The sequence below is a fragment of the Rhododendron vialii genome, chromosome 13a, assembly GCF_030253575.1.
Source record: "Rhododendron vialii isolate Sample 1 chromosome 13a, ASM3025357v1".
NCBI lineage: Eukaryota > Viridiplantae > Streptophyta > Magnoliopsida > Ericales > Ericaceae > Rhododendron > Rhododendron vialii.
Genome location: NC_080569.1, coordinates 16608819 through 16680907, shown reverse-complemented (window position 1 = coordinate 16680907; position 72089 = coordinate 16608819). Strand labels below are relative to the sequence as shown.

The 72089-nt window shown below is 37.5% G+C and overlaps 4 protein-coding genes across 14 annotated transcripts in view; all 4 read right to left on the bottom strand.

The window, feature by feature from the left end:
• The window catches only part of LOC131313026 (ras-related protein RABF2b-like), a 16247-nt gene extending 9048 nt beyond the window's left edge, over positions 1–7199 (bottom strand). The window contains exons 1-3 of one of the 2 annotated variants that reach the window (XR_009196053.1): positions 6837–7046; positions 5109–5186; positions 4852–5019 (exon numbers count right to left, since the gene is read on the bottom strand). Coding sequence is in view for 1 of the 2 variants with exons in the window: in XM_058341085.1 (XP_058197068.1) it covers positions 4852–5019; positions 5109–5186; positions 6837–6875 (285 nt within the window). In the remaining variant the exon portion in view is untranslated. Of the gene's footprint in view, positions 1–4851; positions 5020–5108; positions 5187–6836 lie in introns of both variants that reach the window. The other variant, XM_058341085.1, reaches the window with a different exon arrangement.
• Positions 7200–15387: 8188 nt separating this feature from the next.
• On the bottom strand, positions 15388–18725 carry LOC131313025 (uncharacterized). 4 transcript variants are annotated; one of them, XM_058341081.1, is made up of 2 exons: positions 17764–18725; positions 15388–15970 (listed from the first exon to the last, which is right to left on the bottom strand). In XM_058341081.1, exons 1-2 carry the CDS (start codon positions 18545–18547, stop codon positions 15585–15587), a joined length of 1170 nt encoding a protein of 389 aa, XP_058197064.1. In that variant the 5' UTR covers positions 18548–18725; the 3' UTR covers positions 15388–15584. The 4 variants fall into 4 exon arrangements, with proteins under 4 accessions (XP_058197064.1, XP_058197066.1, XP_058197063.1 ...); XM_058341083.1 differs by having other exon boundaries at positions 15388–15957; positions 17764–18713; XM_058341080.1 differs by having other exon boundaries at positions 15388–15952; positions 17764–18713.
• A 25323-nt stretch (positions 18726–44048) lies between these two features.
• LOC131313023 (protein ROOT HAIR DEFECTIVE 3 homolog 2) lies at positions 44049–55666 on the bottom strand. Of its 5 annotated transcripts, none has more exons than XM_058341075.1 (22): positions 55289–55666; positions 54806–54872; positions 54592–54694; positions 53175–53245; positions 52386–52449; positions 52238–52303; positions 52043–52090; positions 51872–51934; positions 51739–51795; positions 51004–51162; positions 50834–50902; positions 50651–50742; positions 50274–50352; positions 48782–48947; positions 47730–47854; positions 47325–47587; positions 47143–47239; positions 46699–46869; positions 46494–46598; positions 45883–45977; positions 45220–45316; positions 44049–44707 (listed from the first exon to the last, which is right to left on the bottom strand). In XM_058341075.1, the coding sequence occupies exons 1-22, from the start codon at positions 55437–55439 to the stop codon at positions 44411–44413; spliced, it is 2505 nt and encodes an 834-aa protein (XP_058197058.1). In that variant the 5' UTR covers positions 55440–55666; the 3' UTR covers positions 44049–44410. The 5 variants fall into 5 exon arrangements, with proteins under 5 accessions (XP_058197058.1, XP_058197060.1, XP_058197061.1 ...); XM_058341077.1 differs by lacking the exon at positions 55289–55666 and adding an exon at positions 53396–53623 and having other exon boundaries at positions 54806–54827; XM_058341078.1 differs by lacking the exon at positions 55289–55666 and adding an exon at positions 53396–53584 and having other exon boundaries at positions 54806–54821.
• Positions 55667–60809: 5143 nt separating this feature from the next.
• LOC131313022 (CBBY-like protein) lies at positions 60810–70998 on the bottom strand. 3 transcript variants are annotated; one of them, XM_058341072.1, is made up of 11 exons: positions 70645–70997; positions 66890–66939; positions 66701–66764; positions 66293–66341; positions 66111–66179; positions 65531–65592; positions 65035–65115; positions 64624–64778; positions 64440–64524; positions 63264–63407; positions 60810–61199 (listed from the first exon to the last, which is right to left on the bottom strand). In XM_058341072.1, exons 1-11 carry the CDS (start codon positions 70881–70883, stop codon positions 61103–61105), a joined length of 1095 nt encoding a protein of 364 aa, XP_058197055.1. In that variant the 5' UTR covers positions 70884–70997; the 3' UTR covers positions 60810–61102. The 3 variants fall into 3 exon arrangements, with proteins under 3 accessions (XP_058197055.1, XP_058197056.1, XP_058197057.1); XM_058341073.1 differs by having other exon boundaries at positions 64476–64524; XM_058341074.1 differs by lacking the exons at positions 66701–66764; positions 66890–66939 and having other exon boundaries at positions 70645–70998.
• Between the last annotated feature and the right edge of the window lie 1091 nt (positions 70999–72089).

Here is a 72089-nt window from a genome sequence, read left to right as displayed (position 1 = left end):
ATCCACAAGGTTTTCAATAGCATCGATGACTTGGTATCGATATCGCCAAATGGAAATTGAAATTGCCTTCCCCTCTTCATTGGTGGTAACAAAGAAAGTAATGAGCTTCCAACTCCTAGGGTGATTTTTCCTGGAATAATAAAATCAATTGCAGTAAAAGAAAAATCTCCGAATTCAACCAAATCTTGGGCAAAAGACTTAGGCCCATTTATTCTAATGTCATCTGGCTCTATGTCGGAAAGCTTCAGAGGCAGTTTGTTGCCCTCTAATGGTGTTTTACTTTCTGAATCAGCAGCTGGTTGCTTTGTTGGCCTCAAGAACGCAAGGAACACGAGATTCTCGTGTTGCAACTTTAGCCACTTCAACAACTGTATTGGCAACCTCTAGCAAGTCTTTTTCTTCAAAAATTGGAGCATTTTCAGCCTTGGAAATCTGATTTTGTTCCACCCCGGCCGGATTTGGGACACAACCGGTTTCTTGTGACATCAACTTTGTAGAGATTGTGTCTTTAACAACTTTTGATTTTGAAGTCACTTGATGCACGTGCTCCACACTAGCTTGCTTTGGTTGTGGCAGTTTTGTAATGGGCTTAACACCGGTGTGCAGTAGTCTAGCAATGTTTAGGCGTGAGCAATGATTTAAATACGCAAGGCGACAAAGCCCTCATTGAAGCGAGCAAGGTGAGGCGAGCGCCTCATTGAAGCGAGGCGACCATTTAAAAAAAAAAGAAATATAAACTACATAAATGACCAATATTCACTCCTACCATCAAAACAAGAATAAACATCACCATATTGCATAATACCCAACAATCCAACATACGAAATACTAGTAAAATATGTAAAATACGCTCATAAAATGTAACAATCTAGATATTCCAAGCAGGATCGGTTCTATTCAACATCTACAATATATACACAAACAAAGGAGATAAAATATGATCAACAACAATAGTATTAATATATACAAACTTATATATATATATATATATAATATGTGTGAAAGAAAAAAAAAAAGACCTAGCAGTCCACTCAAGCACTAACTGACCCAGAAGGGGGCGAGAGAGGGAGAGAGAGGTGCAGACAACCTTCAGCAGTGGTTTAGCCCGGCAGTGTAGGGGCAAAGTGCCGCAGTTCGGGGTGCGACTTTAGGAGCATCCCGAACTGCAAGGAAAATGATATTTTCAAGGACTTGGGGTGTAATTTTGGCCATAGGACATGACCTAATTATATTGTAGTCTGTATGTAATTAGGGTAATTTGTTTTTAGAGAAAAACAGAGAGAGGCAAGAGAAAACGCAAATCTCAGGGAGATTGCAAGAAGACTTGTACTCTTGATTCGATTCCTAACACGCACTTCACAAACGAGAGAGAGAGAGAGAGAGAGAAAGGCCTTCGATGTGTTGTAACACTTATTTTGACCTTAAATTCTGCCCTAGATCTGGTCGACGCCTAGTCGACCGTTTCAGTCGCCTCACGCCTCAACGACTAGGCGCCAAATTCTCGCCTAGTCGACCGCCTCTGCCAAGCTCGCCTCGCCTCACACCTGTGAGGCACCGCAAGGTCGCCTCACACCTCGCCTCGCCTAGGCACGCTTTTTAAATCACTAGGCGTGAGCTTTCCACGACTCTATTACGAGTGTTAATGATGTCGAGTCTTTGCATACACTCATCAAACAAGTTGCTAACATGTCTGGAATTAACACGTTGCTCACAATCCTTTACATGATAATATGAGGGCATATACTTCTCTTGGAGCTTAGCTTTCATCGCTTGCCATGTGTTTTTCGGTGGCAATTCCAATCTTCTAATATGACCTTCAACACCATACCACCACATCTGTGCCAAGCCAACGAGTTTAATCTTCGCGAATCTTATTCTTCGATCATCCGTCATCTCATGGTATTAAAAAAATTCCTCAATTGACGCAAGCCAATTGGAGAACACTCTACGATCATTTCTTCCATCAAAATCTGGGACTTCTATCTGATGGCCCAAGATATATTGTGGCGCATAGGATCTCCCACTTTGTGAGAACATAGTGGAGAAACCATAAGCTCTGATACCAAATTGATGTAGGACATATTGAAATAGGGCTAAGTATAATCAAAAACAAAGATAAGGGGCTGTTTTTGGGACTGTGAAGAGTGGACGTGAATAGTAATTTGTAAGAAGAATGAGATGAAGGGTTAGAGAATGATAGGTCTAGGCATCACACCTAGGGGCTCTTTAGCATCACACCAAATAAAAGATTGCATCACACAATCTAATAGCTTGAAAGCTACTCAATTTTTTATTCATTCAATCATAATTTGCCATAAGGCTTACAATCTTATTTATACCCATTTCAACTTGACTCTAAAACTTCCCAAAAATAAAGAACCTTTAGACTCCCAAAGACACATTGAACAGACTCTTTGACTGCATTAAAGACACGGAAAAACTTAATGACTCTTTGATCAATTAATTGACTCTTCGACTTTGACTAGAAATTAAATAGACATTTTGACTTGACTAGAACCCAAAAGACACTTCTAAAGAATCCAACCCATGTCTAGCCATATCCCAAGTGGACCCATGGGCAATCTTTTCCCTCCATGACCAAATAATGGTTAAATTACTGGAATGCCCCTGGCCACCTTTTTTGGACTGCATCACCTCCCCGTGCTACTTCTTCTCCTTCTCTAACTCCGTACAAAGGTAATACTAAGTCTACTTGTTTTAATTGTCATGGTTTCGGACATCATGCTAAAGATTGCCCTTCTCTTAAACTTAATTTGCCTGTTAAGTCTGTTGCTGTGATTGAGAATGAGGACAATGCGGAGGACCAAAAATTGGAGAAACCAAAGTTTAATTACCAAATCGTTGAGCCTCTTTATCCTGAATCCGATGAGGAATCTGATACTAAAGTGATTGGAATTATTCGTCCTCTACTTGCTACTAAGGGAGATAAACCAAATCTTGAGAAGTTGCAACATGGGCAGATTTTTCATAGAAGGGTAAAGTGTAACGACCAAGTGTGCTCATTAGTGATTGATACCGGAAGTTGTACGAATGCCGTATCTGAGGAAGAAATTTGGTTTAACAGTTGATCCGCTTCTCAAGCCTTATCATGTAGCATGGATCACTAACACGAAGCTTAAGGTTGACAAACAGTGTCCCATGACATTCACTATTGGAAAACTCAAGGAAATAGTGATGTGCGATGTTCTTCCTCTTAAGCTTTGTCAAATTCTTTTGGGTCGCACATCAAGGCAGACTGACATATAGGCAAGGGGGGCCTACTGACCCCACTCAATGCAAAATCACTTCAGGGTATAATATAGTTTTAGGGGTATTCCACTATTCCTGTAAATTTGCCCCATACAATATTTCCCCCAAACATTTTGCCCCAATACCTCATCCAAATTACAAATGTTGCCCTTACTCCTTACGCTAGTTTACAGGTGAGTAGTTTAGATCCCATATTTCTTTTTGTACAAAGTGGATTTCCAGCCACTAAATACTTTTTTTTTCTCTACATAGATATGGGGATGGAATAATCGATAAAGGGATTATATGGAACTCTGGACAAGGCAAGCGAGAAAGGAAAGAAACATTTTATATAGGGACTGTTTTTGGGGTCTCTGTAATCTAGATTAATTTTGGGCTAATTGATTATTTTTTTAAGTAGTGAATGTTTTTGTGGGTGATCAATGGATGCACGATAGTTTGATTGTGAATATTGACAGAGAGATTTCTGATAGCTTTTCAAATGAAGCCATAATGAATCGATTCCAGAATATGAAAACATGAAAAGTTGTAGGTGAAATGATATGTAATGGATGGCTATTCTTTTTGCTTATATATTAGAAATAGATATCTCATTTTGGTTATTGTTCTATTGTTTTTGTCATCTTTCGGGCCATTGTGTACAAGTGCAAATGTATATGTGTTGTAAATGCTTGACGGCTTGACCCAGTGCCACAAAATCCAAAATCCGAGATCGCCACTGTCGCACATGGATATGGGATCCCGATGTTGAGCATGCGGGGCATGCCAATACTTATTCTGTCGTTGACAGTATCACGAAGTACACTCTTACTTGTGCCACCGATTCACACACTATCAAGTTGAAGAAAACCTCTACATTGATTAAGCATGTCCTTCCTTCAGAAGGTATCCTTGGTCCCGCGCCTAACTCGCCGGAGTCGAGTTTTTTTCAGCGGAGGAGAATTCACGAGGTAGCCATTGACTGAGTGGACCATAGTTGTCCGCTTTGGAAGCCCCAAGTAAAGACCATGGGCACGATGCATAGAATTAAGACTTTTTGGTCCAATAAGTGTCTTTGGTAATTCTGTCATTTAATTATTACTAATAGGAGGCATTTTAATATTTAATTAGGTTATTTTTAATGTTTCTTTTTATTTCCATTAGCGTTATGAGTCTATAAATAAGATGTTCAACGATGTAATCGTCAGACTTGATTAATGAGAATTTCAGAATTAGGGTTTTGACCCTTGTGTGTACCTCTCTCCCCTTCTCCCTCTTCTTGTCCGGCGTCACCGTGTATCTCAAAAGCTAAATCTTGAATATGCATCAACTTATGCTAATCAATACTTCCTCTGGCAATAATCAAAATGTTTGTGAAGCATGGTTTTTAACATATGTTCCATGTTTCCCCTGTGATATATCTATAGCATCATAAGAAATGTTAACAGTCTTCATAACAGCACAACAAATATATATACTTCATCATCTTTAAGTTTAAGGACCATGGAAAACAATTTAAGACTGTAATTAGAGCCTACACCTAAAGCTTCACAAGATTTTAATGCCTTTTCTAGCTCTCAGGGTTGGTGAGAAAGCACATACTTGATTCGTTATATCATAAACTATTATTGCAGCTGCAGCTCCTCTGTAGTACATGGGAGCTAAGCTATGGTATCTCTCTTGACCAGCGGTATCCCATATTTCAAATTTTACAGTTGCATCATTTACAGCCAAGGTTTGTGAGAAAAAGGCAGCCCCAATAGTTGATTCCTGCCAGACCATTCAGTAAGAGTTCAAATGGAATATCCAATATTGAATATTATTACCTAAGCAAATATCCATAGCTCCACGAGACAAACCTGAAATTCAACAAATTGGCCTTTGACAAAACGCAGCACCAAGCTAGATTTTCCAGCCCCTACATCCCCAAGAAGAACCTAAAGCAAAATTTGGAAAGAAAAAGTCAAACAATAGAACACATCTACTTTCAGAAACTAAAGCTTTTCATGAAGACAAACTTAAGAAAACAGGAAGAGGGTAAAACGTAGAAGAATACAATATGACTCATGAAACAACAACTCCCTTGAAGCATGAAAGGAAGACCCTAACAGTATCACACAAAGAATTTTGGGATTTTAAAATCAGTCAGATTCTGAAATAAAAGGGGTTCTACAAAATTGAAGACCAAGTAAAGTTAGATATAGAAGGGAAAAAGGGCACCACACTGCTACCATACTTACAACCAAATGCTTAACAAAAATATACTGCGCTTCTAGTAGAAAACAACACAAACAAGTAATGTAAACAATTGGTCAGAAATTCCTGAATTCCTGCACCATTGTTTAAGGATTATGGTTGGGTTTGGAATATTTGGGTATTAGTAGAGCTCCAATGGTTGATTCCGGAGCAGACTATGATTCAACTGATTGAAAATTATAGTTGTAAGCCGGTTGGGTTGTTTCCATCTCCTTACAAAACTTGTGCTTTTCCTTTCAATAACGCATTTCCGTTTTGTGATAGAATCAGGGTTCAACCATGGACATTTACCAACAAACCACAATTACAAGTCAAGTTTAAACTTAGTCCAAGAGTACGATCTTACTGGCACATGGCGTTGTAATAGGGTTAGCAAAGTTGAAAAAGCATAATTAGAGTTTATTGCTTAAAGTGCCTCAGAAAACTCTAGTTGCACAAGTTATCTACATAGTAATGTGGACTCCTAACTTCCTTATTTCAACTTCATCTAAACTACAGATGGATATTCGGGCATAAATTTCAAAGCCACAAAAAATCATTGAAACCTGAGTTTAATCTGTTGAGTAAAATTTTTAAGTATAACCAAAGTACAACTTTTTAGCCAGTGTAAGAAAATCGAATAAAGGAAATCCTTATCTAATTCAGCGTTGAATGATAAAATAAAATTCAGGCAAAGCCTGAAACCAATCTGTTATTTACAGCAAACAGAAACCAGTATGAATGCATCAAATGAGGAAATAGTCAATTTTTAATCTAAACTACAATCGTCTAATCTATAAAAAAAATTGGTCTTAGGTCCATTATGTGAATTTCATAAGCCCACAAGTCCACTTATTAGTTTTGTAAGGTATCAAGTCCAATGTACAAAGTTCATAATAAGCCCAATCTAGGGTGTCCTAGGGTTTAGCCACTTTCATAGGGTTTTAGGGTGCAATTTCCTATTATAGGGTAGGGTATCCTAAGATTTAGGCACTTTCATAGGATTTTAGAATGCATTTTCCTATCATAGGATTTTAGCATTTTAGGCACATTCAAAGAGTTTAGGCTTTTAGGCACATTCGTAAGGTCCCCTATGGTTTAGGTCAGTGGGCTTACAAAACTAATAGGTGGACTTGGGCTTATGAAATCTCTCCAGTGCAACTATCAACAAATCTCATGAAAGTAGTAAAATATATCAACCGATCGAACACGAAACTAAGAGAATTTAGCAAAACATAAAAGCTTTCGCGATTTAAAACAAACCCATGTCAAAATTAGCAAACCAATCGAGTTGAGAATTTACTCGGAAAGGATAGAAGCCGAAAAAAGATTGTAAAACAAAAAGCACCCACCAATTTGGCGTTCATGTTTCTATTTCCACTGGTGGCCATAGCTGTAATCTGATAATACACAGACAGATTAAAAGATCAAGAAGAGAAATAGTTGCCGGTGAGAAGTCACGGAAGAGGGGGTGTATCGAGCGTTTGCGTACAGAAAAGTCACTCTCTCTCCCTCTCTCTCTCTCTCCGAAAAACGCTCCAAAAAAAACCTGTTTTTACCTTTGACTGGTAGAAACTTTTGGAAAATAGATATAGATATACAAAATAAAAGAGAAAATTGGAGCAAATTAGGTGAAAATATTCACAAATCACAATTGATGGTACTATTAATTTGACAAATGAATTCAGGAGCTGACAATGCAAAACTTCTTTTTTTCCTTGAGCAAAATTTAAGGTGTACCTTTTATTGTATTACTTAATTGTCATGTATTACACAACTTACTTTATGAAAATACCCCTTGAAATCCAGAAGAGAAGGGTCGAAGATGTAGTAGAGGAGACAATCGGAAGTTTGAGTTGAGCTTTGTTCACCCTCCACTTTAGAAAGTGAACATTACCCTCCTTCCTATTTGTTGAAATTGTGGGGATTCTCACCACAAAGTGATGTTATGCTTACCAAAAAGTATATTGTAAGGATGGGACCTATATCATTTTAACTAATAAGAATGAGGGTAATGTTCACCCTCTGTTAAGGATGGTGAACAAAATTGCACTCCGGAGGTTTTTGGATATTTGTATTGGAGATTAAACGTGCTCTCTCTCGCTCTCTCTCTCTTACTCTTATTTTGTTCGTATTGGGGGTGAGTATGGACAAAATTGGTCTGGTTTCATAGTAAACCAAGAACCAAATTACTCCATTATCTACGGATTTTGAATTTAGTGAATCAAATCAACCCACAAAATTCATATGATCAAACCAATCCAAATCATTAAAACACGATTTAGTTTCGGTTTTGAATCACGGTTTGCTTGAAAAATTAAGTATCATCTCGAAAAACTATTTAAAGTACTTAAAATTACATAGATAAGTTAAACCAATATTTTACCAAACTAAAAGGAGTACAATACCTGTAATTAGTGAAAGAAAAAGGGCGTGGAATAGAGTATTAGATTATGAAATTAGTTACCGAACAAAAAGATTAGGAAATCAATTGACTAAGCCCAAGTTATTCAGGTTTAGTGTATTGAAATTATAGGAATATGTTAACATATATAGAAAGTTTATAGAATTAATCTTGCAAATGAGACCAAAAAACCCTATCTCTCTCAACCCTATCTTTCTCTTCCTCTTTCTCAATCCTAGCCACCACAACTCCTCGATCTTCTCCCTTCCCCTCCCCCCGTGGGTTTCATGCCCATGTGTGGCAGCGGGAGGGAGAGGCCATGGTACTACCGACTCTCTTTCTTTGTTTTTGTTTTTTTTCTATCTGTCCCTTCAGATCTACGACTTGTCGTTTGATCTGTGAGAGTTTTGTCTCTCGTTCAATGAGAGTTATTAGTTTCATCTTTGGACGAATTTTGTCTACAGATCGGGTTCTTCAATCGAGGTTGCTTCAAAACGATATATATGCTTCAGCATTCTATCCCTACACGATATCTTTAGTGAGGCAACCCGTGGCGGCTTGACAAATCTGTAGTTCTTCGGAGTTTGTTGGTGCTTTCATACTTGGGTGGAGTGCATTTGATCGTCTGGATATTTGGTGTTTTTTTGTCTTTAACTTGCACTTTTTTTTCGTTTGAGACTCCTAATTAAATGTTAGGCAGTTTAAAAGTGTCGCTATTGCGTCAGGCCATGTCTGAGTTAGGATGAAAGACATCGATTGCCTTGCAATTTACTTGTTTTGTATTTGTTAGACGATTAGTTTGACTTTGTCCAAGTTCTTTATAATGATCTCCTTTTTGTAAGTGCCGCTGGGTGTTTATCAATACAATCTTCTCATTTTTTACCAAAAAAAAAAAATCTTGCTAATGAAAGGATAGGGTGGTGGAAATTCTGACCAAATCCGCCTACATTAGGATTACTAATGGAGTATTAGATTAGGAAATTAATTGACTATGGGAAACAAGTTTATTTAGTGTATTTAAACAAATTCTCTACCAATACATATACATAATTTTATATATATATATATATCATATACGGTTCGATATGGATCGGAGCAGTTTGGAATGGAAAACCACTAACATAAATTCATAGACCAAACCATAGAACACAGTTTCAAATTTTTTAAAACCAGGACCAAACCATATTACTCGAAAATAGAGGCAAACCATTCAGTTTGGATTGGATTCGCAAATTGACAGTTATTTTGCTCACCCCTAATTCGTATGTAGAGGGCAAAAAACAGTGGCTCAAGCGGGGAAGAAATTTGGAAAGAACTAGTGTTAATTTTCGGCTAGAAACGAAATTTGATCTGTGATTGATCTTTGTATCACACGATGGTAACTTTTTTTTTCTGTTGACTATTCAGAGATTTTGTTTTGGTCTTTCATTAGACTCTGGGATTTGGGTGAAGGGAAGAGATGTTGTAGGTGAAAGATTTTTTTTGTTCAATTGTTAAAAGATACTATTACTGTAATTGATAAGTGTCTATGGAATCAATTGTTAAAAGATTTTTTGTTGTTCAATTGTTAAAAGATATTTTTAAGAGATATTTGGGTAATTGTGTTTTTACGGGTAGATAGATATCACAGTTCATAGTTTTTTTTGTTGTCAAAATGATATAATTTATTGATAATAGGAGAAATACATCGAAAGGGCAACCATCCCACATGAGGGAATAAAGCAACCGCAAAGGAGGCCTAATCTCCAGAAGCCACAAAAAATCAGAATCTCACACAACCAAGTGTGCAAGCAGACAAAGAAAATCTCAATCAATGTAGCACCAAATAGGAACAACAAAAGCCTATGGAAATCCCAAACTTTGAAAATGTTGTCCATGAATGTGAATCGCCTGCACACCCCTATCTAAAGCACCCAAATCACTAGCAAGAAATCGCTGACGGAAGAATCCTCACAGACAGGAGTATCTGGACACAAGTCCAATGCGAGCCTCCATTGTCACGGCGAGCACTGGCCATGGCCCAACAAATTGTCGGCAGCCCATGACTGCAGTGAGACAAGAAAGCAAAGCCACAAAAATAGAAAAAACCAACAGCAAACACCACACAACCCCCAAAAGGGATTAGCGAGACTCCTGAAGGGGAGAGGGAAATAAGAAGCTAAAAAAACAATAGAATACTAGCAGAAAACATAACAAAAAATCAGAAAAATACCCCTGAAACCCTAACCTTGACAAACCCAGAACACCGCCACTGTTGCACCACAACAGTCACCATCCACTGCCCCCCCACCACCAGTTGCCGCGAAGCGCACCACCTCCAACAAATATCGTAGATCCAACCACCGCCACCACCAGCCACATATCTGACCACCACCATAAATACTAGCCGACGATTTGACCTCGGATCAGATGAGATCACCACCACCGCAACTAGCCACTGCGACCACATCACCACTAGAACCCCACGAGCAGCAACACACTACTACCAGCACCAACGGCTAGCCATTAATGAAAGCAAGAAGTAAAGGGAGAATAGATCTAACGGCCAAACGGGAAAGGGTCGGCTAAGAGAGAGATGAGAGAAGGAAAGAACAACGCGAGGGAGGGGGGTAGGCGATCTGTGTAATGACCCGTCTCAGCTGACCGGCTAACTATTCGCCTAACCACGTAGCTCAAAAGGTTAATCTTAAGTTATACAGTGGTTGCTTGGGTTTCCTTATATTACATTTCTATCTTCACTTGTTCCCCGATGTGGGACAACAACTTGGGGGATTGGGTTGCCACAATCTCCCCCACCTTGTGATGCAACGTCCCCGTTGCATTAGCCCAGCAATCTTCCCTTGGTGGTCATAGTATGACACTTAATTCAGTACAACAGAGTCAGTGTGCTCATACCAGATTCTAGAGGTGGCCCCCACTATGTAGATTAGGGTTGTGCGCTGATACCAATTGTAATGACTCGCCTCAGTTAACCTGCTAACCATTCGTCTAACCACGTGGCTCAAAAGGTTAACATCAAGTTATACAGTAGCTACTTGGGTTTCCTTATATACGATTTCTATCTTCACTTGTTTCCCGATGTGGGACAACAACTTGAGGGATTGAGAATTGCCACACGTTCCTTTTCCTACTAAAGATTCCGATCATCCAAACTGAACCTAATAGTAATGAGGAGAAAAGGTGAAGCAAAAGAATAAATCTTATCGGGTGATAATTATAGAACAAAGTAAAAAGGAAAAATCTAGAACTGAGTAGTATCAACATTTTAGGGTTTGATTGGCAAAGTTTCTAAAGTTACAAACTAAAAAGGAGTTTTTAATTAATCATCCTTTTTTGGGGGCACTATGTAAGTTTCCATCCCTAGTAATTTTGGGGGTTATGTTTTCATCCCCTTTGTGTGTGCTTTACCATATTTACCCTTATTATTATATATATACGTCAAGTTTTTTGAATTTGGGGATGATGATTTTATTTCCATATATAACTGATTTGATGGGGATTCCAAAATGAGAGTCCATGATTTTAGGCCCATTTGTAACTGATTGAGCATTTTTGATAATTAAGGAAGTTCTTGAAATTTGTAGTGGGGGCAAGATTAGGGGGATGATTGCATTCCATATATAACGCAATTAGTGAGACTAATCTGATCATTTTTTTAGGGATCATTTTTGGTTTAGAACATGGCATATTGAGAATGTCTGATCATGTTTTTTAGGTTGCCCTGTTTGTAGAACACGGCATATTTGGTTTAGAACATGGCAAGTTTAGAACATTTTCATGATTTCATGAAAACATGACTTCCAAATCTTATACCAAAAAATTGATCATCTTTTTCATGAATACACCCTGATTTAAGTCCAACAAATTTCACAGTTATTCAAATAAACCATGAATAAAACAATAATCATCATTTATTTTTGAATCATTCAAATAGGCCATGTTTGTTCAGATAGGCCATGTTTATTTTTGAATCATTTATGTTTACTTTCATGACCTATGAATCATGATTTCATGTTCACGAATGGAATATCGTCTAGAAACTCCAATCCGAAAAATAGGACTCTAATCTGAAACGGAAACCTTATTGGCCGAACATGACCTATAAATTATGATTTCTAAAATAATGTTCTAAACATGACAACTTACTGGGTTTCCACAAAATAGGTGATGTTCATGTTTTCATGACCTATAAATCATGATTTCATGTTCATGAATAAAATATCGTCCAACAACTCCAATTTGAAAAATAGGACTAATCATGTTTAGCCAGAAAAGAAGAAGAAGAAGAAGCTAGCGGTAGCCATATTTGAATGTTTCAAATCATGACGAAATAAGAAGGATCGGGGATTATACAACTACTACTTAATTAACAAACTAGGACAGTACTACAATATCATGTATGTAAGATTCGAAAGGAGCTCCGATCTGAAAAACCCACCGATAGCTTCTTTTTCCCTTTCCGGCAAACAAAGTGGAAAAAAAAGGCGACGAATTCGTCTACGCTAAACGCTTCGGGCAGCGGCGGTGGAGGAAGATGGCAAGCATCTGTTGAGCGCCGCTGATTCCGTCGCCTCGACGATTGCAACCATCCCGTTGTGACCTGGTCAATCGGCGACGATTTGCTTATCGGTGACGGTGCTCCGGATGAGTTGTTCATGCGGCTATGATCTTGATTGGTGGGCATGCGACCATCCCATTTTGACAAAATGGTTGAGGATGAAATGGTTTTGTATTGGGGAGGTGGTGGTCGAGATTTTTGGGAGTGATTTATGGGATTGGATGATCGAATACATAGGCTGAATTACAGGGACTTCTGAAGTTATCTTTTCGTCCCATTTTTCTGTGAATATATATATAAGGGTACTGTTGGTATTAAAAAAGAGGAAGGATGAAATCATAAGTGGAAAAAAGTCAAAGGATGAAAACTTACGAGGAGTGACGCAGGAGGATGATTCTTTAAGTTCCCCAACTAAAAATTTCTAATCAATTGCCACATTCAAGGTGGGTTTCCCATATACTGTATGTTTCACAAGTAAATTATAGTAACTGACTTTCAATTGGAAGAGTAATGAAAATAAGGAAAACAAGTAAAGTACCGTACAATCAGTTTTAACCGCAAAGGATGATGAATTGTAAATGCACACATCCTAGTTTGAAACTTGACGATCTCTTGGAGTCGGACCTTAAGAGAGAAATTTTTTGTGAATCTCCTAATCCCGTCGTGGATGGCTTGTCTTTGGCCAAAATATGCATAATCGAAGTGCACGTAAACTAACACAAATACCCATTCCCTACCATCGGAAAAAATACCCGTTAATTCAAACTCTTCTGTCATAAACAAAAGAAAAAATAGAAAGAAAGAAGGGGCCACCAAGATGGGGCAATAATAACCGGACTGGTGAGGGTTATCAGAGTTCTCAGTATTTTCAGTGGAAGGGAAAATAAAGGAAAGGCCAACATTTTTTCATCACAAACTGCCAACAAATAATGTCATTGGAAAAGTGGCAGTTTGGTAATTGCATAGGATAGCATCTCCTCCCCGAAACCCAACCCAAACCGTATCACTGACTGGTCGCCTTTGACCAGCCTTTTTGGATGCCAATTTGCCATACCCTTTTATTCAGAAGTTCAGGCTGCTGCTATTGTCAGTACTGCCCCCACATTGCAGTAATGTACTCTCACCATTTCTCCTGCCAAATAAATTAATGCTTACATACCGGTAAGTCTATTGGTACAGCAAAAAGGAACAAATTTTGTGTACAAATTTTTTATGGAGCACATTACGGGTCTTGTACAAATGATCCAAATTGTTCATTAAATGTAAAACAGTTTTTCAAAGGCTCCCGCAAAAAATTAGCTCAATCCGATACTTATAAGTGCTCAATCCAACATATAATGTTTTATTATCCTGGAATCTAAATCAAAAGTTAGATGATTGGATCGAACACCTATACGTATCGGATTGAGCTGATTTTTTTCGAGAGCCCTTGAAAAACTGTTTTACATTTAATGAACGGTTTGAATAATTTGTGTGAGATCCGCAGTGGACCGCACAAAAAATCTGTACACAAAATCTATCCCCTTTAGCTGTACCAGTAGACTTACTGCTTACAAATATACTACACCTATTACATGTGTATGGAGTAACTGCTCAATCGATCTATTAGGGGTATCCTACACTATACTAGTATACTACTACTATATATACTACGTATATCATTTCATTTACATGAAAAAATGAATTCATGCAGAGAAAAATGATTATTTGTTGTTTTCTATTAATATCATATGCTAAAGATGAGATGTTTCAGCTAGGAAGCAGGTTAATTAGTTCTTTATGAGTATTCAACTCACTCTTAGACAACTTTTATGAATTTATAAACTGCTCGTTGAGATCATCCGAGTAAATCATTGATACAAGAAAAAAAGAATATTTTGTAACTATATCTGATCGCCTATTCTTTTAAAAGCACATGCAAATTTGCAAACAAAATCCCTATCAAAACTTCAATTCTCCAATTCTTATTAAAAAGAGGAGGCCTATTGTGGGTAAGGCCCAACAAGCCTCCTCGTGAACTTGTTGCACTCAAGAAAGTCATTTAAGCTATGTGTATTGTTCTTCTCGTTTCGTTAGCGATATGATTGAGACATATTTTTTACTAAATTTTCTCACATATATTCCAACAAGTCCTTAATTTTTTTCAATACAAACATGTTTCATCCAAGTTATTCACGATGTCTGAATATCATTCTACTGGCCAAAACGAAAGGATCGAATCACTTTTAGATACTAAGAAAATCCTATTTAGAGTCAAGCAGAGTCTGTTGTGCTTGGGGCACACTAGGGTCCCTAAGTCTCTCGAAGAGGGTCATCAAACAAAAAAATTACTCCCTCCGTCCTGGTTTGTTTGTCTATTTTTTGACTTTTTGAGAGCGTTTGATTTCTCAAAAAATTGTCTATAATTTTCAATTCGTAATGTTTTTAATATGCAATATGGATCTTATTTGATAGATCTCAATTAGTTTAATTATACAAAATCTTCAAAATCATAAAAAATATTATAAAATGTAAGATATAAGTATATTTTTGAAAGACACGAATTTCGACAATTGGAGAAACAAATTGGGACGGAGGGAGAAAAACATGTAAACAAAGAACAAATTTGGGAAACGAATCCTTCGCGGGATCTAGGGGTTACCAATCCCTTCAGTACTCTAATCCTAATTACTCCAAGAGAGTTATAAACAGGGCCCATATAAATCATATACTTATCCTAACTGGAAAAAAAAAAAAAACCTTGCTAGAAATAAACAATTTTTTTTTATTTTTTTGCTCGGCTAGAAATAAACAATTTTGACCTCCAGTGTCTGAAATTGGGAGTATATAATGGTGTTACCACTAGTGTTTAGGTTAAAAAATTACTACAGCATGGCAATATGGCATGCACCAGAAATTAATAAGAGTGAGATCATCACTTCATCATTTATGTACAGGAAAATGACATCAACAAGGACATGTAATTTCATATATCTCCATCAAATGCATCAACAAGGACATTTAATTTCATATATCTCTCCATCAAACGGCATCAACAAGATCATTTAAATTCATATATCTCTCCATCAAATGGGAGTATATAATATGTAAATAAATCCCACCTTAATTGTATATGTACTAATTAATTAATGTTGGTTTTCAATTAGGACTAGGAGGGGTTTGGTTATTTTGTGAATTATTTGCCAAAGCAAGGATGGAATTGGCAAGCTTGTTAATGGCATCAACAAGGCCATTAATGCCTTGCCTAGTGATCTCAGCTTTAGACTCCTCAATCTGCAGCCTTCTCTCTTGCAAACTCATTAGATCTCTGTGCCTTTTCTCTTCTCTCTCCTCACAAGCTTGTATAGCTTCTGCTATTATTGATGCACTTTTGGAAATTGCTGAGCCAATTAGTGCCTCATTTGAAATGTTACTACTACCACCGCCACCGCCTCCACCACTTGTTCCCTCTCCTCCTTTTCTCCTCCTTTTTGCTGCTGAATCTGAATGCTCACTTGTATCAGAATCTGAGCTATCACACACATCTCAAAAACATGAAAAATATGGAAATGAAAATTAATCATTATATACATTTTGAAATTTAACTGCTGTATCAAATAATTGAAATGGGAATTAATGACAATTCAAAATTAATTAACAGTCACTTGTGGTCATTTCCAAGAGGGTGAAACGGGAGGCGGGTAAAAAAACCAATGCAAATTTAGGTCTTACGCAATTTATGCAAGATATTTCAATATATAAGGTTGCAGCAAATTGTAGAAAACTCAAAATCAACACCCCACATTTTAAAGTCATTCTTTTATAGTTTAGGGTGTTCGGGTTATCCTACACATAAAACTCAATTATCAAACCCCCTAAAAATTTTTTAAGCTGGAATAAAGATACTATTTATTACAGGTAACTCATTCACAATCATTATCCCACCAACCATTTTTTCGATGGCTGTTAAAAAATAAAAAAAAAACCCACCACTTTTTCAATGTGTGCATGCAACATGTATGCATGTGCCATAATTAAACTATAATTAAACACAAGATCAATGGTGGATTTTTCTCTAAAATGTTTGTCTATAGTTTAAAGACTCTTGTTTCTGTAAGGGAATTTTAATTGTACGTGAGGAGAGTAACCCCGTCTCAAAATCTATGTTCTTGTAGGTTTAATTTAGCCCATTTTTAGACACCAAATTAAAAGACAAACAATCCACGTCCGTGGAAGAGGCTTGTGGTTGCAGTCTTGCAATTAATTTATGCGTTGGAAGTAGAGTGTACCAACCAATATTAATAATTGTTGAAGACCATATTCCAACTGGTTCATTTTTACCAGATCGCTGAGGGTTTTTTTCCCCTCCCCATAGGTAACCACGTTAGTAGGTTAGTGTGAAACAAAAATATACACAAAGAGCATCAATCCAAATCTCTGTTCGATCAAATCCAACCTCTAAGAAACTTAATTGTGCATTCGGCTAAAAACGTTTAGCCCATATATATTTTTAGAAATTAGAGATACTCTGGCCAGTTCGTGTTAAACGCTTATAAATATAGTATCTAATAACAAATACTACTACATATTAGTGGAGTAATCTTTTAGCTTATATATATCCCAGAAGGAAAGAAAATCAGAGTGACGCTAGCTGTTAATTTAGCAATAATTACACTAAAATACTACGTCCGTATGTAGTCTTTTATTTGGACAATGGAATTCCTATTAATTTTACTCTAATTAACCTAGGGAAAAAAGGGAAGGGGTTATTGGGGTTTGACATTCCTCAACTTCAATGGGCCTAGTCCAAAACATCATCAACTGCTTTGTTGCCGCACCATTATTTTCAGTATTTCTTTTTTTTAAATATACAGATGATCAAAATCCATTAGGAAAAAGTTTCATAATAGATTTGAGTCACATGCAACAATGGCAACCAAACCAATAAATCAAAGGTTCCGTAAGATAGGAAATCGGAGAGAAGACATATTGGGGACTGCACGTAGAAAGAGGCATTGGTTCTAGAAATCCAAAGCCAGCATACGGACTGAAACGTACATTTATCACATTGTATGCATATCCACCATTGATAGTGATTAATGATCATCAACGTGCATAGAGTGGTCTAGACAAATTTACCACAGAAAATAAAATAAATATTTCAAAAATCACTTAGGTTGTCACTCCAAAAGTATTAAATCTCATACAATTTGTCTCCTTCATATATAATACAGTAAAATCATTCATCCGTCCGATGGTTAATGGGCTAAATATCCAAGGCAACTAGGAATCGATCGAGAGAGAGAGAGAGAGAGAGAGAGAGAGAGAGAGAGAGTACCTACTGTTGGCAATGGCTGTTGAGATTGTGGAATACCATGTGGTGGTTGTGCAGCTGAAGCCGGTGGAGGTGGTGGCAGTAGTGGTAGTGGAGGAGGGATAGGTAATACAGCTAATGGAGCCGAAATAGGATATTGCAATAAAGGAGGCAATAATATTGAAGGAGGCTGCTGCTGCTGTTGGACCACCACATCATTACTACTGCTAGATCTAATTTCCACCACACTAGAACCACCAGCACCACCACTCGCCACCACTCTTAACCCCTCTCTCCTCTCCACCACCTCCACCAACGCCTGAAAAATCTCCGGCAACATATTCGAAGGCAAATTCCTCTCTTTCCTCTCATGCTTATCAATCTTCCAATAACTATGGTCATTAGCACTAGTAGTAGAACTAGACCCCCCTTGATCTCCTACTTCTCTTAATTTCCTTTCATAATCCCTAACTTTCTTGAAATCTCTCATGAGGTTATCCCACTTGTCATTACACTGGTTTTGGCTCCTCAAACACCCATTTCTCCAACAATAATCTTCTACCCATTTCCACCTTAGCTCTGCTGGTTTGTTAATGATGATATTCTTCCCCCCTTCAATGTTAGTGGTACTAGTAGTAGCAGTAGTGATTTCCCCTATTCTCCTCATTCTTCTCTCATCATCCATTTTTTTGGCCTTTATAAGCACCATTGTCTCTTGGACTGTCCAGTTCCCTTTCCTATAGTCCCTTAACACAATACTATTTCCTCCTTGATTAGCCATTTCTTCAAAAAGAAATGGTTTGGTCATGAAAGAGACTACCTAGCAAGGCATGCTACAAGAGAAATTTTGAGAGAGAGAGAGAAGAAGAAGAAGAAGAAGAAGAAGCTGAAGTAAGGAAGAGTAAGGAAGCTCTATGGCTAAGAAAATTTGGTTCAATAGGCAAAAGAATAGGGATGGAGGGAGTAAAAACTGCAGCTTTTCCTATATCTCTCTAATTTTTTTAACTTCCTTAAAACTTATGTGGATATTCAAATTTCATACGAGTCAAATATCAAAAAAGGGATTAAATTATTTCCACATTTGGTGGAAAATTCACTGTTTCCATCACCGTCATTTATGGACCGCATCGTTCATCTTATAACCCATAGAGTAATATATCCACAGAAAAAATCAGCTTGATCGGACATCGATAGATTTTACCAAATAATTGAATTTCGATTTTGTAAAATAAATGATCTGATTCTTTAAAGATAAATTATCCATGACCGTCTATTTTATAAACTAAATTCAATTTGTAATATATTTATCGATATCCGATCAAATCGATTTTTTTGAGTTAATATATCATTCTGGAGGCGGGTGGGTGTTGGTGGCTATGGCAGATGAGTTTGTTCTAGGGTTTTGGTTTCAGGTTTTGGGCTAGTCTGTTGAGGTTTTGGGCCGGGTCTGTTTGGGCTCGGTCGGTTGGCTCCTTACCAACCTTTGTTTAGGTTTTTTTTTTCTTCTGGTTTATGCTCAGTCTGTTGGGCCTAAATTAGTTCCTCCGTGTGTTTGGAGAAAAGGGTCTTGGGTGGTCAGGCCAGTGTATCTAATTTCCTATTATCTTTGTACTTTTGGTATTAAGTTAATGAAATTTACTTTTGCTAATAAAAAAAAAATATCATTCTAGAGTTTTCCAAGATGAATAATTCAAATTACTTGCTGTAATAAAGGCACGATGTGATGGGTGTCGAAAATTGTTGATTTTCCACCAATAAAGTGAAAAGAATTTAATCTCAATAAATAAAAAAAGGTTGCAAGTTCAGGAAAATGCTACTGAAGGTCCACAGTGGGTCTATCTAAGCACGGTGAGTTGTTTTTTTGGAATGCCTAAATGGGTTTTGCACTCCATTTTTTACAACTGTACTTCAAATTTTGTCCAATAATATTTTGGTGAGTATAATTTGAATATCAATACACTTTTTCAATTTGGTCCACATTCTTGTACTTTCAATTTTGGTCTCGTTCCGCTAAAGTTCTTATTTTTTACTCCCTCCATCCCTATTCTTTTGTCTTTTTTGAAAGTTCATGTCATTTTTCAATTGATTATATCTAGCAATCTATGATGTTTTAGGTAATTTTGAAAACTTTGTTTAAAAGAGCTTATTGAAATCTATCAAACAAAATTCATTTTGCATACAAATAGTATTACCAATTAAAAATTATAATCAATTTTCTATCCAGTTATGATAGAACGAGAGGCAATAGAATGGGGATGGAGGAGTAAGTACTTAGTATTTTTTGTTTTACGAAATAAGTCAGTCTTTCACAATATATCACTTTTAATTCAAAAAATAAATATTTATTTCAAAAATAAATACATATTTGAGTTAGTAGAACACACATTCAACATACATCCAATGTTGGAGATATAAAATAGAAAAGGGAGAAGATGCAGCACTCCAGGGCTATCAGCTTATCACGTGTTTGTCTAAAGTTGTTTATTAGGATGTAGGAGTAGTATAATTTTTTTAAATGCAGATACGGGATACAAGAAGAATGAAAAGGTAAACTGCATGTGGATCCATGTTTTCACTCTCTTTCTCTTCTCTTTTTCACTTTCCTCCCTTAAAATTTGCTACCTTTTTTGAGCTTTACTTTGATCTCCACTTCCCCTTAAAATCTTCAGAAATCTTCAAAGTACGTATAAAGCTCATATCCAAATCTACCAGTAATTCAAGCCACTACTAAGGCCCCGTTCTAGGAGTCCGGCCTCAATTCATAAAGAATTGGAGGATCCTCCAATTTCAATTCAACGGTCAAGATTATCCTAGTGGCTCAAGCTCCAAAGTTCATATGGTATTCTACGGACACACAATTACTCCCCAAATATTTTTCAATTACATAAGCGTCTTCCCTCCCTGTTTTTTTTGAACGGCGAAAAAATTTCATTAATCTTCGAAGTTATTACAAAAAAATTATTAATTTTTTTTAACGGCGTCTTCTCTCCCCGTTAAACCTACCTCTGAAAAACTTTTTTTATATAGCTCATGAGAATTTTTTCGACCGATATCATACAGCTCATGAGAATTTTTTACTAATATTATATCAGTAATTTTTTTTCTTTTAACATGGTTTTTTTCACTGATATTATCTTATTATGTAGCTCATGAGATTTTTTTTACTGATACTAGTGTATTTCCACGTGTGCTTCGCACTGTATCGTGTGCTCATTGATGTAGTTTTGTATGTAACAAAGTTGAAATTAAGATTCAGTTATGGAAATTAGAAAGAAATCGTAAGAGTAAGTAATTGAAAGTAAGAGAATTTTTACAGAAAAAATATTTTAGAAGAAATGCAAAAGGAGTTCTTTGATTAACCATGTGAATCTGATAGTTCTTTGAACCTGCACATGTTATTAAAGTTACGATATGAAATTTTACTAATGTTTGAAATTGGTAAATTGGTGCATGGAATGTGATAATTGGAGAATATTTAGGAAGTAATAGGTGCTTGTAGAATACTATATGAGCCTTTGGGGCTTGAGATACCAGGGTAATCCTAACCATTGAATTGGAATTGGAGAATTCTCCAATTTCCTATGGATTGGAGAGGAGCCAGACTCTCATTCTAGAACCTTAAATAAGTACTTTTTTAAGAAGGTAATTTCAAGCTCAAAAATAATGTGTTTACGCAAATAATTTTTCTACCAATATGAATCTTGTTTAATAGATCTCATCAAGATCTTTTATACGGTGAAAAAAAATCAAAAAATTATTTTTCATTTACATTATTTTTTAAGTTTAAAAATATAAAATAAACTGCTTATTTTTTTAAAAAGTTTCTGAAACCGGGCCTAAGCACAATTAAAGAAAGCTAAAATTTATGTGTACGTGCGTGTGAGAGAGAGATGGGATCTTTTGCGGTGAAAAGCTTACCATTGTCGGAAAAGGCCAAGCAAAGCCATTCAAACTAGCAGAGCAACAACTCCCAAAAATTACACACACAGACACATAGAGAGAATGTGACAATTCAGGGGCGGAACCAGGAATTTCGGTTAGTTCATGGGGTCAAAAATTAGATTTATATATAATATATTTTTTCTACACACAAGTCCAAAAATAACTAAATTAAGAGGTTAATTATAAGATCGAAATGCATTGATAATTCATTTTTGCGTCATAATTGGCCCCAAAAGACTTATTATATTTGAAAAATAATGCATGATAGTCTTATTTCTAGCACTATCAACTCTTGAAAAGAAGAAAACGCTTGGGATTTCTATGTATTTAAAATAAGTTGAGGCAATTTAGAGATTTTTGTGAGGTCAAAATAACAAAATTTGGTTACAAACTATCAAATGTTCTTGTGAAAAATAAAAGTGAGTGAGATCACTAGACCAGACCTCACTTGTCCTTTGGGCCTGTTTGGATGGGGGGCTACCGAAGGAGTATTAATAATACCCCCTCTTAAGACCGTGGGCCCATGGTTAAGCTATGGTTTGAGAACACATTTTGCCGAGGTATTAGCTAAGCCTCGAATTCTCTTGTACCCTCTAATACCTCCAGAGGGGGAATTATTTATGGGGAGGTTCTAGAGTGTTATTACATAATACCCCCTCTATCTTTCATTTCAATTAAAAAACATCTTTATCCCCCCATTTTATCATTCATCCAAACCAAGTACTATTTAATGAACGGTGGGCCCACCCTTCTTACATAATACCATGTACTATCTTATCCCCTTCATAACTATACCCCCAATCCTTATCCTGCATACAAACGGGCCATTGACCGGAAATGATTTGATCTGAGTAGTTTTTAGCTCAGATTTAATGAATGGTACAATTAAAAACTGCTCAAAATAAGCACTTTTCGATCATATTTTTTGCTAATTTCTCGCGAGCATCCTTAAAATCACATTTTGCACACATTGAACTGTTCGGATCATAAAAATTTGATCAAAAACTATGAGATTGAGATTTGGGGTATTTTTTTAGTTATTTTTTTGGGTATCTCTAGAACTGCATCTCTATATATATACAGGCGGACCTCGTGTCTTAGCCGTTAGATTGTGTTTTCAATGGCCCGGATTTGCTGATTGCTTATGACCAATCATAAATAGTTTATGACCATCAGCAGATCCGGACCATTGAAAACACAATCCAAAGACTGAGATCATGGTCCGCACGAAACGCAAAATTCGGGATTCCTTACCTGATATGGAGTGTGTGTGTGTATATACACACAAAATCTCAAATAAGGGCGCCCTTATCGTATTAAGTTAAGGACGTCCATTTTTCGACCAATTTGCGATGATCCGAGCTGCTCAATATGTTCAGAATGTGATTTTAAGGGTACTCGCGAGAAATCAGCAAAAAATAAAAACCGACAAGGGCTTGATCCGAGCAGCTTGTGGTTGTATTTTATCGAACGATTCAAATAAAAATTGCTCAAATCAAACCTTTTCCGGTCAATTTTTTTTTTTGTTGATTTCTCGCAGATACCCTTAAAATCACGTTCTAAACACATTGAGCGGCTCAGATCATCGAAATTTGATCGGGAAAGGGGAGAAAAGGGAATGTCTGCAATTTATTTAAAATGAGGACGCTCTTACCTGAAGGAGAAAATGAGGACGCTCAACCTTAAGGACCTCATAGTTTGGAGCCTTATGAATCATATTTTGATGATCAAAATCGTTCAACTTGTTTAAAACATGTTTTAAGAGAACTCGCGATAAATCGGCTCAAAATATAACCAAGAAGTGCTTGATCCAAATATTTTTTTACATAGAACAATTCTTGTCAAGCTTTATGAAAAATTGTTTGGATCAAACAGTGCCCGGTCTATTTTGAGCTGATATCTCGCGAGTACCTTTAAAATCACGTTCTGAACACATTGAACAGTTCGGATTATCAAAAATTGATGGAGAAATGGAAGGTCCTTAACTTAGCAAGTTGAAGGATTCCTTAGTAGAATGAGACTTACATATATACACACACACACACATATACACATACATACATACAATTGTTTTCCGGTCCACACCTCTTACGGTCCACACCGTTCGAACCTCTCATTTCCCGATCGATTTGCGATGATCCGAGCCGCTCAATGTGATCAGAACGTGATTTTAAGGGTAACTGAGAGAAATCAGCAAAAAAATTGATCGGAAAGGGCTTGATCCGAGCAGTTTTTATTTGTTTTTTATCGAACGATTCAAACAAAAACTGCTCGAATGAAGCCCTTTCCGGTCATTATTTTTTCTGATTTCTCGCGAGTACCCTTAAAATCACGTTCTGAACACATTGAGCGGCTCGGATCATCGAAATTCGATCGAAAAATAGGAGAAATGAGGAAGTTCGCATTTTAACTAAAATAAAGACTCCCTCATTTGAGACTGACTGTGTGTGTGTATATATATATATATATCAAATGCACGGATTTCCCGCACGAATTGAACAAAATGTATCCAAATTCGTTTGATGGAGTATATGTTAATGCATGATATTTGTTGAACTCATTTGTGTGCACAATTCCACACACATCTTTATCCAAATCTATGAGTTGAAATATCTGCACGCGCATAGATTCGAAGAAATTAAATTACCATATACAGTCTAAAAAGGAAAAATGAAGAAAAGGGAAGAGGATCGAGGAGGATGGTGGTATGTTGATCAGCACAAGCTAGCTCCCTCCTGAAACAAGATAAAGGAGAGCAATTAATCCACATTATTAAAAGACTGAAGAAGTACTGTACTACAGTAAAAAAGAAATGAAAGTGACTAATTAAGCGTCCCTCTCTAATTAATCATTTGGCTAAGCAAAGTTATCCCATGCATGCATGCAATGATGATTAGATTACCGTAACAAGCGCCCTCCAAGAACTTACAGTAAACAATGCTAGCTACTCCTACAAGATTCAGATCAGACCAGAGACCAAGACTTGATCACTTTTGAAGAAGAGGACGATTTTGTCCTTTGGTTGAAACAAAAATTTTACAACATACAAATACACAAACACTTATACATATATTCTCAAAGGATGTCAGCTCCTCACATACTAAGGCAATCCACAGTGGCATAATTAAAAATAGATAACCAAAAGTTGACACATCAGCTTTTGATTATCCATTTAAGAGATTGTTAAGCTTAACAATGTTGAGGTCCACAATAGTCACTTCTAGTCCATAACTAAAATAAGGGATACACTACAATTTCACTCTCTCTCCCATTGTGTTTTCCACCATTGATCACTTCCCTCCATTACACTTTTTTTTTGGCAAAAATATATCGATTTTCTCCTTTAATTTTGGGAAAAAAATTGGGGACTTCCTTCCTTAATATTATGAATTTGGAAAAAAAATCATGTACTAAAAAAAAAAAAATAGATGTGTTCTTGAATTTATGAAAAAATATAAGGTTCTTTATATACTCAACCACAGGGAGAGGAACGAAAAAAGAATAAAATAAAAATGAAAAAAAAGTGAAATACCTTATTGCGGCGACAAATGTTTTCCACCATTGATCACTTCCCTCCATTACGGTTTTTTTTTGACAAAAATATATCGATTTTCTCCCTTAATTTTGGAGAAAAAATTGGTGACTTCCTTCCATCATATTATGAATTTTGAAAAAAATTCATGTACTAAAAAAAAAAACAGATGTGTTCTTGTATTTGTAAAAAAATGCAAGATTCTTCATGTACTCAACCACAAGGAGATGAACGAAAAAGAATAAAATAAAAACGGAAAAAAAAGTGAAATACTTTAATCCAGTGACAATGAGTTGAATTGTAAATGATTGAAAAATATGAGCTTCACTTTTGGATGGAAAGAAAAAGAAAGAGTTTGTGGCTGAAGAAAATGAGATATAGAGCAGGCGAAGAAAATAAGAAGAAGAAAGTACCATTTGAAACACGTGTGTACATAAATTTTAGAACCAGTTAACTTTTGTGGTGTGAGATCCACAAATTTTGATTATTGAAAATGGTTGCTAGTTTTGGTTATCCAAAACTCAAAATTTGATTATTTCTAAGAATGTTGTTAAGTTTGATTATACCATTGTGAGCCATTTTTTACCCCAATAATATTAACTTTAAAAATAATTTGCTTTTGATTATGCCACTGTGGATGGCCTAAGAGCATCTCCTACCGATACTCTATATCTTTATTTGAGAGTATCAAAGTATTTCAATCCATCCTCTCAACCCTCTTCCATTTGAGAGTATTGAATTTTGATCCTTTATATTTAGAGGGTAAAAGAAAATATAGAGGATCATCTCTATAATACTATTCACCTTTTTAAAAGACATTTTTGTCCTTGTAAGTTTTTCTTACTAAATTTTTATACCAATCATATACTTATGAGAGTATTAAAAAATGTTTTTTTTTCGTAAAGTGATTTTAGAGGAAAATATAGAAGATTTGTGATTGGAGTAAATAAAAATAATAATTTTCTTTAAAATCACTTTATAAATAAAATAAAGTATTTTGATATTTTCAAATAGAGCATTAGATTGAAGATGCTCTGAATGAGTGTATGAGAGCCCACCTCTTTTACGAGGGTATATAAATATTTGTGTGTGGCACTGTGGCTGTAGCATTATTGGTTGAAATCCTGATGTCATTTTACGTCCTTTTAAAATCAGTGGGCATTCAAAGCCGGAGGTGCCACGTCATACACCTTTTCTTCCTTTTTCCTCTGCCTGCCTATGAGTCAGGGGTGGGGCACAAAAAAGTTTCTTTGACTGAGGGGTTTGACCGAAGAGGACAGTTGGTCCATTGGAGAAGGGCCATCAAACTGACTCGTCTCTGTCGTTCTTAGTTCTTGGACTCTAGCCTGCACTTTTTGTCAAAGCCAGGAGGGCAGTTTTGTCCTCCTCTCAAAACAAGAGCTCAGCTATTCCAATCTGATCTCGTGTGTATTACTACTAATTATAGTAGTAGTATTCCAGTAATTGGGAGTAATTTTTTTTTTGGTACACAGCAATTGGGAGTAAAATTGATGATTAGTTCAAGTAGTAGGTCGCGCTTCGCTTGTAAATGTTGTTCGGGTTCTAGTTTGTAGAGTCTTTTGGTCAGATACATTAATTAGCGTATAACTGCGAGTCCGTTGTACCGGTAAGACCGTAGTTCCGGTCATGTGATAGAATATAGATGCGAGATTTTGATCCTGACTAGTAGGTGATACTATATTCAATATTAATTTTCAGTTGGAGTTTGAGTTGTGAAGGTAGTAGTAATCTACTATATATCTACTTATCTAGCTAATACGTATTTATTTCTTTACAGAAATACATGACGAATAACAGCTTACGGTACGTATAGGAGAATGATCGATCCTTAGGCTCCGTTTGTTACGATGTAAAATGTTTTATAATGTAAAATGTTTGTTCAGAAACTAAACTTTAAATTTTTATTTTTCGGTATTTGATTGGCACTTGAAAATATTTTCAGAAATTAACAAAATAGTGTAGAGAGAGGAGGGGCTTAAACGGCGGAGAGATATGAGAATATTAGATTTGAACGTAGGTCAGGACTGACTATCGAGAAAACTGAGCAGTGAGTATTGCAGTAGAAGACAACGGGTTCATTTCGAAAAATAACTTGCGGAAGATTTAAAGGTAAATCATTTTCATCCAATTGATGGAAAATGTTTTACATGTAAAATATTTTCCTAATTGTTTACACAACCAAACACCGAAAAATAGGTAAAATATTTTACCGAAGAATATTTTACGCCAAACAAACGGAGCCTTAATTTATTCTGTTGGTTAATTCTAGGAGTGTCAAATAGGAGGGTTTGAGCCAAATTAAGTAAGTTGTAAGAGGGTTGAGTCTTTAATGGGTCATCGACCCATTTAGAACCCATTAGTTATGAGTTCAATCACCCATACCCAACCTGACCCATTTATTTAAAATCAAAGACCCGCCTATTAAACCAATTACATATATATTAAAATCTTAAAATGACTAAAATACCCATGTACACTAAAATGATCATATTACCCCTATAAATCTAAATGACTAAAATACCCTCATGTATAAAAAAATTACTATATTATCCATATATACTAAAATGACCAAATTAAATGTTTTTTTCCCCAGTTGTCACATCTCTTAACAAGTTCTAGATCCAAACACAATCCGTCAAAACGAGTGCTTATTGAGGATTGCTGTGCTCCAAGAGCAAGTAAGACAACACTTTAGACAAAAAAATACAGTTGTTTGATACTTTTTTTGTCTTTAGGGTCTTTTTTTTTTTTTTTTGCTTTTGTCATAATTTTTTTTTAACTTTTTAGACTCTTCTCGTCGAGACGAATGATTAATCTAAAAAATATAACGTCAATCTAACTAAGATTCAAAAAAGACGAACAAAGCAGACAAAATGAAAAAAAAAAAGTTTACACAGAAACCACCCTTAGTGCCAACTCAGGTTGCATTATTGTGAATTTTTTTGTCCAAAACTTTTTTCGGTAATTTTTATTTTCCATAATAGTTTGTTTAGCTTTTTTTTTTTAGGATTAATTATTTGTCTAGACAAGAGGAATCGGAAAAGTATAAAATTATGGACCAATGTTGAAAATATTCTTGTAAGACGTCACTTTAAACAAAAAAGATTATTGTTTGATATATATTTTCGTCTTTATTGAATTTTATTTGGTTTTGGTTATAATTTTGTACTTGTTAAACTCCTTTTATCGTGATGGATGATTAATCCAAAAATTATAAGGCAAATCAAACAAAAATTTAGAAAAGACGAACAAAACACACACTGAAATTTTTTTTTAAGAATGTTGAGCCCTATGCTACAATTAGGAGAACACAATTACAGTTGATAAAGCGCATTACAAATTGAATTCTAGTAACGAAATTTTATTGCATTTAACATTACAAACGATTCTTTTGTATGATGAATCTGATATATGAAATACAAATAGATTAAAAAAAAGTTTTGATGGATCCAATAATTGAGGGGAGAGAGAGGGGGAGAGAGAGAGAGAGAGAGAGAGAGAGAGAGAGGACAATCTCTGTCGAGACTATTGTGATTATTTTCATTTCCCGTGGTGAGTAATGTCTAGACCTATTGGGTCATTTAGCTTCGTCCAGTTAAGACTCAATTAAGACCCATTAGTAAATATAAATTAGATGGGTTTGGACCCATTCCAATCCAGCTAACAAATTAGTTAGGTTGGGTTTATATATTAGTAGGTAGGTTTGGATGGATTAATGGATTTTGGTTCAATTTGCCACCTCTAATTAATGCACATGCTGGCTCTTTTGTTTTGCTAAACTTATATACCTACAGTAAAAGCATCGGTATTATTGGAGTCAAGTTAATTTTAAAGCTAAAAGTCATTTCTTAACTTGCTGCATTTGTTTCATACTAGTAATTAAACTGCTCCTGTGGTATTTAAGCCAAATTCTAGCGAATTATCTTTTCTGCCGTCAGGTCACTCACCAATAATCTCACCAGTTGGATCATACCATATCTATTTTAGATCACTGATCACAAATAATCTTGGACATCGGATCATTGTATCCTATAAACCTCAGCCGTTGATGGATTTCCTTCCGATGCTAAAATTTGGTTTGATACTGTTGGTTTTGTTTGAGTATTTGAGTTCGGATGGGCCAAATTCCTGAGTTGGCCAGAAAAATTATCCTCTCAGTCAATTTTGGATGTTGAAACAACAAAGTTGTTTTTTTTTTTTATTCGAGGCAGTACAAACTAGTACAACCATTAGAGCTCAATTCTCGGAATTGCCCTTGCCAAATTTTAACTTTAGTTGGATGAAGACACAGTAGTTTGAGATTGCTCTAACAATGACAAAAAAATTAAATTCAAATATGGTCCATCACGACTCATAAATTAATGGTTTTAGTACTACATTTCGTGTACTTCAATTTGAAACGTACTCCCTCCATCCCAGTTTGTTTGTCCAATTTCGACATACGTGTCTTTTAAAAAATTGTCTATATCTCACAATCTATAATATTTTACATAATTTCGAAAACATCATATTTTAGATCTACACTTTATATCCAATGAGGGATCCCGCACGGGCTTACCGTGTGGGACTCCCCTTTCCTGATCGAATTGCAACGATCCGAGCCGCTCAATGTGTTCAGAAACGTGATTTTAAGGGTATTTGCGAGAAATAATCAAAAAAAATGATCGGGAAGGGCTTGATCCGAGCAGTTTTTTACTAAACCGTTCAATAAAAAACTGTTCGGATCAAGCCCTTCCCGATCATTTTTTTTGCTGATTTCTCGCGGGTACCCTTAAAATCACGTTCTGGTCACTTTGAGCGGCTCGAATTGTTGCAATTTGATCGGGAAAGGGGAATCCCGCACGGTAAGCCCGTGCGGGATCCCCCGTGCGGGATTCCTTAGGGGAACCAGACTCATATAATTGAAATCTATCAAGCAAGATCCATATTGCATATAAAAAACATTATAAATTGAAACATATAGATAATTTTGTAAGAGGTCCCAAATAGTGAAAAGGGACAAACAAATCGGAACGGATGGAATAAGTCTTTAATAAACAGAATTGATTCTATCGTAAAATACTTTTCGAATTGATTAATTTTCAAAATGAATGTTATAAAATTGTAATAGTATGATGTAGAACACGTGGATGCCTAATTTCATGATTAATTGGACCGGTCGAAGCCTCATAAGCCCAAATGATGCTTAATTGCAAAGTACTCGATTAGGCAAATTTCGGACGAGCTCAGATCGGGTCCAAACTTGGTGGGCTAACTTATTTTTGCGCTGCGGTCAAGGCTCACGACCTTAAGTTCATGAGCCCCGGTGTTTTTGGGCCTAATTTTTTCATTTAGGCCTTCAATTTACGTTTTTTGCTATTTTAAAAAAGTTTTGATTCGTTAATAACTCTTAGACCATAATTTCTTATTAGTTGTTTCTTTCCGGGAAAATCTTATTTTTCTTTTCCGTTTTCAATTTTAGGAAAAATCCAAAATTTTGGGACTTTTTATTCTCCGGCTTTATTTTTAGGGTTTCTAAAGTTTTGGGCGTCCTATATAAGGGTTGTAACCTAATGTTTATGCAGTTTTTTATCAATAATATTCAGACTTTGTCTTTTTCTCTCGTGGACTCGAGTTTATCATTCGCTCGATTAGTATGCAACTAATCTCTCTTGTTAATTCTGATGCGTCATAGTGTATATCTTTGAAAACAGTTTTTAATTATATTTTTAGAATACTAGCTTGATCAAATTGCCCTTTCTGTTCAATTAGCAAAAATTGGTGCAGAAAATTATTGAAGAGAAATGTTTGGCAAAGTTAAGGGAAAAAAGTTAATTTGTATTTGTAGACCATGTTCATTATGGGAAAGTTTGCAACAAATTAACGATATAATAGTAAAATTGCGTAGATAACTACTTTGAAAATTAGATGCTTGTGGATTTTGCAGAAAAAAGTTTTGAGGAGAAAAAAAACAACTCTTGATGAAAAACTAGAAAATGGAAGTCTTAATATAATGGGACAAACAAAAAAGAAATTAAAAAAAAATAAAATCTTAAGATTCCTATATATACTTTTCTTTCATTTCCCAATAACTTTAGGGAATCTTCATGAACCAATGAACAACATACATGCATGCGCCCACACTTTCGTTAGGCTAAAATAGGCAAGGGAACTATTGTCATGCCATTTAGCTAGAGCTTATGCGCGTATTGGTTATCTAACTTAAATAATCATTATCATAATTATAATTTGCGTATGTGAGTGTGGGTGGGGTGCGAGTGCATGCGTAAGTGAGCGTGAGAGCAAAAACGTGTATGCATAATATCTCAAACCACTGAGAATAAGAATTAAGAGTGCGTAAAACAAATTAAAAAACGAAGACTATTGTGTGAGATCGATGGGACCTAGTTTGCGGGTGGTGATCTATGAGCCTGTAGGAACGGTCCACATTTGCACAGTAATTAAATTAAATTGATAGTAATAGTAACTTTTCTGTGGTGTGATGATGGGATGAGAAGACATTAGACAACCTGTGAAACGTCCGCACCAGAAACCACACCCCAAATATTTCAAACGGTTCCCACTGATTAATGGAGTTTCAAAGTTGCTAGACACACTTAGGGGGCTAATAAACGAGCCGGCCAACTGAGCCGAGCATGTAGTTAATTTGCACGCTTGGTTTGAAAATTTAACGAGCTTCAAAAATATATTCGAATTTAGCTTGTTTATGAGACGAGTCAATTTCAAACGAGTTTTAATCAAGTCAAATATGAGCCGATCTCAAGTAACTCGAATTTTTATACATAAAATAAACCGAACGAGCCAAGTAGTAGTTTGTTCAAACTTGGTTTAAAATCTTAACGAGCTTCAAAAAAATATTTAAGCTTGATTTATTTATATAACAAATCAATCTTGAACAAGCTTTTAATAAAGAAATACAAGCTCAATCTCGAATAGTTTGGTTTGTTTGGCAGCCTCACACACGTACAAGCCTTATCAAATGCTCCGTTTCTTTTTTCTTTTTCTCTTTTTACTCTATGGGTGAAAAGGACATTGCATTAACAATAATAATGTTAGCTCAATGATTTTTTTACTCCACTTTCTTATATCGTATAAAGCGTATTTATCAGTTTTTTTTTTTTTTTTGCAAAAATTTATACTAAATTACTCTTCTCAATGAGATCTTTAAATTAAAAAAATTGAAAAAGAAATTCATGCTAATACTTTATTTTTTGCGCACAAAATAAACTGTTCTCAAAAAGTACGCGCAATTTGGGATGAAGGGGGTAATTTAGAAGATTGTTTTTTATCTTTTACGGTTTAAGTTCTTTTCTTTATAGTTAGCACCGTTTTGTGTTTTTTGAAAGAACAATTGAAGGGACATATTTGAAAGGCATATTAATGGAGCCAGCAAGGAGTTCCCGTAGTGCCTAACACACTTCCAGAATATAGTGATGTGCTCTTCATTAGCTTCACCGAGATTTCATCAACGTGATTTGAACAACAATTTAGTTTGTATTTCGGTAAGTAAATCATCAAGAAAAAAATTTACATTGATTGGATATGATTAGCCTCTTGGTCAAACAATATCTATTGGAGTATCTATTATACAAAAAATGTGGTCAGTATAATAACTTTAAAATAAACTATGCCAAAAGTGTGATTGGGGTTAAATCTTGGCAAATTTACCGTGGAATTTGATTACAATTGTCAAATACCATGATTTATTTGGACTAATGACGAAATCTCCCAAACCCAACGTAGGCTTTATTGGTCTTAATCCTGAGTCTCTGGTAGCGGCGGCTCCAGGATTTTGGTTCCGCGGGGATAAAATTGTGCAAAAAAAAATTGCAATGCAAAACTCTATCTTAATTGTTGATTTTTATTTGATTAAAAATAAATTGATCGAGCTTGATTAATTTTGTTTTGTTGTCATGTTCTATTTATTTACTCACAAATTTAAGTATATTTTTGCTCATATATTGTGTAACGACCTGCCTTTTTTCCATAATAAACTTCAAAATATACTATATTTTATACACTTTCAGGCCGCATTCTCTCCATGTACAAATTTTACATCACCAAAATAAAATAAAAGCCTCAAATAAATAATCCTCTAATGCTCCAAAAATTTATCCAAGACTCTCCAAATAATCCTTAAATGTTCCGATTCAACCTTCACTAATCCGGCTCCACACCTGAAAAATAAATTATCCGGAAAGTAAACGATACAACAGAATAATAATGCTCATATTCAAGTGGAATCAATAAACGATAATCGACTATCCAGTCGAAATAAACAATCACAAGGGACCTCATGCCACGCCCTCCTCAGTACATGATCAGTGACCCTCCCCAATACCTTCCTCATCGAGCCCCAACGGACCCATTCAGGACTATTGGACAGGCTATTGGTAAGGTCACTCAATCCCTGTACTGAACAGTTCTATAGCACTCAGCCATCAATTTCATGTTCAATATTAATTATTCCACTTTTCAACAATATTCTATAGGATTGAACAAATATCACGAGATAATCAAGAGGAGTACAAAATGAGAATTTGAAAAGGATTCCGGAAGTGAGAAGCATATCGTATACTCCCTGGATTACCTCAAAATATGATCGCCGCCATTGAATATATGCATCTCAACACCATGCACAACCTCCTAAAATTCCATTGTAATCGGATATGATCTCACTATTGATCTCAAGCCTCCAACTCATAGCCCTTTACTGTATTTGGTTTCTCTTCTCTCTTTTTTTTTCTCCAAAACTCTATAGGCTTCCCTCTCACACACACAATTATAATTCCTACTACTCCTCCCTGACGTCTCTCCCTCATGCAAAGGCTTCACCTCTTGTTATATAGACAGAGGAACATATACTGATAAATCTGATCAAAAAAACATATACTGATAAATAAGCCTACCAGCCCATTAATTCCATCACATGCTTCTGTCTCCTTTTCTCTTATCCGAAACTCTTTCTCTAATCAGTAATGGCTACCAATGCATAATGAGCTGCAGACAAAGTTGTATAATGAGTATATTGCTAGACATATTTTAAGAGCATGAACCCAATAGCATTAATGAAATCGAAAATATGGTTGCCGACAGTTCCAAAATGTTATCTTTAATCTCTCTCTCTCTCTCTCTCTCTCTCTCTCTCTCTCTCTCTCTTTTATGGTATATATTGTGGAAAATAAAACACGGGTTGTTACAATCTATCTCCCTTAAAACAATTTCGTCTTCGAAATTTATGGTTCAAAATAATTAAAGCTTTTATTCTTTTTAGCAAAGAAAAATACGGGGTATTACATATTGGTTATGCGCGAATGATCCAGTGCAATAATAACAAAGAAAAATTATATTATATTAAAAAATTAAAAAAATTAGTATTTTTTTTAACCCAATGGGTTCGCTTGGACCCCCACAAATACTAGTTAAGCCGCCCATGCTTACGTTATATGATTGGAGTGAAGATTCAGTTGTGTTCGTCATAAAAATAAGGGGAAAAAAAGATAATAGTTGTTACTCACGTGAAAAAAAGAATAGTACTTCACCTTTACTTTTGTTTTTTTACATTGCTTTAGGTTTTAGATTCTTAAACAATCAAACTTATTTGGGTTGGGCTTATTTTGTTGTGTTGTGCTACTATAATATTTTGGTCCAAATTTTATTAGTTCGACTTTCATATTTTAACCTTGCACGGGTAACTTAGCGCCGACAATACTAAGAAAAATTTATTTATATACAAAAAAATTTAAAAAAAATCAGTACATTTTTTGAACCCTCTTGCATAAGAGTGTAGCCGCCCCTGGTCTCGGGCTGAGATTGAATTGGCTTCTTGTACAGTTGGCCCATTTTGGGGCACATAACGAGTCTAATTGGCTCGGAATCGTTCATGTTGTAGAACTCGTTGAAAACATTGATTATACCAAAAATTATTTTCTTAGGATACAAAATCAGTTCCCGATCGAAATGCAATTATTTTCTATACATTGAGTTGGCACATTGGATTGGACCTAATTTCTGAAAAGTAAATGTGTGGATCAATATTTTTTTTTCAATTGGTAGGAGAGATCATTTTATCATGTATGAGGTACAAAGTACAAACTACTGGACACTAAATCCACTGTGTGAGAGTCAACGAGATAATCAAGCTCAACAACTGAACCAATAGGATAAATAAGCCATCAAAGGGACAATAATCACGATAAGTCCAACTCAACTACAACCTCCATTAAGGGGAGAAATAAAAAAGGGAAGAATACTCACACGCAGGTGGGAAGACTCAAACTCCTGACCTTTGTTGGGCCCTGAAATCACCTTAGATCCTTCTTCCCCTTGTTGAACGATGAGGGTGCTCACCGAGTCAGGAGAGGTTTCTGCCTAACCCGGAGAGGTTTCTACTGAGCCTGGGGAGGTTCCCATCGAGCCCAGGGAGGTTGCTGCCTAGCCCGGAGAGGTTCCCACAGAACCCAGGGAGGTTGCCATCGAGCCTGGGGAGGTTGCTGCCGAGCTTGGTACCTGCAAATCGAATGGGGGTGTTCCTCCGCGAAGAAGCTTCGATGAACAAGTCAGTAAGGGGAGGAAGGAAAAGAAGAAGTTAAGTGAGAGAAATGAGAGAGAGAAAAAGTCCTCTGTTCATCTTTTTCAGCCCCTTGCACCTGAAGGGGTGGTCTCATATTTATAGGCAACGATTAGAGTACTGAGCAAGTTGGTTTGTGCCTTACACGCACGTTGTACTATTCCGATGACGTCATTTATCAGAAGATTTTCTCTATCACACCTGTCCTCCACCTATTCACAGAAGCTTCTAAATTGACTTTTGGATATTTGTTAGATCCTTAGGGAGCAGAATTCCGCCAAACGTTACAATAACTGCTGAACGCTAGGGACATGAACGTTTGGGAGATGACCACTCAACGTTAGAGAAATGTCCGCCGAGCGTTAGGGACATGACCGCCGAACGTTAGAGAGATAACCGCTCAACGTTAGGGAAATGTCTATCGAGCGTTAGGGACATAATCGCCAAACGTTAGGGAGATAACCACTCAACATTAGGGAAATGTCCGCCGAGCGCTCGGGACATGACCGCCACACGTTAGTCCCCCAATATCATAGGATGGCGCATCAGGTAGGGGAAGAAACATATGCTTCTCAGTTCCCACAACAAAGAGAGGTAGGGAAAGAAAGTTCCCCAGCCCCGGGGAGGTCTCTATTGAGCCTGGTGCTTCCTGTAGCTTCAGATGCGAATGGGTCCATGAAGTGACGTGTCCATAGCAAATACTGAATTGGTCCGCGATCGCTTTGGACGTTCCGAACCCCTAGATATTTCGGCCCTTGTTGGAGAAGGGGAAATTTTTTCCATATTTTGTGTGATTCTATGATTCTAATCACAGATTGGCAGCCAATATTGCGGTGATTTGTTGCTTAATTGGTGACTGAAATTATGGGATTGTCTCCCTTATTGATCACACGTCATGTGTATTTATATTTAAGGTGTTGTATTACAGCAACCTATGAATAAGAATTCTCCTACCTTCTCCCGTAGATGTAAGTTACAATCTGTGGCTGAACCACGTAAATTACTTCTTGGTTTTTCATTTCTTCATGGCATCAGAGTAGGAAGAAGGTAAGGTATTGTACCCCTTTCCTCACATTCCTGCAAATCTCGTTTTGAGGGTCAAAATCGACTTTGAAGTAAATCGGTTTATTTTTTTCCTCATCGAAACTCGACAGTTTTTTTCGTACTAGTTCTTTTGGGTGTTCTTATTGTTGTTCTTTCCACACATAATCGATGGGTGGACAATCAGAAAATAATTCAGCCCCAAGGCTTTCATCAATTCTTCTTAATGGACTGAATTATGTTTCATGGTCTCGTGTCGTGGCACTAGCACTAGGTGGAAAATCATTGTATGGGCATATTGATGGATCTAAAACCCCTGATAAGCCCACAATTGTGGTTATATTCGGGCTTATCTCGCTCATTTTTGCCACGCTCGCTCGCATAACTCTATGTTTTTGAATGATATTGCGCGAAAGGTGCGTTTTTGGTGGTTACAGGTTTCCTTCTTTAATAAGGCGGATTTTACGCCATGAACTTACCCCATCGTGGATCGGGGACCCGTGGGGTCTAAATGGAGCAATAGCGGAGTCCGGAGGAGCATCGTTGAAGCCCCGGAGAGTTTAATCAAGCCCAGGATGAAGCTGATAAAAAGTTGCCAGAAAAGGAAGACCTACCGGTAGGAGATCAATGCCTACCGGTATAAACCCATTCCTACCGGTAGGAGAGCCTGGTCTACCGGTTCAACTTCAGTCCAGAGAGGTCACAAATTTGCATCGTCCAAGACCTACCGGTGGGTGATCAATGCCTACCGGTAGGAACCCAGTCATAGCAGCTTTCCCCTTTTTGCCCGATGCTGTTCTACCGGTAGCTAATCTTCTCCTACCGATAGAAGATCCCCAGTTCTGCAGATTTTTATTTTCTTTTTCCTTTTTCTTTTGAAACTAAAAAGGGGTAGTATAAATATCCTCTTTGCACGTTTTTAGGGTTATCTTTTACATTTTAAAGCTAGCTCTTTCTCTCTCTACCTCCCTCTCCTCTTCAACTCTCATTCTCTCTTCAAAAGACCATTGATTGTTGGGTTTTGAGGTGGTTGGCTCTCATTAATGTTGTAAATGCTCATGAGATCTTTATTAATCTAGCATTTATTTTCATTTTCAGTATGATTTCGTATCTCACCTTCCCTACCCTAGCTTATTTCATACTTCTTTTCCTCATGGGTGAGTAGTGCAGCAAGGTTAGGTTATGGGATGATTAACATCCCGTAACCAAGGATATTTCTTGTTCTTCTCCTGTCAATCTTTCACTTTCTAAGGATAAACTTATGGTTAGGGCAATTTTACGTACCAAAGCTTGGAGGTGTTAACCTCTTTGATCTTATGTAGGCAAGGGTTTTGATTCCGTACCACATATGATGCTTTGAGCTATGTCCTTCCACGTGTTTGTCAAAATGCCCTTACGCCTTAACCATGTTTACCTTTCTAGTCAAAAGGGAGGAACAAGTTTATCTTTGAGTTATGGGTGCTAGATATCCCTAAACCTAATCTTTAATTTAATCTCCAGTTAAAAAGCCGTAGCTAGGATTAAGTAGCCAGTTAACTAAATCCTTCAGTTGGCCGTCTCAATGCCGAAGTTTGGTTGGCAACCCTAACGCTAAAATCTCTACGCAAGCTATGGATGCGCTCCCTGTGGATTCGATCCCGGACTTCCGGGTATTATTATGCTTTCAACCGACCTAGCCCTACGCTTGGGGCGCTCTTATTCTAACACACCTTATGGTCGCAAGCAACCCTTCCTACGGTGTCCAAACCTCCTAAAACTGATGAAGTTGAGAAGTATGGTGAATGGAAATCCGAAAACCAGTACACCATGTCTTTGCTTCTCAATTCTATGGAACCCAAAGTTGCTGAAATCTTTACCTTTGCTGATAGTGCTCAAGATCTTTGGACATCTGTGAAGGATTTGTATGGGCATCAACACAATGCTGCTCGTATTTATCAATTGCAGCAAGCTATCAATAATTGCGAACAAGGAGATCGTTCTTTTGTCGAATACTTCAGTGAATTGAAGAGCATGTGGGATGAACTTGGTTTGTATCGCCCTCCTGTGACTGATCTTGTAACATTGCAGCAAAAGGGCTGAGCAAGATAAAGTCTTTCAGCTTTTGGCCCACATTAAACCAGAATTTGAGAATCTTCGAAGCCAGATTTTGATGGGATCTAATAGTGACATTCCTTCTCTTTCAAGTGTTTGTGCTAGCATCCAACAGGAAGAAACTAGGAGGAAAGTAATGAACATTGAGCCCAAATCTGCTATTATCCATCCTGAAGCCAGTGCTCTAATGGTGGATAAGAGGAAAGTTGACACTAGAAAGCAAAGTGGTAATTTTTCTCTTAATAAAGGTCGTCACTGTGACCATTGTGACAAAGATGGTCATATTAAGGATCGTTGTTGGATTCTTTTTCCACACTTGAAGCCAAAATTCAAACGAGGAGAAAAGGTGGATAGGGCTGCCAATAGTGTAACTTATGAGGCTTCCGACTTGGTTGGACAATTGAGTAAACTCTTGTAGCAATACAACAAAACAAGTTCCTCTATTGAAACCTCATCCTCTACCCATGTCTCAAGTAACCTTAAAGCTTTTCTTTCCTCAAGCTTTAATAATTGCACTTGGATTGTGGATTCTGGTGCTACTGACCACATTATTAATGATTGTGGTAGCTTATGTGAATTTACTCCTGAAACTAATAATTCTGTGTCGGTTGCCAATGGATCATCGATTCTTATTCATGGATGTGGTAAATTGAAATTTTTTTCTGACCATCCATATTCTGAAGCTCTTTATATTCCATCATTCCCTACCAAACTTCTTTCTGTAGGCAGACTTACCAACACCTTGAATTGTGACATTATTGTTTCTCCTACTTCTGTGATTTTTCAGGAGTCACGGGGAAGAAGAATGGTGAGGGCATTTATTCTCATGGTCTATATCTTCTTGAGCCATCCTCTCCAGCATTGGGCGTCCAACAGTCGAATATTTGGCACCAGCGTTTATGACATCCTTGTGATCGGAATTTGTCTTCACTTGTTCCACATGCACCATCTTCAAGTCCTTGTGAAGCTTGTCAGTTTTCTAAATTGTCTAGGTTGCCTTTTAGTTCTTCTTTATCTGTTACTGCTAAACCATTTGAATTAATTCATTCTGATTTGTGGGGTCCTGCTCCTATTGACTCTTATGATGATTTTAAATATTTTGTCACTTTCATTGATGATCATTCACGTGCAACATGGATTTATTTGTTGAAAAAAAAGAGCGAGGTTGCTACTGTTTTTCAATCTTTTCATGCTATGATTGTTACCCAGTTCAATGCCCATGTCAAAGTGCTCCAATCTGATAATGACACTGAATTTATAAAAAATCTTCTTGCCAATTTTTTGGGAAGCCAAGGGATTATACATCAAACTAGTTGCGTTAACACTCCATAACAAAATGGAGTCGCCGAACGAAAAAATCGACATCTCTTGGAAACTACTAGATCAATCATGTTTCAGATGCATGTTCCCAAAAAAATTTGGTCCTATGGTGTACTTACAACAACCTATGTCATTAATCGTCTTCCAAGTCGCGTCCTTAGGTGTAAGTCTCCTCTCGAAGTTCTTAAGCAACGCAAAATTGATATATCTCATATACGAGTTTTCGGATGCCTTTGTTATGTGTATGTTCATGCGTCCCATAGAGATAAACTTGATGTTCATGCTCGTAAATGTATTTTTCTTGGGTATTCTTCCACCCAAAAGGGATACAAGTGTTTTGATCCCGAGTGAAAAGTTCTTTGTCTCTCGTGATGTTCGTTTTGTTGAAGATACACCTTTTTTTCAAATCTCGAATGATAATCAGCTTCAGGGGGAGTGTTTTGATGATGTCATTCCTCTTCCAATTATTGAGACGGGTTCTGTTGATTCTTCATCCGAATTAAATGCCCCACCGGAAACTTCCTCCGTGACCCCTCCTGGTGAAGTCCAAGTCCCTCCTTCGCCCCAACGTCAGTCCTATTCTCCATATGTGCCACCCCAACGTTGCTCTACCAGGGTAAGTCATCCTCCAGCCAAAATGCAAGATTTTTATAGCTATCATGCCTTTGCTTTTCCTATCCAAAACTATTTGTCATATGCTAATGTGTCTCATTCAGACTCTGCTTTCTTGAGTTCTATTGCGCATAAGCCTACTAGCTTTCATGAAGCTAATAATCATTCAGTTTGGAAATCGGCTATGAAGGAAGAATTTCTTGCTCTTGATCAAAATAAAACTTGGAGCATTGTTCGATTACCAGAAGGAAAAAAAGTTGTAGGATGCAAATGGGTTTATAAAATCAAATACAATAGTGATGGGACAATTGAGCGATATAAGGCCAGATTAGTTGCAAAGGGATACGCTCAAACTTATGGAGTGGACTACAAAGAAACATATGCCCCAGTTGCCAAAATGAACACGGTCCGAGTATTGTTGTCGGTTGCTGTCAATTGTAATTGGGATTTGTTTCAGATGGATGTGAAAAATGTGTTTTTACATGGAGAACTAGAAGAGGAAGTTTACATGACTATTCCCCCTGGACACCCTCAAGAATAACATAAACAGTTACCTCGAGCATGGTATGCTAAGCTCAGTTTCGTTCTTATGAATAATGGGCTCAAAAGAAGTTCTGCTGATTCATCCTTGTTTGTTAAACATGCTGCCATGAGAACAATAGTTGTTTAGTTGTATGTTGATGATATAATCGTCACCGGAGATGATATGAATGAAATAGCCAACTTAAAGTCTCTTTTGCACAAGAAATTCGCCATTAAGGACTTGGGGACGTTGAAGTATTTTTTGGGGATGGAGATTGCTTCCTCGAAAAAGGGTTTGATCTTGAATCAAAGAAAGTATGTTTTAGATTTACTAAAAGAGACTGGCAAGACGGGTGCTAAACCCATTGAAACCCCTATTGATGCTTCTGGAAAAATTGGGGTTGAAGGTGAACTCTTGACAGATGTTGGTCAATATCAGATACTTGTAGGTAAGTTAATTTACCTTACTATCACTTGCCCCGATATCACTCATGCTGTAAGTCTTGTGAGCCAATTTATGCATGCTCCAAGGACTAATCATTTGACTGCAGTGAATAGAATTCTTCAATACTTGAAATCTTCTCCTGGACGGGGCACATGGATGCGCAGAAATGGTCACACAAACATTATTGGATATACAAATGCTGATTGGGCAGGAAGTCCAGTTGATCGGCGTTCCACTACAGGTTATTGTACTTTTGTTGGTGGAAATTTTGTTACTTGGAAAAGTAAAAAGCAGAATGTTATTGCTCGTTCAAGTGCGGAGGCAGAATATCGAGCCATGGCTTCAACAACCAGTGAGATAATATGGCTACGTGCTCTTTTACTTGATTTGGGTTTTGAATCTTCCCAACCAATAAACATGTTTTGTGACAATCAAGCAGCAATCCACATTGCTTCTAATCCCGTGTTTCATGAAAGAACAAAGCACATCGAAGTTGATTGCCATTTTGTAAGGGATAAGGTACAAGATAATGTTATTAGCATGTCGTATGTTCGTAGCTCTGATCAGTTAGTTGACATATTTACCAAAGGCTTGCCTTCAATGAGATTTCACGAGATCTTGTCCAAGTTGGGCTCGATCGATATTTTCGCACCAACTTGAGGGGGAGTGTTGGAGAAGGGGAAAATCTTTCCATATTATGTGTGATTCTATGATTCTAATCACAGATTGGCTGCCAATATTGCGGTGATTTGTTGCTTAATTGGTGGCTGAAGTTATGGGATTGTCTCCCTTATTGATCACACGTCATGTGTATTTATATTTAGGGTGTTGTATTACAGCAACCTATGAATACGAGTTCTCCTACCTTCTCCCGTGGATGTAAGTCACAATCTATGGCTGAACCACATAAATTAGGTTTTTCGTTTCTTCAGCCCCCTACAATCTCCTAGTGAGATGTAAGAGTTCTGGCTAACTGAGCTAGCCCCATTTGATTATGTTTGGATCAATATTGAATGGTATCCAACAACATGAATTTTTTAAGACTTCAAATTTTACAAAATAAAGATTTCGATTATCAAAATAGGCCCGTGATGATTCTCCAAATGGGCAAACAGCATGGTGTAGTCCACTTATGTACCCTTTTGGGAAAATGACGGCCAATAACATGTTTTGATAATTAATACCCGCCAAGGGTATTTTCAGTATTAACAATTGTTCTTGGCATGTCCTTGGAGAGTATTAATTATCAAAACACGTTCTGGGCCGTCATTTTCCCTACCCTTTTTGAAGGAAAGAGGAGCCCAACCCGAGTTTTGTTGGGTTTCCAGGCAGCCCTGCTTGCTTCCAACATTCGCACAAGAAATCGATCAGTTTTTTACTGGGGTTTTCGAATTTTTATTGGCACTTTGGCAGTTTTGGAATGTGGGTTAGCATAAAAAATTTCACCTGGGTTTTAGTGAGGGTTTGGGTGTATTTCTCCGAAAGATGCTACAGATTCAGGAGCTGATTTCAGGATGACAATGGCCCCGAAACTGATGAATACCCGAACTTCTCTCCACCAACACCAATTGGGACGGTTTCTAATCGATTGTTTAATTGCGGGTTTAAACTTGATTTTTAATATTAAAAATTTCGGTCCAGGTTCAATCTTCTGTACCGCACTAAAATGCGAACTTGAACCAGGTCCTGCCATTCCTAACCCAAAAGACAGGAACCAGTTGACAAGTTACCAACCGGGGCAATAGCCAAGTTGCCAACAACCATTATTACTGGTTTTTTCATTTCAAGATATTTGTTCATCCCTTTTGGCTTCAGTAACATTTTCCATCCCGACAGGAAGTTGGGGAGATATAGAGAATTACCACAATCACCTCTAAACTCTGAAAGCAAAGCAAGATTTTGCAAATCCATGTAAAAGTTGCACAAATTAAACGGATAAAAAGCAAACAACATCACAACGATGGGGCATCCTAACAAAGTTGGCAACCAACCCCTCGGCAATCACCTGCCATTCCAAACCCAAAAGACAGGAACTAGTTGGCAAGAAACCAACCGGGGCAATAGCCAAGTTGCCAACAACAAAAACAAGGTGATTGTCGAGTTGGGGCATAAAGAACATAACCACTATTGAATTCATATCATATCTCGTAACTGAACTCTGAACTCAAACGAATTGGTAGATCTTTCTGCGTTTCACAAACATACAAAAACACTTGAGAACAATGCCAGTTGTACGCACATCATGATTCCAGTAATGGATAATCAAATCATTCACACAACCATCCCTCCTAATTGGGCTTTTCAGAAAACATGTACCATAGTTTCAACAGTGTTGTCTTCCTTTTTGTTATTCCTCGAACATTTTCTGCATGGCCACTTGTATTCTCTCCGTGGATTAAAGCATATTCTGTTGTGTCCCTACTAATCTCGACGAGGTTATCTCTTTAAGATTTACAGGGCAATGCATTCATTTGCAAAGCTTATCTTTCATGTTTACATCTCAATCCTCACAAAGGGAATTATTCAAATCTATTTGACTATACATTCAACATAAAAAAAGAATTAGTATTTGGGTTCAAGAGAACTCAGCCTGTTCAACATTCACACCTCGCCTGTGGGTTAGCTGAGGGCTTGAGTATTCAACACCACCTTCAGTTGACGAGATATGGGTTGATACAGATGAATCAGGCACTGAACTTGATACTGACAAGTTTGGTTGGTAAGTTTGAGTTCTCAAACTATGAGAAGCCAGAGAATGCGGTGGGCTTGGTGTTTCAGGAGCCGGATGCCCTTGAGCCTCTTCTGCAAGTCGCCTCAGAAGGTTCATGACAGTGGGAAGAAACCGTGACGTGACGGAAAGAACTCCGGCTAGCTGCCACAAAGAGAGCATGTAAGTTGGCTTATGTCCACACTAAAAAACAAGAAAAACTCATAGGAGAACATTTCAACCCATGAAGGGCAATCGCAATGCCAAAACAACATTGCATACCTCTTGCTATATAGATAGATGGTCATTGCCTAAGGGCACATCTCAAAAGCACATCTGCCCTTAAGATCTTTTTCCAAGAAGCCTAAGCAAATATTTTTAATTCTCACAGAGATGACAGCAAGAGTACACGGTATACCAATAAACATGTATGGTGGCATCTTAGCCCAATAATGAACAAAAAAAATGCTTTAAGAGAACACTAAACTGAGCTGAAAATAAACAGGAGTTTTGAACTCCAGTTCCTGTAGATCAACTGGTTTAACATAAAACAATTACAGAATCCAGAAATAAACCACGGTACGCATCGCATAAAACCAAGATCTCTGTGCTTTAAAGAGATCCAAATTACCCAATAAGTGGAGAGTAAAGAAGAATCCGGTAAATTCTTCACTCACATAGCCATGACGGAACTCCCCAGGAATGTCCATTTGCACCCATAAGGCTTTCGCAAGTAAGAATACAACAAATAAGATCATTGGGTAAAGAGGATTCCTGTTTCAGCAAGGAGTAAAAGGTAAACAGAGCAAATAGAAGGGGCAAAAACAAGAAATAAAAGTTAAGCAGAAACTGAATTTTGGAAGAGTAGTGCTATTGGTACCGACGGTACCATAGGGAAAATGTACCGACGGCCACCGGACGGCCGTCTCCGGCCACCGGACGGCCGATCCGAGCCGTCCAAAAATTTTAAAAAATAAAACCGAGTGGGCCTACGCGGGAATCAATGGCATCCGAGGTGTGTAGAGTACTTGATCCGAGCACCCATTTTTCGTGTATATACACGTATATACAAATATACACGAAAAATGGGTGCTCGGATCAAGTACCCTACACACCTCGGATGCCATTGATTCTCGCGTAGGCCCACTCGATTTTATTTTTTAAAATTTTTGGACGGCTCGGATCGGCCGTCCGGTGGCCGGAGACGGCCGTCCGGCGGCCGTCGGTACATTTTCCCTATGGTACCCGTCGGTACCAATAGGATTTCTGATTTTGGAAATGTGTCATGTTAGTGTTTGTGTGTGCAACAGAGTTAACCATCATAGATTAGAAGTAATTACTTTAAAAGAAGCATGAATTCATTAAACCCAAGAACAATCATCGCCAAGATAGCCCAAGGAGGAGGTAACCAGTTGTTGCTCTTTTTGTAAGCCTCCTGAAGAAAACAAACAATACTCATGAATGAGATATGGACTGGGTGACCAAAAGGGGGAGGAAAGAGAAAAACGCACATGCTGAATATGTAAATTGGCACCCACACCCATACCCGATTCCATGTAAGATATCATACATATGATACCAACTGTTTTGAAACCATGAATCTCCACAAGACAAATCTCTAGAAAGTTACACCATTGAATTAGCAATTGCATATTTGCATCAGAGTCCAATAGACATGTACCCACGATTTCAAAAGTCCCATCATCAGGCACGTGATAGAAAATATTGAAGAAAAATACACAAATAGTGACGGAACAAAGAAAAATGGAAAAAAGAAAAAAAGAGACATGTTCTAAAAATTTATCATCCAACAAGAGGGAAAAATGGAAAATTTGTCAAAAGAATTTTCCAACTTCCCCATAACGCAATGGTTGGATATATAATCAGGAAAATCAAGACAGGACCTTGAAATAGGAAAAAAAATTCACAAAAAGGAGGTTTACTCATGTACCTGTGCAGAATTAGCTAGAGTGACTGAATAGTCGGTTTCTGACTTAAATTGTCTCCACAGAGTCTTACACTGCACGGGCGTAATAAGAGTCTTGTCCTGCGGTATCTAGCAAAGTACGCTCCTCAATGGACAATCAGTCAACTCAAACCAATTGATACACCCTCACAGGCAGAAAGGCTAAACATCAGTATAAAGTATATATTACCTCTGCCCATGAGCTTGAGGCAAGGGGATCTACGGAATCTCCAATCCTCCTACCTTGGGAATAAGGAACACCAACTGTTCCATCCATGAGCGATGAGAAAAGTACATTCTCTATCTTATCTGGCTTCTTGTCCAAACGAATGGCAGCCATAACAGATAAAAGCTTCAGTGACTGCAATATAGTGACAAAATACTTCATTCATAAATTACCAATTATGCACAAAGTCAATATGAAATCCCAGTTCGAAACAAAGAGAAGAGAAGAGAAGAGGTGCAGAGAATGTTAAGAGAATAGGGTTCAAAAGCTCAATGAACCTTTTACACCAACATCTATTTGCATACTAACATGAAGACAGTTACAATAATGCCATGACTAACACATTAAGAGAACAAATTAAATATAACAATCTACTGGCTCCAATAACAAAACACCTTAACCAATTACCTCAGAGCGGGCATTTTGTGTGATGGTTCTAATATCTTCCTTTCCAGTCCAAACCCTCGGCATTGAATCTATGTCATGGTTGAAGACACTCGAGAACCTACATGCAGTCCGAAAGTAATAAGCAACAAAAACAAGACATAAGCATTTGAAAAGATACATTAAAGATGTATAGAAGTACATACCTATCCTTCATAAGAATTAGAACTTTCCCAGCTTCCTCCCTAGATTTTTTTTCCACTATACTTCTTGCATAGTCTCTCAAATTTTGCACCATTTTGTCAAATGTTGATTGGTCCAACTCAAAACTGGTGACAGCAGATGAAAATCCTGATATTGCAGCCTCAGTCTCACGTCTTAGAAGCCTTCTTATAGACGCCCAGGTATCTTTCCCACCAGCCTCCAGAAGGGACTCCATAGGTGCAGCCAGGGCTTGATCGAGTTTTTCCTGCAAGAAAGGGCAATCTAAAAAGACGATATCCATGCTTGGGAAAACCAGTCTCCCCAAAAAATAAAATAACGTAAGACAGAAAAAGATTCGGCTGAAAATAACACCCATGACCATGAATTCCACATCACGTTGGCAGAACCTCTTGGTTAGCAATGGTTTCTGACAACTTTGCACTACGAACTGAGGATGCATAAGCCTCAATGTCACGAAGAAGTTTCTCCCGCAATCTTGAAGCGTCCCAATTAGCTTGCTGTATAGAAGCATCTGAAAAAGTGGTGGTAATGGAATAGCAACTACTGTACAAAGTGAGGATATGTGTATAACAAGGTGAGGATGAGTAATGGAATAGCAACAACTGTACAAAGTTTGACATTACAATTAACACAAAATCCAAATATCACAATGGGAGGCAATATCATAAATATCAAAAAGTGGAGATTAAGAAACTAAAAAATGGACCCAATTTTATAAGAACCTATACGTAAATGTGTATCTCTGAAATAAGAAAGTATAGATGCATCAAGCAAAAGGCACTCCTCAGAAGCCCCAATGCTAGCTTTTCCATTTGTTTAATTAGGAGGCTTAAACATAGCAAGGGATTCAAGACACAACTAAATACTAGATTAAAAAGACCCCATCTTCAGAAATAGCACCGTCAACTTGAGCAGACAGATTAACACATGATTATGATCCTCTTCAAAAAGATCTCAAACTCTTAGACAAAATGTGGGGTTTTTGGCTTCAAAATTCTATTGGTTGATGATGGTCACGCAGAAGACATGAAAAAACAAATACAAATTAAAATCAGAAAGCCAATCTTCTTCTTCTTCGAGGCAGTTTGAGCAGATGAAAGAGAAGGAGTAGGGTTTCGGAGCTGTGAAGAGTCCCAAGATCATAAGTGTTGCAAAAGAAAGAGACATCAGAGTGCTTTGCTTACAAATTGTCAATTCAAACCATGTGCACATAAAAAAATTAGAACCAACTTCAAGAGAGTTAATTGATAGAGATATAAACTAGAATAGCCAGTTTACACGAGACAAAAGTAGATTAAAATTCTTTGGTTTTAGGCTAATCTAAGATTCTAATAATAAATCATGCCCATACAAATCAAAGCAGAATTTTCAGCAACTATATCAAAGGCCTCATTACATATGCACAAGGCAGCATAATTCCATCAATCTAATGCAGTACCTGCACAACTCCTGTCGAACTCAAGCATACATGCCTGCTTGCAGTTACGAACAGAAACAGCAAATCCATCTCCTATAAGCAAAGATTGTTCGAGATGTGTCTTAAAACTCTCAAGTGCTTTAGAACGTAAATGTCCCAACATGGTGACATAGGCAGGATGCACTAACTGCACAAAACATAAACCAGAGAGCATATGACAAATAATAAACTCCCCGACAAGCAAACAACGAACATAATTACGCAGAGTAATAAAAATCCTGCAGACACATGCCAAGACATTTACAATACTTCAGAGGCAAGTCTCAACAGGAAGATTTATTGAGAATTCAATAACAACATCCCATTCCTTAATGAAGGTTGTCAATACATGTATCTAATTCCCTTACATGGTGTGCATCATCAGTGACACATAACCCAAGTCAATGGTCGTTGCCTTGTCAGGAACTCCAACGCCTAGGATCCATGAGTCAGTCTAATGACGTGACATGTGAACCAATCAAGTCTCTATATCTTCCCCTAATGGATCCAGCCATGTAGGCAAGGCTAACACTTGTGGTGCCTTAATCTCAGATTCTCATGCTAGGCGTTGAGGCAAAGGCTGCACGGTTGCCAGGTGCGGGTATGTCCCTAACTCTAAGTGTCAATTCATCCAATTTTGATGTCCAAAGACTTGTGGACATGAAGGAATATACCTATTTCAGTATTTCTAAACACACTTCCGTAATCTTGAAGGGTAAAAATAATGCTTACAAAGTGCAATAGAGCATCTCATATACTCCTATAATAATCTTCACCAATTGAAATTATCCCACCATCAAGCTAAATCCACATGACCGTGGAAAATAGGTAGTTTCCCCTTCCCTCCACCACATAACGCACCACTTTGAATTAAACTAGGCCTCCTTTCTTGAATCATGTCATGAATATACTAAGGACAGAGTGCCATAAGAACAAGAATAAAGGGGAACACTCCACATGTTTTTCTTCTCACCACTATACCCCCTTGCTTATGGTGTGCTCAAACCAGTCAGTCGATGTCCTTTTTGCTCTCCTCCAACTTTTTGCCGATTTTAACCATTGCAGCCCAATCAGATCTCAGCTTATCCCCTTAACCCTTAAATACCATAGCCAAATATTGCAAATCAACCCTTCCGCATAAAAGATCACGCAAGAAGAGAAGTTATTTATCAGATAGCTTACAGAAGATCAAACACACACGTGTGTGCTCTAATTCAATCCACAAAAACTGAAATGTTGGTATCAGAACTAGTAAAGCATCAACGAGGTCGAGGTGAAGTCAACAAGTTATGATGTAAGAGGATCAATCCTCAGAATAATATAACTAGGATGGTATGGACCCATTCCAAGCAACAAGAGGGCATAAACATGAAAATATGTTTCACATGTGTTTTCCTGAATAACAGCCATCATGAAGGCATGTAAATGACAAAATATGATTCTAGCTCATCAGTGAACAAAAATATGTTTCTACCTGCAATACTTTTGACTCTAACTGTTGTCTCTTTGCCTTTCTCACAAGTTCATCAAAGTAGAAAGCCTCCATATCATATCTACAGAATAAGAAAAAAGAGAGTAAATGAAGAACATTATGTCTTTGATGGAAGGGTGCAGAAATAAGAGATAAGTCATTGTTAAAATCTTTTCCATGTTTCCAATAATCTAGTGTGCTGCTGTTATATTTCTATTATCTCTGCAAGATCAAGTATGTTTTTATGGCTCAGATAAAAAAAAAAATAGTATGTCATTATGGACAAGACTTGCTGGATATAGGCTTCAGTTACACTCCATTGGTCTTTAAAAACTCAAGCTGACTTAGTTCAGAGTACTCATTTGCGACTTCACACTTACTCCGAAAGATAGGTATCTAAGATTGAACTGAGCTTCTTCCCAAAACCAGGTACTCGACCAGATTGAATGGCTTCCTCCAAATCCAACCAACGCTATTCGGAACAAAGAAATAAGAAATGCATAATGAATGATTTCTCATTTGTTACAGAGAGCAACCCAAACAGCAGATAGATGCACAAATACCTCATCAGAGGTCAAGCGTCTTAGCTTATCACTGGCAATCTCTTCACACCGGACAGTGGCAACCATGACCTAACAATCCAAAAGTGAGAAATTAATACAAGTCGATAGTAAGAACTGTGTTGTGCAAAACCAAGGCTATATATCAATCAAACTGAAGATTAATGCATAACCTTGTGAGCAGGAAGGTCTAGGTCCCTATTTTCTTTTATAACTTTCCATATCTGCTGAGCACTGAAAGAAAATCCTGAGCTAGGGACAACACCTCTTCTATCCCCAGCAAGCCCTCCTGGAGCAATAGAATGGAAAAAACGCTGCCTCAATTGAGCAACCTGCATAAGAGGACACATAAGCACAGTACTATACACAGACACCGACAATTCTACCCTCCACTTTGTAATTGGATATCCAGATCTGTAGCTTATATTGTCAGCATTGGTTGGCTTTAACTTCTTCTGAACATAGATTTCCTCAGTTTAAACATTCACAAATTTACCATCTAAAATTTCAACTGGCATAACTAATAGATGCTAAATTGCAGGTTTGGCATCAAATTTGTTTGGGAATCGAAAGGAATTTTAGGACTTGAATTCACATAAATAATGTGAGAGTGAGAGTCTAAGACTGCAATATGATTCTGCCAGCAAAAACCTAAAGGGTGCTGCTTACTTAGCAAGTGCGAGAATGTTGAAACAGACGCCGTGGCTTTATTGTGGCTCAGTAATTTTCTTTGCTAAGGAAAACAAACTCACTTAAAAGGGATCAACACATGTTGGAGATGATTTATCAATGACCTAGAGAAACATGCTCAATAGTGCTGCTGGATAATTGAAAAAATAAGTTATAATAATGGATGGCAAAAAAAATTATCCAGCTCCATGATAAGCACTATATACGGGAGGATCCACCTGCTCTTTAAACTGCTCTTCCTTCTCTTCATAGCTAGATAAAGCAGTGACCTCCACCTACAGGCCCACAAAATATTGAGGTCAGAAAGAAAACTTGTACACCCAGAGAGAGAGAGAGAGAGAGTAATCTTGCATTGAAAAATTCACTAAGAGGTGTGTCCTTGTGAGCCTGGGGCTTAGAAACTGTATCCCATATCTGCAAGAATATAATCAATCATCAAGGCAATTGACAGAAATCCATGCATTCGTAGCCATGTGACAGAGGGAGCAGAAGGGAAGGGCAAATGTACAAGCAAAAACGTACCTTCTGAATATCTTCCCTCAGAACAGGCTCCAAATGTTCAAGCGGGGTCTACATGAGACGATCATGAATACAGAATGATCCAAATTGAGCGAAAAGGCGAATCAGAAAGCCCGCACCAGGTCATTGAATAAAAATTACTTTTTTCAAAAAAAAAGAAAGAAAGAAAGAAAGACACTGGACGGAAAAGTAGCATACCTTGGTTTTATCACGTATTACAAAGAGAAGTGTAGTTTTGCGGGGACTAAATAAGCGCATCATAACCTACATGAGAGTAAATACAATGACATGACCAAGACCAGCTACACCATTATTACCAAAAGGAAAAACTTTGAAAGGGCAGTACCTGAAATACTGTTTTTAGAAGAGGCCTGTTGGCAGCTTGCTCCCGGCCGATATCATGACACCACCTGCAATCCCATATAACACATCCCATTCATGTTCCATAGGGTACTCAGGGACATCAACAACCAAGGGGCTAGGCTAGGGCACAGTAGAGGGTTCATTAGGATCAAGAGACCACAAAAGCAAGCTCATAACTAAGCATAATGAGCCAAATGCATTAGAATAAATGTATCCAAGTAAACAGCAGCTGGCTGTTGTTTGTTTAGTAATAATTTGCTGCAATAGTAGTATCAAAAATCAATCAGACATGAATACGGCCAACTGCAAATAATTCAATCCAAAACTTGTTCACAACGCATCATTATATTGTTCCAGCAGCATTTGAATGAATAGAAATTGAAGAAGCATGCAATTAAAAGGCAATTGCTATTCCAGCTATGTTCAGATGCTGTAAGCGAAAATTTGGCTTAATGCAATACATGTGAAAATTATGTCAAACTTTTTCCTTGCAAATGTCATAAACTTAAAAGCAACCACAAACGTTTATTTACTTTATATGACTAACCTTAATTAAGTAGTCACTTTCAAATTGAACAAAATATTGACTTTAACAAGATAAATGCAACTAAAATGTGGTAACAGGACCGTCCAGCACTGAACCCATTTTTCCAAATTTATGCCAGTCTGGCCCAAACTCATATCACTGTGTGGAATCCCAACCACCAAAAGACAGACAAGCATCAAGATATTGACATCCAAAAAAAATTGTATAAAAAACTTCCATACTCACATATTTATGAGTACTATGTCTGAAATTGCCAAAGCAAATAGAGCACTTTGTTTCTCGAAGGCTGTGTCATCCTGAAATTGAGAAAATAAACAACTGGACTTGAATTACAAGAAATAAGTTGAGCAATTAAGGGAAAATTTCTCCAGTCCTCTTACAAGACACAAAAAAACATGCACATCCCGCACATATAAATAGCATTTTGAATAGCATAAATTGCTAACTGGTAAGTAAGCCCACATATTGTGGCAGTCTGGCAGAGGTGCTACAGATCAAAAGATCGACATAGAATCTACCAAAGAGATACATAGCAAGAACATGCCACCAAATGGAATCCCCACTCCACCAACAAGATTGGACTTATAAGAAGAAAATTTCATTTTCAACCAGCCTTTGAATGTCGTTATATCGTTCTGAAAGTAGATGCAGAGACGCCTGTCACAACATTTTACCTAACCACCAAAAAACGATGATGGAATTTTCCTGATAATAATGTCTGATACAAAGTTCTAAAGCAAACCAAGTACATAATGCAACTCTTCAGTTTAAGAATGCCAATTCACTAACACAATCACGAAACAAACATCCATAATTAGCTGCCACCATAGATGTAATAGGCTATCCCCCTTCCCTCCAAAACACCAAATTCATAAACTGAAAGGAACCTAAGTTATAACTATAGGGCCCAAATGCATAAACCAGTTTAAATTAAAGCAGCAAAAGATCTCTCATTGAACAGGGTAATCCTTGAAGAGTTGAAGTCTTCCCTCATTCCTTCAACAAGAAATAATCTAAAAGCTCCAGGGCCAAAATGAGACGACGATAGGATATAAAAGATGGAAAGTGTCGAAGTAACTTTCCTAGTCCCAACTATCTTTGACAACTTTTCAAACAAGGCCATCTTATGAAGTTATGTGAAAATATCATGTAATTATTCAGTTTCAGTATACGATCCAAATGGTTTGGAAGGAAAAACTATATGCCACTACATCAAACAGAGTCAACCCTCCATTGCTCAAAATGCATAATCTTTCTAGAGGCTATAGGACCCCTAGATCAAAATCTCTTGATTACTTAAGTGGTATAATCACCCCCGCAAGGCATGTAAACTACAATGTCATATTAGTATATTACCATTAGTGCATTAGAGAAGCTAACATCAGCTACTCTGTTATTTCACCCTAAACAAGCACAAAAGGAAAAACTACATTCTCGATTCTTGTAGCCGGGATGAAAGGTAATGTTTGTTCTCCTACTTCCTAATGTACAAGCATCTCATTTCCATCTCTACTATACAGAAACAGGCAACAAGACTTCAAAAATGTAATTTTGGAACAGGACGCCAAGTAGGGTTGAGCTCTATCTTTTTCCGCTTTCCTTTATAGTCGAAGTAAGAAACATGAATGCACAAGGTCATTACCTCGCCTCTTTCTCTCCCATCTGTACCCTCTAAATCCATGACAATTGTACACGGTTCAATCCCTACAGCCTTTGCAATCCAAATGCCCTTTGTTGTTTGGCTCCTACAACAAAGTGATACATGTTACATGTCTCCTCGTATGCAGCGGATGCTAATAGCAGCAAGATAGAAATAGGCAATTTGAAGCAGAATTCATCAAAAAATACGTCCTAACCTTCCCCTGAATGCATCCATCTCCCTAAAATTGGTACTGAAAAGATGATTCAACAGTGTGCTCTTCCCTGTTGAATTGAAGCCTCTATTAGTCCACTAGAAGTACATGTGTAGTATCTATCCACAGAAATACGCTTTCACCATTTTCAACCACCAGTATATACTCTCCTCGTATTGCTTGTCTATACGAAAACTCAACTTTTTAAGGGACCTCTCCTCAGAAAGTTTAATTAAAATTTCAAGAATACCCTCTTCATCAAAAAACTATTTTTAATCACTTATGAGGGTTGGATTGTGGAAATTTACGCACTTTTTTACTATGACCTATTTTTGGGCATTCTAAAATAGAATAATGGACAAGAAATATGGAACGGAGGGAGTGTTACAAAGTCGACGCAAATATAAATAGACAGGGATAAAGCTGAATTGAACTGAAGAAGTCTCAGCCTCACCAACAACTAATCCACATTACATAGATACGTACCACTGCTTTGTGGGCCCATGATTGCGACGACGGCGTACGAAAGTCCCAAGTCGGCGAGCTTGGCAGTTTTCATGAAGTTGTGGAGACCGGTGACGTTGAATTCGCCATTTCCGTCGATGAGTTGAGTCGAGCAACAATCTTGTTCGCCCATGAGTCAAGTGTATTTGGATTCTTCTGTTCTGTATGTATAACCGAAGAGTCTTTTTTTTTTTGTGGTAGAATTGCAAACAAAGTTTGGTTCTTTATCATCTATGGTTTCCAAGGGGAAGAGGATGGAGTAAAAGAAGAAATTATTGGCGGGGAGAATATACCGTTCGTGCTCTTTGCCTCTTTTTGTCTCGTAGTTGTATAGGTTTCGAATAATGAAGAAGGGCAAGGGAATTAAAGAACCAGTCTACTGGCACAGCAAATTTGTGTGCAGATTGTGCAAATTTTTTTTATGTAGAGTCTATTATGGATTTCACACAAGTGATTCGAGTTGTTCATCAAGTTTAAAACATTTTTTCAAGGGCTTTCGCAAAAAATCAGTTCAATCCGATACCTATAAATGCTTGATTTAATCATCGAACTTTTCGTTCAAGTTTTTAGAAAATGAAAAGTTAGACGATTAAATCAAGTATTTATAGGTATCGGATTGAGCTGATTTTTCGCGAGGGCCCTTGAAAAAATATTTTAAACATAATAAACGGCTCGAATCACTTGTGAATGATCCTTAATAGGCCCCACATAGAAATTTATGTACAATCTGTGCACAAATTTACTGTGACAGTAAACTTTCTGGGAATTAAAATACTCAGTAGAGAGAGAGAGACCTTTCTTGTCTCGGACGTTACCGCCACGGGAAGATTAGCCTCGTTGGGCAGTAAAGTATACTTGTACTCGCCTTGCGTTTCTGCGGATTAAAAAAGAAAAGAAAAAAGTATACTAGTACTCCACGTATAATTTTTATTTATTTATCTGTACGTATAATTTATAAGTACCGCATATTTTTGCCTCGTTGAGCATAGTAGTATTATTATCAAAAAAGCATAGTAGTATTACTTAGTACTGCATTTTTTATTTTTGAAATGATGAAGAGTGTCTCGATAAATTTGACTAATTTCCTCAACCCCTTACACGGCCATTTTCACCCGTTTATGTGAGTGAGGTGGCTCTACAAAAAAAATAGCTATTGAAAGGAATCGATCCTGCGACCTTGGAGTAATAATTATATCTCTTCTGAAGCAAGTCGATTAACCACTCCGACAATTCTGGGGTTTGAGAAAATGAAGACAAATGGTTATTGTGCAAATTTCTAATACTTTAACATTATACACAATATAATTTGTATAGTGCATTTGATTAGAAGATAAACTTTAAATTATTTATACGAGGCGGTTTCGAGAACACCTAAAAAAATATCTTATAATTTTCGATCAAATTTTAATGATCCGAGCCGATCAATATGATCAGAACGTGATTTTAAGGGTAACCCCAAGAAATCAGCATAAAAAATGATCGGGAAGGACTTGATCTGAGTAGTTTTTATTTGAACGGTTCAATTAAAAACTGCTAAAAATAAGCACTTTCTGGTCATATTTTTTGTTAGTTTCTCACGGGTACCCTTAAAATCACATTCTGCACACATTGAACGGTTCGGATCATAAAAATTTGATCGAAAACTATGAAATTGAGATTTGGAGTGTTTTTTTTAGATGTTTTTATAGGTGTCTCTGGTTCCGGGGACACCTAAAAAAATATCTCATAATTTCCGATCAAATTTAAATGATCTGAGCCGCTCAATGTGATCAGAACGTGATTTTAAGAGTACCCGAGAGAAATCAGTAAAAAAATGACCAGAAAAGTCTTGATTTGAGCAGTTTTTATTTGAACATCTCAATTAAAAATTGTTCAAAACAAGCACTTCCCTGTCATATTTTTTGTTAATTTCTCGCGGGCACCTTTAAAATCACATTCTACACACATTAAACGGTTCGAATCATAAAAATTTTGATTGGAAACTATGAGATTGAGATTTGAAGTGTTTTTTTAGATGTTTTTATAGGTGTTTCTGGAACAGCCCTGATTTATACGAGGCGGTTCCAGAGATACCTAAAAAAATATCTCATAATTATTGATAAAGTTTTAATGATCCGAGCCGCCCAATGTGATCCGAACGTGATTTTAAGAGTACTTTCAAAAAATGACCGAAAAGGGCTTGATCTGAGCAGTTTTTATTTAAATGGTTTCAATTAAAAATTGCTTAAAACAAGCACTTCCTGGTCATAGTTTATATTAATTTCTAGCGGGTACCCTTAAAATCACATTTTGCACATATTGAATGTTTCGGATCATAAACATTTGATCGGAAACTATGTGATTGAGATTTGTAGTTTTTTTTTAGATATTTTTATAAGTATCTCTAGAACCGCCCTGTTATTTATATACATAAAAAAAGAAGTGGAATGCAATAATCAGTCCTTTTCTTACAATTTTTTCCTGTTCTCACCGAATGACAGAAACAAGGAGGGCCTAGGGGAGAACTGGTCACTGGTGCTTGGGACCTTTGGGTTTGTGGTGCGCCATAAAAATTGAAAACAATGAAATGAGCAGTGGCCCTCCCTTATTTTTATTTTTTATTTTTGCCTATTATCATCCTGTAGATACTATTTGAAAGGAAAGTCCATTAACACAAAATTTTGCACAATATTATACACACACAACATGCTTATGTGACATTGTATCATTGGATAGTGTAAAATGGTATCTCATCCATTGCCCGATGACATAATGCCACATAAGCATGTTGTATTAGTAGCATACCTCATGTGTATATATAGTTTACATTAAGAGTTAGATAGGAGTAACCCCAAGAAGTTGGGCTGGTGGTTTAGGCCTGAGATGCGTGCACCTTGGCTAAGTCCCACATCGGTAAGATGTGAGAAGTACCTTTTGAGCCACGTGGTTAGGCGAAGGGTTTAACAAGCCAGCTGGTACAGGTCATTACAATTTGTATCAGAGCACAACCCTGGTCTACATGGTGGGGACTACCTAGCCAGCTGGTACAGGTCATTACAATTTGTATCAGAGCACAACCCTGGTCTACATGGTGGGGACTACCTCTAGAATCTGGTACGAGCACACAGATCTGCTGTACAGATCTAAGTGCTATACTATGGCCATCAGAAGAAGGTTGCCGGACTAATGCAACGAGCATAAGGTGGGGAGATTGTGAGAGTCCACCTTGGCTAAGTCCCACATCGGTAAGATGTGGGAAGTGAATATGGTATATAAGTGATTCTGACTAGCTACTGTATAAATTTGAGCTTAACCTTTTCAGTCACGTGGTTAGGTGAATGGTTTAGCAGGTCAGCTGGCGCGGATCGTTACATGGGACTTGGTGGTTTGCTCCCTTCTAGGGCAAATTCAACGTGACCCCTTGAATTTTCTAATTTGCATTTGTACCCCTATCAACCTATGATATATTTCATTTAACCCCTCAAAATTGCACTTGTGTTCCGTTAGACATATATAAATTATCAATTCAATGGCACTTATATCTCTGGAAAAGTACAAAAATAATTCGTTAATAAATATGCTTAGCTTTCTCTATTAAAAATAACTCTCTGTCTATCAATTTATTGATCTAGTATTCTATACAAAGTCTATTGATTGTGTTGTGTTTTTGAGAGATTTAGAACTTTGATTCATAATTTAATTGCTAGGCATTTCATTGTATGGTTTTAGTATCTTCAAAATTATTTGTTGATTGCATGTGAAATTTGTGATTTTCAATATAGTCCGAAAATTCATCTCTAAAGCTTCTAAAACTTGGACTTAGAATAATTTTGTGCTTGATTGAAAAAACATATTTTCAAGCTTATGATTACTAGTGCCCCTCTTGTCTTCATTTTTTTGATCTGCAACTGCTCTCTTCCAAGGTCTCAGGTTGCTCTGGTTTTAATTGGGCTCTCCACAAGTGAGCGGTAGGATTGGGCTCTAAGGATTAGTCGAGCTGCACGTAAGTTGGTCTAGAGACCTGAGTTATAAAAAAAACGTTGCTATCCACACAGATGATCCGAGTTGTTCATTAAATGTAAAACATATTTTTGAGGGTCACCACCAAAAATCAGCTCAATGCAATACCTATAGGTGCTCAATCCAATTATCTAACTTTTCATTATCCGAAAACACTTTTCTTTTAGATTTTCGGACAATGAAAGGTTAGACAATTAGATAGAGCATCTATACATATCGGATTGAGCTGATTTTTAGCAAAAGACCCTTGAAAAAATGTTTTACATTTACTGAATGGCTTGAATCGTTTGTGTGGGACCCGTAGTGGACCTCACACTGTGATATGTGCACATTTGTTGTGTGGGTAGGCTTTCGGGAAAAAAAGAAGAAGAGTTAGATAGGAGTATCGATTACATCAACTTATTGTACTAAACATGATTATCTTTATCGTTAGCAGCTTTTGAAATTATACTCGAGCAAAATAACCCATTTCATAGCGATTAGGAAACTTACAAAATTCAAGAAAAAATGAAAAAAAAAAAATTAACGTAAAACTTAATAAGACTTCAGGAAAAAAAAAAAAACTAAATAAGCTCAAAAAATAATTTAGTCCAAGCCTCGTCCTAGTGAGTTATATATATTAGTTTTTAAATTATGATTTTCATAAATTGTCCACTGAACTAATAGACGAGTTGGCAAATTAGCTAACTTCCATTTCTTCCTACGATTTTGCAAGTAGGGATGTCAATTTACCTTGCCCTAATTTGGGCGGTTCCTCAACTCTTCTTTTGGGTTTCGGTTGGATTCGAGTATGAAATTAGAACATTTTTTAGGTTTGGATTGGAGAGTTGGAGCTAGAGTTGTCATTAGGTAACCCCGACCCATTATTTGGACCCATGAATGCTGCAGAACAGCTCTCTGCCGAGCTGCCGATCCGACAATTCATATCAGTACAGACGGCTCAAATCAAATCTAAGTGTCATTGATTGCAGCCGGATTGGCCGCTTTGCCGCATCCCCCATTCCCCCATTGTTTGGACCCCGGAGACATTTAGGCTTTTACCCGCAGTCACGATTCACGTTACAAACATATAGTAGCACCCCTTTATATCCAATGGGGGGAGTATTTCCGCCCTCCATCACAGAGAGATCAAGGAATAAATACATCTTTCATCCAATTCTCAGACACTGAAAGTTCACATGGATCAAACATGTTTGGCTACAAAAGATCTGTTTCCCAGTTCACAAGTTCCTACAAATAAAATATAGGAGATGTCGTGGGTAAGAAACCTAATCAAACTGTACGTCGAAAACAGCATGCAAAAGATGAAGGGGTCGGCCTCATTGAAGAGACAGTCCCCTACCCTTCGAGTTTTATTGCTGTGAGTTGCAACTTCTTCTTCTCCGGAGATTGTAAACAACTCAAATAGAAATTCAAACAAGTGAAATGAAATAATAACGCCACACGTATTCATTAACTCATCTGTTGGATCGGATCGTTGCGAAATATTCGAAAAGGGCCAAAGTAGGGAAATAAAGATTTTGATAGCAATAATCATCATAGCATAGGTCAATGGCATGAAGCTAAAGCCAGTTCCTGTCAACTCTAGCAAGCATTACAGAGCTCTCTAGTTTGAAAGGAATACTCAAAATGAGCTCAATAATCGGGACCTACAGTGAGCAGTAACATATATTGACTGCACAACTTGTTTCTCTGCACAATAGCACTTCTTAACACAACATTTGGTGAGGGAAAAATATACAATAGAGAAGCTCAGAGAATAGACAAATAAGACAACAGTAAGCATTTGAATGACATTCATGACATGTTCCGCAGTCTAGAGACTGTCAGGTCTGCACCACCGAAACCGTCCATTATTGCTCTTGCTGAAGGGAACTCTGCCCTAGATGTCAAACTAAGGTTCACAAATACAAGAAGCAGCAGCAGATTAGAAGTGATCCAAGTAATCAGAGAGTTTAAGGGATAAACTGATCACAGTGCATGCATTCAGACAAGGCACATTCTGGATAAAACTCCGCGCATTTGTAAACTGGATGTTCCCCAATTATGGTCCAGTTTATTGGATGTAATGCATTTTTGCATTGTATGTATATCCTATAAAACTAAAGATAAGGTAAACTTTACTGCAAGTGATTTGAAGGATGTGCATGAGAGATGGTTGTAGAACAAAAGTGAAATTATGTGGGATGGTTCAAGGTCGGATTTTGTTGTCACATCAGCAATTAGAATTATATCACAAGGATCAAGTGAACAAAGAAGAAAGAGAAATTGAAGAGGGCACAGAGGAGAGAAAAGAAAGATGAAGCTGAAAGCACAAGCTTAAACTATCACAGTCAAAAGCCCTAAAGCTTCAACTTCGGATCAGAATTATCAGATTAACGTAAAGACTAAAACTAGGGCTGCAAATGAACCAAGCCGTTCGTGAACAGCTCGATGTGCGGCTCGTTTTGGGATCGTTCAAGCTCGGTTCCTTAAGTTTTTATTGAGCTCGAGCTTGCAAAAAATTAATAAACAAGACTGAACATTAGCATGCTTGGCTCGGCTCGAGCTCAAGCTCGCAAAAAATTAACAAAATACCGATCTTCTTCAAAAGCTACTAATATTGTAGAGATTTCCATTCATCTTGTTGACGGAGGCTTTGAAAATCAAGCGCGGCGTACATGTTTGGGAAAATAAATCACTCTATTGAGGGACAACCATTTACTACATGTTCAAGCTTGAGCTCGTCAAAAATTTAATAAACAAGCTTGAACACGACACAACTCAGCTCGGCTTGGCTCGTTTGCAGCCCTAACTACAACCTACCTTAATCAAATTAGATCTTGATAAGTCCTAATAGTTGGATTATCAGTCAGCCTACCCATGAAATAGTTGAAGATCTGTAATAGTTTTGTAATCAGCAGGTAAAGATCCATAATAGTTTTGAAGTAAGCAAATGAAGATCCATAATAGTTCAAAGGTAAACTAGTGTAAATGGTATTGATCGATATGAAGTGAGAACAGCCAAAAGTTAGCTATCAATCAGCTACATAGTTTGTGGAACGTTAAAATTTACTTCACCTGCAGCATATAAGTAACATTCACAAGATAATGAGATATTATGTTTACAAAAAGGTTTTACCAAATCAACAAATGTAAGCAATTGAAACTTACGGCTCTTGTGTACCTAAACAGTTCTTTTGATACACCTCCTTCCATGAACTATACTCTTTCAATAACAGGAACAAAAAAACCCCAACATAACCACTTTGCCCCTTACGCTAACAAGCTCTACATTAAGGTGCAGTGCCCACCTGACCATTTTGTCTGTGTTAGGTGATGATGTCTGTGTAAGCAGTTTTCTAGTTGATTTTTAGTTCAAAACAAGAACATATAATATCTAGTGTTAAACACCTGTATTGGTCACTGCCCTATGTAAAATAATGGCTCTATATCATTTTAAAACCATAAGTCAAAGAGGTCAAATATATTACTCCCTCCGTGCCGATTTGTTTGTCCAATCTCGGGTTTCCAACTTATTAAGGAAACCAAATCTGATTCATTGATTTGAAAATTTACATAATCTGAGCCATTGATTTTGAAATTGGACAGTCAATTTGGAACATGTATAAGTCAAAAAGGGGACAAACAAATCGGGATGGAGGGAGTATGAAACACAACCAATGACCAACACGTTTATGTTTCGTAGGAGAAAAGCAATACTACTGGAATACCGAAATTCTAATTTTCCCACCTACACATACCGAAGTGCACAGAAACACATCAAAATACTACAAAACATACCAAAACATGACTTAACGAGAAATATCCAACGGTGAAATTTCATACATTCCCAAATTCTTTGGCATTTCCACTATGTTCCCTCTAAGATTACAAAATGCTTAAAACCACGTCCAAAATGTTTCCTACAACTGAAAACCTTGAACACATCATTAAAAATATTGCAACAAGCGTTTACCTGCTCCGAAGAACAATACAAGGCATGCCTATATGTTCAGCTCCAGCAATTCCAGATTGGCTTCCAGAAACGAGCACACAGTTGTAAACAGGGACCCCAGCAAATTCTGCTCCTGCTCGCTGTGCAGCCACAATCTTCTTTAAGCTGGAAAACCGGAAACCTCAAAACACCAGATAAATATAGGGTGACCAAAGTCAGAGTATTGACCAATCAAACAATGTTAAATTGCTATATCAATCTACAATTTACGACTAAAATACCTTCACCAAAGTCAGAAGTATATGTTTCAAAGGGCAGTACACGTACAAACACCTAAGATTATGTCTATGTGACATCCTTGGTATGCCCTCCTAGGGAGAGGAAATAGATGAAGGCACAAGTCTATGAGACAGGTAAATTTTCAGATTGATATATACAAGTGCTTTTTCAAATAGACGATGACAAAAGCTTATGATGTGGTTCAACAATGTGGGTGCATCTTTTCCAAGCCATGTTCCTGTTAAGTTACTAGTTGTCCAAAAGCTTACGTTGTTAGGAAATGGGCCCAACAATGTATATCAAGCTATCTAACACCCTCCCTCACGTGCAACCCCGTCTTGCACATGGAGATGTAAATTTTCAGAGAAAGAGAGGAACAAAATACAAAGGGGAGAAGCAGAATGCAAACGGGGGACAAATGCAGACAGAGAGACTTGAACCCAAGACTTCTTGCAACCTAAACTCTAACACCATGTTAGGTTACCAGTACTCTCAAAAGTTTAAGCTATTAGGAAATGGGCCCAGGAATGTGTATTAAGCTATCTAAAAGTTCCATTGTAGCCCAAGTCTAACACGGGGATGGGAAACTAGCGGTAATAAACTATGTAAAAAAGCAAGGGAGAAAATAGAGCACATCATAGTAGCTTTTGTTGCAAGTTTTTTTAAAGGCACAGTCACAGGGGAATACCAAATCTTTAAGAGTGGGTATCAAATTATGCCTACTCATTCCACATATAATTCAGGTGACATCCCTAGTTTCAAATAAATTTACCATCTAACACGTGTGAACAGGAAGAAATTCTAGTAGTAGTCAAACAGATTTAAATTTCCATTAGGCAGCAATAATGGATTGACAAGAACAAACAAATTTCCTCCAAGTATTTGCAAATGCAAATGTGGGAGTAAAACAGGACTAACCTTTCAGGTGAGCTTGTATCAATATCAACACTTAACTTTAGCATCGATGCAACATCTTCTGCAATTCTTTGTTTCTCAGCAGAAGCTGGCGAAAGAATATAGGCCTTTAACACACAAGCTTTGCCTTGAAATACGTGATAAAAATGAAAAATGTTTCCAAGCCACCACCAGGTGGGGAGTCTACCTGCTTTCCTTGCTTCTTTGGCTAGTTGCTCATCCAAACTAGAAGATACACCTTTACCAAGTACAAGTTGGCCATAAAAACTCTGCTCCACCTCATCATTCCCAACCATCTTTATCTTCGATATTCTATGCTCACCAAGTTTTTCAACAATGGATCTGGTAATATTTCACAAAAGAACAAGGAAACGAAAAAGGAAGAGGAGGAAATTTTAAAATATGTTGATCTATTCCCTAAAGAATCATCAATGTTTTACATACAAACACTCAGATGCTAAATAGTACTCTTATACTTGGGGGTATAGCTTTTGATTCTTAGGGCTGATATCTTAAATTATCATCCTGCTATGTCCTGGTAGGTGTGCCTCGTGATAGATACAACACCACGTGAAACTTTGGTGCTGATGAAACAAACCTTGATATTTTATCACTGCTTCTACTGTAGGCTGTCAGGATGACAACAGGTATGCCTTCATCACACGCATCATCAATAAAACTGCAAATTAAGGCAGAAATATGGTTGCAGGTGTTAATTAATGCAGAGGATTGTCATTTATAATAAGCAATTTATCCACACACACGCAAAAAAAAAAAGCAACATTAAACACTCTGTGTTATGCATCAAAAAAAATTGCAATCAACAATCCAGAAACTCAAAAGGAACATGATTGCAAGCTATTCTAATCTCTTGCAAAGACATAACCATCACCAATGCACTAAAACTTACAAACATTAACCATAGTGTTAGGAAAGGCATCTACGGTCCTATTACGACAAATCAAAGGAGTTATCGAGTTTTATATTAGATAGCTTAAGCTACGAGAATACGCATGAGTCATGACAGAATTTTTTTTTTTTAATGGGAATACACATGACAGATAAGATCACCAGATTATTTAAGAACAACTCACTCTTCAACGCCAGGTCTTAAAGGTAAACTTTTTGACAACACCAAATCATCCAATGCCTTCTTCTGCCAACAGTTAACCAATAGTTCAGTATTTTGCAGTACAAAACTCCCTGCATCTTAAAAGGGGAAGTCAAAAGTTTGTGATCACATACAGAAATGATATTCTGACAAGATTAATCAGTCCAAGGAAACCATTACATAAAGCCAATAATGGTACTGAGAGGAAAAGTGAATTTGACAATTAGGAAAGAACAAACAATCTCCACCGAAAAATGGAAAAACAGAAAGAAAAAAAGTTTGCAATCAATCTTGTGGAAAGATGGGAAGGGGCAAATTCTTCTATGTTAACTGTTACTATAAACCAAGAAGGGATCATGGTTAAACCATATTTTATGTTCATTCTTAACTGCCTGAGCCCTCTCATATCATTTGTATAGTGGAGTTCGTCATTTATCGACGGATTTTTCGGGATTTCTCTAAAACAGTTAATCAAGTCAAAGCATCCTATCCGTTGCATCCCCCCGATGCCCTGCTGCACCAGATGGAGCAGTTTTTTCTCTGTCCATCAGTATCAATTATACCTTTTCTCGCAACACACTTTTCATAAATGTTTCCTTCTCACTTGTGGGTAGAGAACTAGGCCAGCCAATCTGCACAACGAAAGAGCATTGAACGAATTTTTAAAGAGAGACATAAACCAACAATGTCCCAAGACATATCTATCAGGATACAAATTCCCTGAAAATAAATCTGAAGAGCTCACCCTGTTAAAATACAAGATTAACATCATTTCTTCGTCACCAGTGCTCTTCCTAGAGAAAGAAATAAACACAACACTTAAGAACAGACCATTACACCAACAAAAAATGGTCATTATGTTAAAACTACTGAAGAAGATTAATCCTGGAAGTGTAATGGACAGGGAAAGTGCGATTTGACTAGAAGAATGAAAACCTGAGTCACTCATAACAGTAATACGTCTATGAGCTGCCAGTGCCCTTAGCACATACCAGTAGAACATGAACGAAATGCAAAACATTTTACTTCATAAAGAGCAAAACTAATTATTTTTTATGTGTGAGAATTTCTGTCCTAAGTACAGTAAAACCTTAATAGAACAAAAAATCATGGCTTGATCTACATCTTATCTACTATCTTACACGAATCACACCTTACAAGGTCTAAATAGATAGGTTCAGTCCAGTTTGCACAGTCCAGCCCAAGCTTTCGAAATGCTGATTCATCAAAGAAAAAAGATTCAAATTCTGTAACATGTATTCCAAAACTATTTGTGATTGTTTGGATGAAGTATTGATTTCAAGTTTCAAGCAACATATAAAAGTTACTTTCTCCACCGCACCTACATTGAAGGCTTGACGGTTGCCCAAGCGATAAACATCCATTAGGACCCTGAACAAAATGGAAAGCATTAGGGTGAAAATTGAAATAACAACGAAAAAGGAAGCCACAAAATTAGAAAGTCTCCATGCTCACGGCAAGTTCATATCTTTGGCCAAGACGCCCATTATTTTAATACAAAATTTTTTCGTAGTTCATCCATATTCCCTCTATTTCATCTGAAAGTCCACTCTTGTCCTCCATGAGGGCAAGCAAATAAGTGCTTGTCCTACATGAGGTCACATGTTTGAATCCCACGAAGGCTATGATGCACGGACATGGACACGGGAATTCTAAAAAAAAATGGGGATACGGACACGGCGGGGACACGCCACGTGTATATTTAATTAATTAATTAATTATTCATATATATATATATATATATATATATATATCAATTTTTGAAAATAGCCAATCTCATCAAGTGATTCATTATGAAATTCTTAATGATTGATGTATCATTTGTGATAGTTTATATGATATATTAGATAGGAAACGTCATGGACTCCTTGTCAATTTTTTTGTTCTCTCTGTAACTTTCCTCTCTCCTTTCTCTCTACCACTTCCATCGTTTAGGGTTTTCCCCTGGTGAATCCCTTCTTGTTTTCCCCCCACCCTTACCCGTGATGCGTGTTTTTTCCTTTTCTTGCCCCAATGGTCCGACCTCCCGTGGTGGTTCTCGTTCAAGTTGTCTGGTGCTTCTCTAGTTCAGATCGGAGCAAGGAGGCGACGAGTGGTGGTCGGCCTACCAGCAATCGACGGTGTGGCTAATAAAGGTGAGGCTGGTTTAGGATTTTTCTTCTTCTAGCTGTTTTGTCTAGATTTCTCCCGGCTGGTTTCCTCAGTCCGGTGACTATACCAGTCTGGTTTCCCCAGATTTGGTGGGCGGCGGCGGGTTAATAATTTTAGGTTAGGGTTCTATTGGTGTGGCTTTGTTTATCCTGTCTCGCTGTGACCATGTTTACCGGCAAAAAATTGACTCGTGGCCAGGGCTTGCCGTGGCAGCGGGGGCTTGCGCCAGACTTGCGTTCATTGCTCATGTCTGGGAGGTCTCTTCTATTGGTGTTTGCTCGCCGACATTTCGTGCTCTTCTGACAAAAGGCGTGCATGCGATTGGGGATCTTCTACTTTCAAGGTTTGACTGGGTTCTATGCCCACAATTTTTGATGGTATGCTTTTGCAGTGGTGCCCATGTTTGGGCTTTGATAGTATTGGTTCTTTCCTATATCTTTTGTTGAATCATTGTGTTGCCTTAGGGCTTTGAAATGAATGGAATTGACTGTTCTTCAAGAAAAAAAAAAGATAAGATATGTTATGTATTAAGTTAATTGTGAAAGTCAATAATAACATATTTACCTTCAAAAAAAATTTAAAAAATTACAGATGCACCCCAGCCGTGTCCTATAAGTGTCCCACCCGTTCCCACTCCAAAAATTAAATTAAATACGTGTCCCACGCGTGTCCCCATGTCTTTGTGTCCAGACACTGCGATACCTAGGTGTTGGTGCTTCATAGCAGAGAGGCTAAACATCCAAACCTTGGGACCACTAGAGGGGTTGGCCGGTCGTTAACTTCAGAGCCCCGAAATTAGTCAAGGTGCATGCAAGCTAGTCGGGACATCTGGTCATCCAAAAAAAAAGTCCATTCTTGTCTATGTAGTACGTAAACAAAAATAGACTAGTTAGAAAGGTGAAGTATGTATAACTGACAAGTGACACGTTACAGTACTCAAAACCTATAATATTCTTAAGGTCAGAGGCTGCACCAAAGAGGACGAAAGAAGACAAAGTTGTTTAACGTAATTATTTCTTGTATATTGAAGCACTCACGCATGAGGTAGAGTGATGTAGCTCAAATTAAAGACTTAAGAACAAATGGTTGTCCGAGAGCAAACTAGACGAGTCTGCAAGAGCAGACATGAAGGCTTGTGATATGATAGGTGTGGAGGGCCGAACCTGACTGCCCTTATGGGCCTAATCCGAATATGCTTTACGGGTTGAGTAGACGACATAGATATGATGGGCCCAACATAGTGGGCCAAGCCCACACGTTCTGTTTGGGCCTAACCCAGGTTATAAGCCCATAGGGTGGGCAAGATGGGCCGATCAGCGGTGGACCGTGCCGAACGGTCCACCTGTTGGGCGTCTCAGGTGTGAGCTGACGTCAACACCATGGGTCGGCCTGACCCGGCATGTGGATCCACAGGCAAATCCCTCCATGCGACTCTAGATGCTTCTGGAAGAACCCGAGGCCATGTGCTGGCCAAACGTCACCATGACGTCACTAACCGAGGTGGTTATGGGTGACATCATGGGAGTGTGCCTTGCACGCCTAACTTGGGGAGCAAGTACGTTCGCCTATAAGGATTAGAACATAAACCGTAAGAAAGGTACGCCGTTACACCTTGTTATAATACTCTCCTTTCCTTTCTCTTGAACTTACTTGCTCATCGGAGAGACATAAGGCTGCCAACAGCCCTACGTCTTGTTGCAGGTCACGAGGAGGAGCACAGAAAGCGGATCCGGGAAGGTCAAGCAGAAACCACCACCCACGATAGCTATGGACCTCAACAACGCCGAGTAGGAAAGAAGATTTATACAGATGGACTCCAATTACACAATTCAAGTGTGGGCACTAGAAAATGGGAAATACCCCTTTAATGAAAATTTCACCAACTCAAGTGAGATGGTATAACTTTATTGATATTAGCACTAGATTTTGGAAATCGAGACACCAAACAAGGGCAACCGCACCAAACAGAGCCTTAAATCCCAATCAATTGGGGTTGGCTACATGAATCCATTTTTCCCATTGAGCTCTTTCGAATGGCATCGTGTTCAATGAGATTCAAGAAACCTAGATCCTTTCGACTACCGCCACTAATGTCAATTTTGGTCTACCACTTCACTTCCCTTAATGTAACCTACAACTGTAACTATATCACTCCTCCTAACTACCTCCTACCTACCGCATTGATCGATCTACAATATACATGTCCAAACCACCATAATCTATTTTCTCTTATCTTATTTTCTATCGGTACAACACTACAACTCCTACCACCAAGTGATTATTTTGTTTCTAATTCTATCCCGCAAAGCCTTACCACACATCCACGACGAATTCGTTTCTAATTTTATCCTCCAAAGTCTAACCACACAATCATGGGTTCCTTATGATACTGGGGTCTACAGGGGATTTCTCAATGTGCATAGCGTAGAAGGAACCAATACACAGTAGACTTGCACAAAAACATGCAAAGTTACGTATGGAAGAAATAACAATATCAACCAAAATCAAGCAACACGTTAGAGAATCTTCAACCCCAAGCCATCACATTTGCCAAAACGATAGTATAGCACAATCAGACAAACAAAATCACATTTATAGCTTTGGAAAAATCCTGTGCGGCTGTGCCAAACTCCAAACCATCTCTCTCTCTCTCTCTCTCTCTCTCTCTCTCCTGATGAGCCCCAGAAAATGGAACAAGCCAAATTGCTCTCTCATAATTTCTCTATAACAAATGAAGCAACATAGGTCAAATTTAGACACTGCAGCGAGCTAAAGTATGAGAAACTACTCGAGATTATATGGTACAGTCAAATTTGCCAATACATGTAAACCTGCGTGGGTCCAAATGCGTGTGGATACCTATACATGCATACATTTATTGAGACACACACACACACACACACATAACATCAGAATATAACTAACCCTTCAACTTCAAGTAAAACAGCAAGTTGTTGAGATGAATTCTGCTGAAGAGAGCTGCCGGAAGCTGTGAACCGCTTCTTGAATTGCAAACTGTTGCCGCGGAAATTGAAGCTTTTACGGCAAGTATAGGATAATAGAGGGGGAAAGTGAAGATGGTTTAGGGGGCTTTGATGGTATTTGCTGCTTCTTCTGTTGTTGATGCCAAGAGTGTGCAGAATTCTAAACGAAGCTGTTTCCATTTCAAAAAGGAAGAATTAGGAGTAATTTATGTTTTTTCTGGAGATTCGTGGGGGCAGGTGAAATTCCGCTTTCACAGCAGCTTAATACTCCTACAATTTGGGGGTTCAAAGGAAATGAAATTGCGAGGGGCCCTTGTCAAAAAAAAAAAAAATTTGCGACGGCCCCTATTTGCAACCCATATTTTCTTCACACAGCCCACTTTCTTCATATAACCCATTCCCCATATTCTAAAATATAATTTTCCCCCAAAAAATCCATTAAATGCACCTAATCTTCCCATTATACCCCTCACCTCTCAAAACACCTAATGTAACGCCCCGAATTTTGGGAACGTTAAATAGACATTTCCATTGAAAATCTAAATAGAATCTGGCTCAATATTACATCATAATTCTCACAAGAGTATTTTTATTCAACAAAAGGAGGGGAAACTAGGGTTCCTATCTACTGCTCCTCGGCTCCGAAAGTCTCTAAGGTGTAGAGTTCTCCCTGTTCATTTGCAAAGTCTGACACATTATACCAACGTCGCCACCAGTATAATATGTCAGGGTTACCAAAGGTAACACCATGAGCTATGAAAGCTCAGCAGAACAATCTCATATCCGCTAACCCATAACTTACACATAATAGGGCATAGAATCAGTGAGATCCACATAGTACATGCGTATTTAACAAAATAATTAACAAAGACACATCTACATTCACTATTCAACTAACGTTGGTGTCCGTGATTTCTGAGTTTCTCCTACGCAATATCTCTTAAACCGTGTCTCCATTTTCCACTTTTCATTTTTCAAATCGACATTTCCAAAATCATTTTTACACATCCAACCTCGGTTCCGCCGCTCCGAGTTTCCGAGTATCCGCACAATGGTTCCGCCGCTCCGGGTTCCCATTGGCACACAATATTTGCATTGGCTTCTCTCCACGGATAACCAAGCCATTCCTCACCATGGTTCCGCCACTTCGGGTTCCCATGGGAACGCACACAACCTCACAATGGTTTCACTGATTCGGATCTCCATTGGAACACACACACATTCCCACAATGGGCAAGTCCGGCCACATTGCGATTTCAAAACACACCTTGTCATTAACACACCCTAGGTGTCATGTTTCTATCTTCCTTGATTTTTATGTCTCGTCACATGCATAGACTCCGCGGTAGGACTTTTCACGTATACATAAATCATTTATTGAAATCT

Bases quoted from the DNA above. Each gene is read 5' to 3' on its own strand.
- LOC131313023 (XM_058341075.1), bottom strand. From the start codon at position 55,439: ATGGGCGAACAAGATTGTTGCTCGACTCAACTCATCGACGGAAATGGC. The intron at 47,588-47,729 runs GTTCTGCCAACG...CCTTTCTTGCAG, and splicing joins AAACCATTGCTAACCAAGAG to GAAAAACTCGATCAAGCCCT. The intron at 46,870-47,142 runs GTAATTGGTTAA...ACTATATTGCAG, and splicing joins CACAAAATGCCCGCTCTGAG to TCACTGAAGCTTTTATCTGT.
- LOC131313022 (XM_058341072.1), bottom strand. From the start codon at position 70,883: ATGGAAACAGCTTCGTTTAGAATTCTGCACACTCTTGGCATCAACAAC. The intron at 66,940-70,644 runs GTTAGTTATATT...CATTTTGTTCAG, and splicing joins GTTTTACTTGAAGTTGAAGG to GGTCCTAATGGATGTTTATC. The intron at 61,200-63,263 runs GTAAACGCTTGT...TGTGAACCTTAG, and splicing joins TGTATTGTTCTTCGGAGCAG to TTTGACATCTAGGGCAGAGT.
- LOC131313025 (XM_058341081.1), bottom strand. From the start codon at position 18,547: ATGACCAAACCATTTCTTTTTGAAGAAATGGCTAATCAAGGAGGAAAT. The intron at 15,971-17,763 runs GTACTCTCTCTC...CATGTTTTTGAG, and splicing joins ACAGCCATTGCCAACAGTAG to ATGTGTGTGATAGCTCAGAT.